This window comes from Helianthus annuus, chromosome 10 (assembly GCF_002127325.2).
Source record: "Helianthus annuus cultivar XRQ/B chromosome 10, HanXRQr2.0-SUNRISE, whole genome shotgun sequence".
Taxonomy (NCBI): domain Eukaryota; kingdom Viridiplantae; phylum Streptophyta; class Magnoliopsida; order Asterales; family Asteraceae; genus Helianthus; species Helianthus annuus.
In genome coordinates, this window is record NC_035442.2 from 7,883,953 (window position 1) to 7,955,551 (window position 71,599).

General features: G+C 39.5%; 5 protein-coding genes and 1 non-coding gene across 6 annotated transcripts; 3 read left to right on the forward strand and 3 right to left on the reverse strand.

The window, feature by feature from the left end:
• The first annotated feature begins 14,775 nt into the window (after positions 1-14,775).
• Positions 14,776-17,820, forward strand: LOC110883937 (putative vesicle-associated membrane protein 726). Its single transcript, XM_022131600.2, has 5 exons — positions 14,776-15,161; positions 16,286-16,427; positions 16,516-16,636; positions 17,372-17,434; positions 17,511-17,820. The coding sequence occupies exons 1-5, from the start codon at positions 14,972-14,974 to the stop codon at positions 17,658-17,660; spliced, it is 666 nt and encodes a 221-aa protein (XP_021987292.1). The 5' UTR covers positions 14,776-14,971; the 3' UTR covers positions 17,661-17,820.
• A 5,568-nt stretch (positions 17,821-23,388) lies between these two features.
• LOC118483576 lies at positions 23,389-23,494 on the reverse strand. Its single transcript, XR_004870865.1, has one exon. It is a non-coding gene; the product is annotated as a small nucleolar RNA R71 (small nucleolar RNA).
• Positions 23,495-30,958: 7,464 nt separating this feature from the next.
• On the reverse strand, positions 30,959-35,310 carry LOC110883936 (protein SULFUR DEFICIENCY-INDUCED 1). The gene is made up of 4 exons (XM_022131599.2): positions 35,164-35,310; positions 33,727-33,939; positions 32,449-32,604; positions 30,959-31,591 (listed from the first exon to the last, which is right to left on the reverse strand). The coding sequence occupies exons 1-4, from the start codon at positions 35,254-35,256 to the stop codon at positions 31,181-31,183; spliced, it is 873 nt and encodes a 290-aa protein (XP_021987291.1). The 5' UTR covers positions 35,257-35,310; the 3' UTR covers positions 30,959-31,180.
• Positions 35,311-40,647: 5,337 nt separating this feature from the next.
• On the forward strand, positions 40,648-41,614 carry LOC118482584. The gene is made up of 3 exons (XM_035978113.1): positions 40,648-41,006; positions 41,090-41,143; positions 41,229-41,614. Exons 1-3 carry the CDS (start codon positions 40,964-40,966, stop codon positions 41,612-41,614), a joined length of 483 nt encoding a protein of 160 aa, XP_035834006.1. The 5' UTR covers positions 40,648-40,963.
• Positions 41,615-45,269: 3,655 nt separating this feature from the next.
• Positions 45,270-47,721, reverse strand: LOC110880499 (protein FAR1-RELATED SEQUENCE 5). The gene is made up of 6 exons (XM_035978114.1): positions 47,604-47,721; positions 47,419-47,517; positions 46,519-47,308; positions 46,147-46,405; positions 45,448-46,034; positions 45,270-45,369 (listed from the first exon to the last, which is right to left on the reverse strand). Exons 1-6 carry the CDS (start codon positions 47,719-47,721, stop codon positions 45,270-45,272), a joined length of 1,953 nt encoding a protein of 650 aa, XP_035834007.1.
• A 5,875-nt stretch (positions 47,722-53,596) lies between these two features.
• Positions 53,597-54,932, forward strand: LOC110880498 (protein FAR1-RELATED SEQUENCE 5-like). The gene is made up of 3 exons (XM_022129021.1): positions 53,597-54,303; positions 54,404-54,662; positions 54,777-54,932. The coding sequence occupies exons 1-3, from the start codon at positions 53,597-53,599 to the stop codon at positions 54,930-54,932; spliced, it is 1,122 nt and encodes a 373-aa protein (XP_021984713.1).
• Positions 54,933-71,599: the final 16,667 nt, after the last annotated feature.

A 71,599-nucleotide genomic window follows, 5' to 3' on the forward strand; every position in this document is an offset into this window, starting at 1 on the left:
AATTAATAAAGTTTATCGTTTGGAGGATTCACACGGGATCTTGACATAGCTCAGGAAATTAACGTTGACATAGATCAACACCGTGTGACCTTCACGCTATCAAGTGCTAATCAGAGCCATGGCGGATCATCACATACGTCAACGTTGATTCGCCGATAGGGGCAACGGTGATTATGAATGTGATCCGTGATACGTAGAAGAAATTGAAAGGCTGCACCAACAACTTTTGGATTCAGGATTACAGCCGGCCAACGAAGGAAGTTGGCAATAGGAGAGCGATTTTGACCTATACGAGTGGGATGGGTTCGATATGGGGGACAGGATTGACGGCAATCCCTTCGGCCGACCAGCCAGGGTGCGTCACCCGCCACCTCCCGTGTTCGACCCACTGTGATCCCTAGGGTTTCGCGTGGAAATTCTAGATTTTGAAGGCGGTGTTCAACCAGACGAGTTTATTGATTGGTTGCATACTGTTGAACGGGTTTTTGATCTCAAGGATATCCCTGATCGCATGAAGGTAAAGATCGTTGCTATTAAATTAAAGAAGCACGCGTCATTATGGTGGGAACACTTGCAGAAAAAACGCGTCCAGGAAGGTAAACATAAAATCGATTCATGGGATAAGATGAAGCGTTCATTGAAAAAAAATTCTTGCCCGTTAATCATATGCAAGATGCTTTTTTGGAATATCATGGGTTAAAACAGGGGACTTTAACTGTGTCTGACTTTCTTTTGGAGTTTGAATGGTTAAGGATGCGGTGTGGCGCAGACGAAGACGAAGAACAAGTTATTTCTAGATTTTTGGGTTCGTTACGCACCGATATTTCGGATGTTGTGCAATTACACCCCTATTATACTTTTGATGACGTGTGAAGGCTCGCTGATAAAGTGGAACAACAAGCTGCGGTGAGGGGACAATATTCGAACCTTTGGCCCAATCAAAGTCGGGGATCGACTTCCGCTCCTGCTCCAACTCCGGCCCCTATGGCCCAACCGAAAGCTGCTGTCCCAGCAACTAAACTGCCAGCATCAAAACCGCTTGCGGGGCCGACACGGTGCTTTAAATGCCACGGGTTGGGTCACCTACAACGAGTGTGTCCAAACACGCAAGTTGTTGCACTCGTTGATGATTCGGTACCCACGTTTGATGATGATCATGATGCGGACAAAGAATTTAAGGATGCTGAAATTCTTTACCCAGATCGGGGTGAAGCTTTAATATCTCAACGCGTTCTCAGCATGTCTATTGCATAGGATGTGGATGACACTATGTGGCTACCTAATAATATTTTTCGGACCAAGGGCACTATAAAAGGTAAAATTTGTGATATTGTTGTTGATGGGGGGAGTTGTGATAGTATGATAGCCACTACGGCTGTGGATAAATTGGGGTTAAAAGTTCAAAACCATCCAGAACCGTATCAGCTATCTTGGCTAAAAAAGGAAATTTAATTAAAGTAACACACCAGTGTTTAGTGTCGTTTTCAATTGGTAACAAATACATGGACGAACTTTGGTGTGAGGCCATCCCAATGGATGCTTGTCATGTCCTTTTGGGGCGACCTTGGTTGTATGACCGTCGCGTGAAACATGATGGGTATTGTAATACATATAGTTTTCGGAAAGACGGGTTTAGTATTACTTTGGCAGCTTTTAACCCTAAAGATTCACAAACAGAAGCGTTAATTCTTTCGGAAACTGAATTTTTGGGGTGCGCTCTAAAACCGGAACCCCCATGGATTTTTGGACTTCTTATTGTTGAGGAAAATCCGCCGACACCACCTCCACCGGCGGCGGTAAGGCCTTTACTTACAGAGTTTCGTGATCTTTTTCCGGAAGAAATATCGGATGGCTTACCATTGGAACGCGAAATTTAGCATTGTATTGATTTTCACCCGGGCTCGAGTATACCGAATAAACCAGCTTATCGAATGAACCCGAAAGAATTTGCTGAATTGCAATGACAGGTGACAGAGTTGTTAGAAAAAGGTTTTATACGTGAAAGTAAAAGTCTGTGTGCTGTTCTCGCTTTACTTGTGCCAAAACCAGGGGGCGCATATCGAATGTGTATTGATAGTCGAGCTGTGAATAAAATAACGGTGAAGTATTGATTCCCTATTCCACGGTTTGAAGACTTACTGGACCAGTTGCACGGTTCTAGCATTTTCTCCAAGATTGATCTTCGAAGTGGATACCACCAAATTCGAATGAGACAAGGGCATGAATGGAAAACCGCTTTTAAGACGCAAGATGGGTTATAGGAGTGGATGGTTATGCCATTCGGGTTATCTAATGCTCCGAGTACATTTATGCGTCTCATGAATCATGTTTTTCGGGGTCTTATTGGCGTTTGTGTCACCGTTTATTTCGACGATATACTTGTTTTTAGTTAGACTTTGGCACAACACTTGCAGGACCTACGAGCAGTTTTTACAATTTTACGGGATCAACGCTTGTTTGCTAACAAAAAGAAGTGTTACTTTCTTACTCGTGAGGTCGTCTTCTTGGGATATTTGGTGTCGGGTGACGGTATTCGAATGGATGAGAGCAAAATTTCGGCCATCACATCTTGGCCAACACCACAAACCTTACATGATGTCCAGAGTTTCCATGGTTTAGCTTCTTTTTACCGCTGTTTCATCCGAAATTTTAGTTCTATTGTGGCACCTATGACCGAATTGTTGAAGAGTTCCAAATTCGTCTGGACCGATGCTGCACAAAAATCTTTTGACACCTTGAAGGCCCTTGTCACGACAGCTCCTATTCTCGCCCTTTCGAATTTTGATAATGTGTTTCAAGTTCAGTGTAATGCATCTGGTATTGGGATTGGTGGTGTTTTGAGCCAAAGCGGACGCCCGGTGGCATATTTTAGTGAAAAATTGAATGAGGTGCGTCGGCATTACAGCACATATGATAAGGAGTTTTATGCTATTATTCGTAGTCTTGATTATTGGCGTCATTATTTACTTCCAAATGACTTTATACTTTTTTCGGATCATCAAGCTTTGAAATATATCCAAGGGAAAGTTAAGTTGAATCCACGTCATGCAATATGGGTCGAAACTTTACAAGAGTATTCGTTTACTATACGTCACAAAGCGGGATCTTCTAATAATGTTGTTGATGCTTTGAGTCGTCGGCCGACCTTACTCACCACCTTTGAGCTTTCCGTTCCCGGCTTTAGTTCTTGGCGGCACCTATATGTAGATGATCTTGATTTTCGGGATGCTTGGTCCCATACCAACGGTTCGCCGTGGGGTTTCTTTACCCGTCGTCACGGTTTACTATGTCGCGATACCCGCTTATGTGTTCTGCAATCCTCGTTTCGGGAAGCAATTATTTTGGAATGTCATAAGGGTGGTTTAGCTGGGCATTTCGGTCATGACAAGACACTTGCGCAGGTTCGAGATTGATTTTTTTGGCCACGCTTAGAAGCTGATGTTGCTCGATTACTTCATCGTTGCCACGTTTGTCACATTGCGAAGACCACTCACACAAACCAGGGGCTCTATACACCCTTGACGGTTCCAGGTGGTCCTTGGGAGGATGTTAGTTTGGACTTTGTTCTTGGTTTACCATGGACTCAGAGACAAAAGGACTCGATTATGGTCGTCGTTGATCGTTTTTCGAAGATGGCGCATTTTGTTCCTTGTGCAAAGACTTTTGACGCGTCCCAAGTTGCTCGATTATATTTTTCAGAGATTGTTCGCTTACATGGCGTTCCTAAGACTCTCACTTCTGATCGTGACGTCAAGTTTGTTGGGCATTTTTGGCGTACACTATGGAAACGTTTGGGTTCGAAGTTGCAGTTTTCTAGCTCGCATCACCCCCAGACGGATGGACAAACTGAGGTAACGAATCGTAGTTTGGGTAATTTACTTCGTAGTTTGGTTGGGGATAAGCCCAAGCAGTGGGACTTAGTTTTACCTCAGGCTGCGTTTGCTTATAATCGTTCGTGTCATAAATCTACCGGGAAGAGTCCGTTTTTTTATTGTGTATGGGCGCAATCCTTTTACTCCTTTAGATTTAGCGCCTCCTACTGATATGTCTCACCTTAGTACCGATGGTGATGTTCGAGCTGTTCAAATTCAGGAACTCCATCAGCAAGTTCGCGCTCAGATTGCTAAACAAATCTTGCAATATCAAGATGCTGCAAATAAACATAGGCGTTCGGTTTTCTTTCAGCCAGGGGATTTGGTTTGGATTCATTTGCGTCGCGAGCGGTTTCCACATGGTCGTTTCGGTAAATTGCATCCTCGGGCGGATGGGCCTTTTCGTGTGCTCGAGCGTATTAATGACAATGCTTATAAGATTGATTTGCCGGGTCACTACAAAGTTTCTACAACGTTTAATGTGGCTGATTTGTCACCCTATGAAGGTAATTTAGCTGATGATGACTCGGAGATGAGACCTTTTCACGCCGGGGAGGATGATGGCGAGGGGAATGATTCAAGGATGGCGGGTTTCGGGGCTTGCAAACCGATTCCAAATGAAAGTGGCTAAGAGGACTCGTGGGCTTGTTCGGGACCGGCCCAAGCTACCTCCACCTTGGCCGACACCTATTCTATCTTTATTATTATATTTGTTTTATTTTTATGTTTATCTAGTTGAGATTTGTTCCTCAAGTTTAGGGTTGCTATTTAATCTTTCTCTTTTACGTTTGAAACTCGGTTGATTATTTTGGAATTAATAAAGTTTATCATTTGGAGGATTCAAACGGGTTCTTGACATAGCTCAGGAAATTAACGTTGACATAGATCAACACCATGTGACCATCACGTTATCAATCTATCATTTCACACATATTTAACTTAACTGAAAAACTTAACATAAGTTAGTGATAAGGATCATCCGAGTTTAAAAGTTGCAACCACTGGGACCAACTCTGCAATTATTGAAGCCTTGGGACCAAATCTGCAAAAAAGATAAACCACCGGGACCAACCAGTCATTTAACTCTGTAAATATATAAAATAGTAAAGTACATAGATGGTCCCAACAATTTACACTTTGTAACGCATTTAGTCCCCAACTTTTGCCAAAAGTACATGGATGGTTTCTGTGGTTTGGACTCTTTAACACATTTAATTTTTAACTTAGACCTCCTAAAACCTTTAGATTTGTTGACTGGAAACCAAATGTGTTATTAAGTGCAAACCATAAAGAACATCCGTATACATTTAGAAAGTTAGAGACCAAATTCAAAATTTTGATAAAACAACACAAATTCTCTTAGGGGGCGTTTGGTCCACGGAATGTTTTGGAATTGGAATTGGAATTTGTATAGGAATTAGAATTTGAGGGAATTGGATTTGGAATTTAAACATTCCAATTGGAATTGAAAATTGTTGGAATTGGAATCTCAATTCCATTTTAGTTGTGTTTGGTTGTCAAATGAATTGGAATCCATCGCCGTGTCACCCACAACTCCCGGTTGGGATCGAAACGGTACTGGTCAAAACGGTTCGCATCGAATCAGTTCGTGTCGAAATTGAGTCAGGCCAATTTTCCTTTTTTTCATGAGAGAACGGGCTAGATTGTCAATATGATTGTGAGCATGATTTTTGTAACACCTCGAAATTTTGTGTCCAATAATGTATTGACACGTGTCTTGAGTTTACACGTGGCACGTAATATTAAATAAAGGATTAAAGTTGACAAACCTTGAAAGTATGTAAATTCGAGGGTTATAAATGTCAAACAAGGGTAAGTATACTATATAGTAACCCTAAACGATGCTCGTACCTTCAAACGAATAAATCATGGATCGTACGGAAGCGAAACGCGGAAGAAAGTGAGAGATTACAAGCTACAGGGGGGTTAACTGTGTCAACATGTTTAATTATACCTCTGAGTGACCCTTTGACGTACCCGAGGCTTTGTAACAGTAAAATACACTCACTAGAATGTACTATATAAATTCCGCGAAGTTCCGTTTTAAAACGAGAAAGTTATGATCAAATTCGTATGAGAGGGGTTAAAAGCGTCAACAATGAAAGTTAAGGCTTTTCGAATAATAATTAAACTAACCAGGGGCTTGACAGTACGGGTAAATAACACGAGGCCTTAGTTGTAAATAATCAAGGGCCAAATCGCAAAGTTACCCCTTCAAACCCGAAAGGTCAAGTTATTAATTACCAAAGATTTCGTTACTAATTACAAGGATTTTGTTAATCATTACAAAAGATTGAAAAAGATTTAAAAACAACCTTTACGGACCGCAAGGGTCCTGCCTTACGGACCGTAAAGGGGTGAATGATTAAGCTTGTCTCCGCCACAGGCTTACGGACCGCAAGGCCCAAGCCATACGGTCCGTAAGCGATGCCCAACGACAGAAAGTTGGCTGTTGGCTGTTTAAAGCGGTAAAACATGTATGTATGGGTTTCCCAGAGGTATGGGCGCCCCCTACTCGACCCATAGCACCTTAGGACACCTGCCATTCATCCATACTCATTTGTAGGATGTGTTGTAATGATCTAGAGGCCAATCTTGCACTACAAAAGGCCATTCATAGTTCACAATTAAAACACACCTCAAAACTCACCTTCTGATCATTCTTGGAGCTCTCAAGCTTTACTCTATCATTCTAAGTCGTGCACTAACCTTCTGTAAGTTGTCTAACCCTTTTGTGGTTTAGTTTTGCTTAGTATATAGCTAAAAATCAAACCGTCGTAATTACGGTTTGACCGAGATTAGTCTACAATGGTTCAGTCATATCTCGAATTAAGAGTGGTTATAAGTTGGTATTTATGTGGGTAATAAACCCTTAAAAGGGTTCCCCCTGATCACCACTCTAACTATGTCAAATGTCGAGTCAAACGCATACTTAAAAAGTCAACAGAAAGCCATTTTACGATTTCTTGCATAATCTGTAATGTAGGTGATATGTAACCTGTTTAAACATTCATAAAACATGATAATAAGTGTACTAACTTGACTAAACTCGTCTGATTCGGCCATTTGCCATATTGACCCGGTTCGGAGCCGAATGTCGCAAAAGTTTGACTTTTGCTTTGACTTCAGTTCTGACCCGTTTTAGTACAATGTAGATATGCCTTAGGACTCTCTCAGGACCAGGTCACGTGATGGTATCACCCTCTGTGACCGGTTCGTTGTTTGTCCGAGTCTTTTACGCCTTTCTGTTAATTGCTTAAAAGTTGACCATAACGCCCTTTTTAAAATAAAACGAGTCTTTCGGACACGTGAAGGGGCCATAACCTTGCTTACTAAATTCTAAGCATGTCCCTAAAGTTTCACGCCAATCCGAGGTCTAGAATAGGAGTTATGCTAAATAGCGCAATTAAAAGAAACTTTTGTAATAAACGGCGCGATTAGCATAACCCCTACCTAAACCAAGATTTCGTCACCAAAACTTTTACTCACTATAGTAAAATAATATTTTGGGATTTTTAAAGATTTTTAATTAATTTTAACCTGCTCATAACCTGCGATTATGGCTACGGTTCGGTAAATACCGAATATGCCCTTTTCGGCCAAAACTTGAGTTCTACAAGGTCTTTTGACCCGATTCCAGTTGCTACTGATTTTAAATAATAAATAAAGTATTTTGGACTTTATAAACTGAACGGGAAACTCAGATTTCCTGTAGACTCTAAAACCTTTATAAAAGTCCTTAAAAATGACCGGAAAACCCCTACGGGGCGTATAATAAACTTAAACTCGTTACGGGCATCATGGAAGGTATCCTACTGATACCACAACCTCTTTAAGGCATATTAACTTAGGAAACAAGTTTTGGTTACCCGTTGCGCCTATTGCGCGCACGATTCGGCTTATGTAACTAGTTTACATAAATTTGCCGATACGGGTCAAACCATATTGTTTTGACCCCAAAATCCAGAATGTGAACATTAAACCCATATAAAACAAGTCTTCGAACTTGTTGGGTCAGAATCACATTCCATTCTCGGTTTTCGCCTTTCACGCGATTAAACCGTATCTATCCCTTGAGACTGACCGGTCTAGGCTACGGCTAATATAAAGACCCGTTAGGATTCTAATAGGTTATTTTAAAACCTTCGTTCCAGAATAGGAGCCCCAGTAAAAGATATCTGTGATTTAATCAATTAAGGACAATACTTGCAAAGGTAAATACTTTTAACTTATTTTCCGTATTACGGGCTTGGGTTACGGTATATTAAATACCGCTTGATTGAGCATCAAATCTTCCATCGGTTAGGTGGTTAATTGAATAATTTGATCGGCTCATTTAAACAGTCTTGTTACTTAAAAGCCTTTGGGGGGTTAATGATCATGTCCCGGATATCCTCGGCATCATTTTACGAAATGGCCACGACCTCGACATCCGGGTGTAGGCGTACACCCGGCATTATGTCTATATTAATTAAAAGACGTAATCGTTGGTTTACCCACCTCGGTTTTACGCAAAGTGGTGTGTCTATTGATCTTTAACCCGGACTAGATCCGGGCTACTGAACGCAAAGAAGGAACATGTAATTCGTTCACAAGATTATAATATTAAATAATTCTCCCAAGTTATAAAAGAGTTTGTGCCTTGTGCATTCAAATCAATTTTAATAAACATTTTTCAAAAGTGTCGGTTGAATGTATTTACCAGTGTAAACTGACGTATTTTCCCAAAAAGATTAAGTGCAGGTACTACACGTAATCGGCTGGCAATAGCTCCTTAGCATCTTAAGAAGTCTCGCAAGCTTGATGTCTTGTCTGTTGAACAAATATTTTTATTATTTTTGATCCCCTGTGGATACCATTCGACTACTTGTGATACATTCGATATTACAATCAAAGGTTGAATTATATTTATCTTTATGCTTCCGCTGTGCATTCATATAATTGTGTGGTTGACTATATTGTTGCCAACTACGTCACGGTAATCCCCCACCGGGCCCACCGGTGATACACGTGGAAATCGGGGTGTGACAATTTTCATTTCTTAAATCATAGTGTTGAACGTTTATTGGGTGTTGACTTGATTGTCAAAAGTCAAAACAGCTCAATAACCTTTTGACTATTCGATTCTCGTCGCGAATAAACGGTACGGGGCGAAATGGCTCGGGTCGAAACGGTTCGATTCGAAACGGCATGGGTCAAACGGATCGTGTATAAACGGTTCGCGTCGAAACGGTTCGCGTCAAAACGGTTCGATCCGAAACGGTACGGGTCGAAACGGTTCACGTCAAAACGGTTCGATTCGAAACGGTACGGGTCGAAACGGTTCGCGTAGAAACGGTTCGTGTCGGAATGATTCACGTCGAAACGGTTCGCGTCGAAACGGTACGGGTCGAAACAGTCGAAGATTCCAATGAAAATACTTTAATTCCTTCACATATAGGAAGGATTTTGAATTCCTTCACATAAAGGAATTTAAAGGAATTCATGCCTAATTTCAATTCAAATTCCATTGTCAACCAAACACATGAAGATTGGAATTGAGATTCCAATTTAATCAAATTCTGTGAACCAAACATATTAAGAGATGGAATTCAGATTCCAATTCACTTAAATTCCATTGAATTCCTGTGAATCAAACGGCCCATTAGACCACCCGTAGTGGGACGGTATTTTTAAAAAAAATTGAAAAACAAAGGCCCAAAAACGCCCCCCCCCCATTACGGTAGGCGTTTTATGGCGTTATTTTTGAAAAAAAAATGAACATGGCGTTTTAAAAAAACGCTGAATAATGCTTTGGGCCAAGAGATGACCGTTTGACAACGGTCAATTGTTTAATATATATATATATATATATATATATATATATATATAATCCAAAATTTACCCACTATATATATATCACCCACTTTCTCCTATTTTTTTTATAAAAAAAACCTCACTTTCTCTCCTACTTCTTTTATATTTTATACAAACATGCATCCATACCGACTCCCCTTTGGTGTCCCCACAAGACCCATGAACCCGAACACAACCCAACCGCAACAAACTTTTAACCTTCAAGAAATGGACCCGAGCATGTTAACGTACACTTGAGTGGCGCCACTCTGTTCGTGCCTCCCACCTTCGGCTATGGTCAAGCAGGCGGGTCGCAACCATCACAGCAACAACCCGAATCCGAACCCGATGTCGATGTCGTGCCGGAGACGCAAACCGAACCGGTGCAAGAGAAATCGAAACGCAGAATTCATGTTGACTGTAACACCTCGAAATTTTGCGTCCAATAATGTATTGACACGTGTCTTGAGTTTGCACGTGGTATTAAATACTAAATAAAGGACTAAAGTTGACAAACATTGAAAGTATGTAAATTCGAGGGTTAAAAATGTCAACGAGGGATAAATACACTGTACAGTAACCCTAAATGATGCTCGTACCTTCAAACGGATAAATCATGGATCGTACGGGACGAAATGCGGAAGAAAGTGAGAGATTACAAACTACAGGGGTTAATTGTGTCAACATGTTTAAGTTATACTTCTGAGTGACCCTTTAACATACCCTAGGCTTTGTAACAGTAAATTACGCTCACTAGAATATACGATATAAATTTCGCGAAGTTCCGTTTTAAAACGAGAAAGTTATGATCAATTTCGTATGCGAGGGGTTAGAAGCGTTAACAACGAGAGTTAGGGTTTTTCGGATAGTAATTAAACTAACCGGGGACCTAATGATGCGGGTAAAAGTCGTGAGACCCTTATTCGTAAATAAACGAGGCCCAAAACGCAAAGTTACCCCTTCGGAACCGAAAGGTCAGGCTAATAATGGCAAAAGATTTGAAAATCTTGAATGACAGGCCTTAGGCGGGCCGCGTTAGAGAAACAAGGTAGCTCATGCGGGCCGCGAGCCATGTGAAGATCCGGTTCCTGACATAAGGATTCAGGCGGCCCGCGTGAGCGTAGCCTGATCCTTAATGCGGGCCGCGTCAAGGTGCCAGATGCAGAAAACATGCACAGATTCACTGTTTGATGTTTTAACCGACCTTGGGTGCAATTATGGCAGCATGGGCGCCCCCTACATGTCCCCTAGCACTCAGGGACAGCTGCTGATCATCCATGAGCAATTATAGACTTAGTTGTGATGATCTTGTGCACAATTTTTCACTATAAAAGGCCATGTAGTGCACACATTTGAAACACACCTCAAACCTGCTTTCTTGATCACTTCTGGAGCTCAAGAGCATTCTTCTAACATCTCTGGTCGTGTACCAAGATTCTGTAAGTTTGCCTAACCCTTTGTGGTTTAGTTTTTACATAGTTATAGCCTAAAAGTCAATCCGTCATAATTAACGATTGACTTGACGATAAATCACAAATGGTCCAGTGGTTTGTCGAATCAAAAGTATTTATATGTTGGTAATCATGTGGGCATTAAACCCCTAAGAGGGCACCCTCTGATTCCCACTCTAACTAGTCCGATTGTCGAGTCAAACTTGCTTAGAAAAAGTCAACAGAATGCTATTTTGCGATTTTATGCATAATCAGTAATATAGATAGCGTGTAACCTGTTTTAACACTCATATAACATGATGATAAGTATATTAACTCATCTAAGCTTGTTTGATCCGACCATTTAGTGTTTTGACCCGGTTCGGAGCCGAAAGTCGCAAAACTTTGACTTTTGCTTTGACTTCAGTTCTGACCCGTTATGGTATGATTTAGATATGCCTTAGGACTCTCTTAGGACCAGGTTACATGATGGTATAACCCTCTGTGACCGGTACGTTGTTTGTCCGAGTCTTTAGCACATTTCCGTTAAATGCTTAAAAGTTGACCGTAACGCCCTTTTCACTTTAAAACGAGAATTTTGGGCACGTGAAAGGACAATAACCTTAGTTACTGATTTCTAAGCATGTCCCTAAAATTTCACATCAATCCGAGGTCCAGAATAGGAGTTATGCTAAATAGCGCAATTACGGAAACTTTAGTAATTAAATGGCGCAATTAGCATAACGCCTATCTAAACCCAAATTTCGACACCAAACCTTTTACCCACTGATGTAAAATAATATTTTGAGATTTTTAAAGATTTTTTTATCATTTTTAACCTGCTCATAACCTGCGGTTATGGCATCGATTCGGTAAATACCGAATATACCCTTTTCGAGCATAACTTGAGTTCTACAAGGTATTTTGACCCGATTCCAGTTGCTACTGATATTAAATAATAAATAGAGTATTTTGGACTATATGAACTGTTCGGAAAACTCAGAGTTCCTGTAGAACTCAGAAACCTCTTTTATAATCTTTAAAAATGACCGAAATACCCCTACGGGGCATATAATGGATTTAAACTCGTTACGGGCATTATGGAAGGTATCCTACTGATACCACAACCTCTTTAAAGCATATTGACTTAGGAAACTTGTGTAGGACTCTTACGGTTACCCGTTACGCCTTTTGCGAGCACGGTTCGGTTTATGTAACTAGTTTACATAAACTAGCCGAAACGGGTCAAACCTTATCGTTTTCACCTCAAAATCCAGAGTGTGATTATATTACCCATATGAAACGAGTCTTCAAACTTGTTGGGTCCAAATCACATTCCATTCCCGGTTTTCGCCTTTTACGCGATTAAGCCGTAATTATCCTTTGAAACCAACCGGTCTAGCTAAGGCTACATTAAAGACCCGTTAGGATTCTAATAGGTTGTTATAAACCTTCGTTCCAGAATAGGAGACCAGTAAAAGATACTTGCATTTATTTGATTGAGGATATTACTTGCAAATGTATATACTTTTAACTTATTTTCCGTTATACGGGCTTGGGTTACGGTATCTAAAATACCGCTTGGTCGGGCAATTGACCCCAACTCATTAGTAGTCGGGTGATTTCAATGTGACCCGTTTAAAAATTGGTTTTGTTGGCTTTACGCCTTTGGGAGCTTAATGACCATGTCCCGGATATCCTTGGCATCATTTTACGAAATGGCCACGACCCCGACACACGGGTGTAGGCGTACACCCGTAATGTGTCTATATTATTAAAAGTATAACCGTTGGTTTTCCCGCCACGGCTTTATGCTTTGTGGCGTGTCTATTAACCTTTAACCCGGCACGACCCGGGCGACCGAACGCATAGTAAACATGTAATTCTTTTACAAGATTTAATTATAATTATCCCAAGTTATTAAGAGTTTGTGCCATGTGTATTCAAATCAATTTTTATTAAACATTTTACAAAAGTGTCGGTTGAATGTATTTACCAGTGTAAACTGACGTATTTTCCCAAAAAGATTAAATGCAGGTACTAAGCGTAATTGGCTGGATATTTCTCCTTAGCATCAATAAAGAGTCTCACAAGCTTAGGATGCCTACGTCTGTTGAACAATACTTATATTTTATTTTGATCCTCTGTGGATTTTATTTCGACGACTGTGATACTTTGATATTACATTCAATGGTTGAAATATATTTATCTTTATGCTTCCGCTGTGCATTTATATATTGTGTGGTTTGACTATATTGTTGCCAACTACGTCACGGTAATCCCCCACCGGGCCCACCGGTGAAACACGTGGAAATCGGGGTGTGACATTGACTCGGGCGTGGCTCGACGTACAAAAACTCACCTTAAATGGACGAAGGACGAGGAATTCATGTTGACTCGGGCGTGGCTCGACGTTTCGGAGGACCAAGATTTTTTTAACTTATTTTTTATTTATATTTTTACTTTTATTTTTAACATACAACTTATATTTTTACTTTTATTTTTTAAATTTATAGTAAACTTTCAAACGGGCCCCGTTTTTTGGGATAGGATTCGTGTACTCTTTTATAGCACGTGGGGTCAAGGCGAACATGGGGCAAAGATTCCATTTCTAGCAAATGGACCGACATCAACAACAAGTGTCATGCGTTCCAAGAAGTGTACCAACGTAACTTCGATAATCGCTCGAGCGGTGAAAGTGACGTTGGGGTTTTAACGAGGACTTTGGACGAGTTCGAGAAAACGAAATGCCCTTTCGCGTACTATAAGTGTTGGGATCTACTACGAAAAAGTCCAAAGTGGGCGCGAGTAGGTACCATGACGACTAGTAGTAGACGTCGAGCTAAACGGTCAAAAACGTCATCCTCCGTTGACCCTGAAACACCGACTTCGGATACCCGCAATGTCGATCTAAATGAGGTGGTGGACGTTGACGAGGAACTTGAAGAAGAGTTGACCCGACCGCCCGGTAGAAGAAAGGATAAGCGAACCAGGAAAAAAACGGTCGAGTCGTCTTCCGATCTCGAGTTAAAGGAAGATTTCGAGGAGATGAACCGTCGTCTCCAAGACATTCGCGACCTCGGCCACCAACGTTATGAGATTATGAAAGAACGAGTGGCCGAAACCAAAAAGTTTAACGAGATGCAAGAGGCGAGACAAATGGAAAAGGACATTGAGTTTTTGTCCAAACCAATCGACCACCTCCAAGGCGACGCGTTGATCCTTGCGCAAATGTGTCGCCAAAAAATTCGAGAAAAATATGGACTTTAGATCATCTTCCTTTTTTTTAAACTTTATTTTTTTTCGGTTATTTTATTTTCAGTTTTTTTTTATTTCAAGTAGTGTAATTTTTATTTTAAATTAATGAAGATTTTTATGTTTTAAATTAAAAAAAATAATTGTGAAATGATTGTTTGGGCGTTATTGGAATAATGCCTCACTACGCCATTTTTGGAATAATGCCCCATGCTGACTAGGATGACACGTGTCAAATAATGCCCCATGGTGGGGGCATTATTTTGTTTCAACACTACACATGGTATTATACTTTACTCTAAATAAATAAAAAAAAAAAAAACCATTTTCGGTTATTACCCGTTAACCATCATTACATAAATATCATCAAAAAATTCGAAATTTGGAAACAGATAACAGCTGGACGTTTCCGTTATTTTCCACATACACTTTGTTAACACCAAAAACAAAAACCCCCTTTCCTTTGATTTCAAGCAAACCAAATTCTCCACCAATTCACGTTATCTCCATTCTTCATCTCCATAAACACATCCCTACCTAGGGTTTCTACAGTCTATCATGGGCCAACAGTCGTTGATCTACAGTTTTGTGGCCAGAGGAACGGTGATTTTGTCAGAGTACACTGAATTCACCGGTAATTTTGTTAATATTGCTTCTCAGTGTCTCCAGAAGCTTCCTGCAACCAATAATAAGTTCACTTACTCCTGTGATGGTCACACGTTTAACTATCTCGTTCATGATGGATTCAGTGAGTTCTATTCTGTTTAATTATTATTGAAGTTTTGTTCTGTTTAATTGTCGGTGTGTTGTTGTGTTATGTTTTGATGTGATTTGAAGAGTTTGTTTTGTGTTTAGTGGAGGATCTGATGATTTATAGCGGTTAGAAAGCATGATTTTAGTTATTTTGTTGGCATTTTAAAATTTAATCTCTTGTTTGATTGGTTTGTTGTTGATTAACTTGATTTCATTATATAATGGGTTATTGGATTTTATCACCCAACTATTGGCTATTAGCCGCTGCCACCCCCAACTATCACTCTGCCAACGCCCGCCACCCCCAAATTAACGCTTAGTGTGTTCTGTCACCACGTCGTTAACTGATCACTAACTTTTGATCTTGTTACTATACTTTTGGGGGTGTCCTAAGATCCATAAAATCTTCCTAAGATCCCTATGACACCCTCAAAAGTATGGTAACATAATCAAAAGTTAGTGATCAGTTAACGACGTGGTGACAAAACACACTAAATGTTAAGTTGGGGGTGACGGAGGTCAAAGTGATATTTGGGGGTGGCAGCGGCCAATAGCCAATAATTGGGGGTGATAAAATCCAATAACCCTTATATAATGGATCCGAGATCTCTATGCATCTGTTCGCAGTAGGTATAATGGATCAGATGATTTGTAGTGGTTATTAATTTGCTATTCAAAACGGGCTTGCGGTGCAGCTTCTTGCCCGCCCCACGCCAGTGTGGTCTAGCCAGTGTTGAAGGCATTCCGCCGCCCCAACCCACGCCCCACACCCCACAGTCTAATAAAGTAAAAAGAAAAATTAACAAAGAAAAGCACATAAGTATATATTTTTACTAATACCAATAATTAGTATAGCATTAAGCACATTCAAATTAAAGCACCAATGATCACAAATTCTCATCTTCATGATTAAACTAAAGTTATATAGTTAATCATTAATCATTACCTTCATTATCACCATCAACATTAGTAGAATCAAGAATTTTACGTTGATTCATTATGTAAAAGTTCTAAAGAACTCAAAACAGATATATTCTTTTTATTTTACCGGCTTATTGTCTTCACTCATTCTCTTCGTTTATATGCAACTAACAATTAACATCTTATTTAACCATGAAGCGTACTGTGTGGTCGCCATAGAATCTGTCGGTCGACAGATTCCAATGGCTTTTCTTGAAAGAATCAAGGATGATTTTGCCAAGAAATATGCTGGAGGGAAAGCTTCAACCGCTCTTGCAAACAGTCTGAATAAAGAATTCGGGTAATCTTATTTTCTTATTTTAATTTTCATCTTTTTCACCATATCCTTCAAGCTTTATTTTTAATCTCCTTATTTTCCTTAATTCCAGTCCCAAGCTGAAGGAGCAAATGCAATATTGTGTGGACCATCAAGAAGAGATCAGCAAGCTTTCGAAAGTCAAAGCCCAGGTTTCAGAAGTCAAAGGTGTGATGTTGGAGAACATTGAGAAGGTGAGGCATACGGGTTTAAGTCGTAAAGTTTCAAACTGTAACTATACATAAAACGTCACCCGAATTGACTCATTTATAAGTAACTAGTATTAAGCCCCTGCGTTGCAGCGGTTTACCAACACCGTAAAAGTTCGTAAAAACAAAACAGATAAAAACGGGAAAAAAATAACACCGAGCGAAAAGCAGATGCAAAATCTTTGAATCAGACACGCTCGTTGCTGAGAAATTAAACCGAAACGTAAAACATAGAAAAAAATAACTAAGTCTATCCAGGACCCACGTGTTGGACGAACTTTTCAAACGCAGAAAAACAGATGTGACGCGACGGGCCAGTCAAACGGGAAAAAATATACGAAAAAATGTTGATCCCCACACGCACGTTGTTGTGCGTTAACTCACAAAATTTAGAACGAAACGAAAAACTTGGGAAAGATGAAAAGTATGGTGGACCAAAATTGAAAATAGAAAAGAGTTGGAATTAAATTGCAAAAGATGAAAAACTTTGAGTTAAAAGTAAAAAAAACAAAGGGTCTAAATTACAAAATTGAAGTTATTTATAAATTTTAGATAGAGATAAGGATAAAAATAAGTGATATATATATATATTGGTTATTAATTAATATTAATATTAAAAGAAATTTATTAAATAAATATAAATAAAATTTATAAGGTTGAAGGAGAGAATGACATGTGTCATTATTTGTAGTCTTTTATTATAAGTTAGATTATCTGTAGGTTCTTGACCGTGGAGAGAAGATCGAGCTTCTGGTTGATAAAACAGAGAGTCTTCACTCTCAAGTAAGTCTATATGCAAATGCAAGATTCAAATTAAACAGGATATCGATTTTTCTTATTATTTTTCGTGATGTTGCAGGCACAGGGATTTAGGACGCAGGGTACGCAGTTGAGAAGGAAAATGTGGTTCAAGAATATGAAGATTAAACTGATAGTTCTAGCGATCGTCATTGCGCTGATTCTCGTTATATTTTTTTCTGCTTGTCATGGTGTCAAATGTGTCAAGTGAATGGTTTCTCTAACCTATGTTCACCTGCTTGCCTTTATTTTGTTTCTTTCTTTTTTTCAAATTTTTGATTGATTATAAAAGGTTATACTGCGAGACAACATTTGTATAGGTTTGTACCTATAAAGTAATTTCTATTTCTATATACATTATTTTGATATAATTGACTCTTGTATTAATGCTGCAAGCCACACCCCCTTAAGCCTTATGTCACAGACTCGTCTCGACGAGTATAACATCTTTATCCTGATAAGAACTAGCCGTCCATCCCACGTATGTTGATATTCACCAGATTTACAGGAGTGACCCGACAACCGACAAGAGTGGTGCTGAGATATGTATACACTCCTAGTACCTACTACACCTTAATTGCCATGGGACTCTAGAAACCCACATATTCAACACCTTTCCAAATGGACCTGTACCCAGTGTTGTAAGAATCGTTAGGCGCAATTTGAACCGGAGGAAGACGAGAATCAAGGTAGAGCAAAAACCATTGAAGTAGGATGATGGCAAATAGTTTCTAAAGATTCCGCCATATTACAAGCTTGAAGGAGCAAGAAGAACATGCACTTGAAGTAGGATGATGGCAAATAGAGGACTAGCCCAATTGTTGGCAATAATACTCACTTCCTCAAACTACCTTTACTTGAGAACTCAAATGCTCCCATTACTTGCCTATCAAGAACCCCTTCCTCACATAGATGGCACAAGGTTGCCCCTCCATAAACAATCTCTTTCAATGACAAACCAGCTGATAATCTGGAATACATTGTTTGGTTTGCGACTGAACAACGTGGAGTTATTCTCCTTAATGTTTTTTCTCACTGATGAAGCTCTTTCTATCACGGTGGGTCTTTCTACATGCAACTCTACCCCCTACACAAACCACAACCGTCGCCCGCCACATGGTCAATTGTGTAGAACTCGGATCACTATGCCAATCAATCTCCAAGGCTTGCTTCGTTTGCTAGTTCACTTGCACCCTCTGAAGAACAACTTGCACATGCTTTTCATGCACAATGTCAAGTAAACAATAATATACTGGATTGGATACCCAACCCTAACAATGTGGCCAACCCGTTTCCAACTCATAGCAATTGTAATTTGTTTTTTTTTTTTTTGGAAATGGTCAATCTTTTCCTATATCTCATTTGGGTAATATTAAATTGTTTGGTTCTATCGATCTTAAGAATGTTTTAGTGGTTCCTCATCTTACCAAAAAACTTCTATCGGCAGGTAAACTAACTGAGGATAAACATGTTGATATTTTGTTCTCCATCCTTATTTTTACATTCAGGATCGCCAAACCAAGCAAGTCCTAACTTGGGGTTGCTGTGAAGATGGCTTATATGTTCTTCATAATAGTCATGTGACTTTGGTTGCATCATCTTGCCCAAAAGCCTCCTTTGAAGTTTAGCATTCCCGCCTTGGGCATGCCTCTTTTGACGTTATTAATATGGTAAAAAAACATGGTTATTTCTCTTTTACTTCAGTTTTACCTAAACCGGGCCTTTGCTCCTCGTGTGAACTAGCCAAATCAAAAGGGCTACCTTTTACTAATAATTAAAAACGTGCTCACACGCCACTTGAGTTAATATGTTGTGGTTTATGGGGACCATCAGTGGTAAAATCAGTGGATAATTTTGCATATTATGTGGCATTTGTTAATGATTTTTCTCGCTTCACTTGGCTTTACCCATTACAAGCCAAGTCGGAATTTAATGATGCCTTGTCTATATTCATTCCTTTTGTTCAAACCCAATTTTCAAGAAAATAAAAGTTTTTCAAAGTGATGGGGGAACCGAATTTACAAAACATAAAGTTCGAGTCTTATTTGAACAAAAAGGTACTTTACAGCTATCATGTCCATATTCACCTCAAAAAAATGGGCGGTTAGAACGAAAGCATCGACACATTGTCGAAACGGGACTAGCAATGTTTTTAATGCAAAATTATCTACCTCATATTGGGTTGATGTTTTCTCCTTGCCAGTTTACATCATAAACCGCTTTCCGACCACCATCCTTGAAGGGAGGTCACTATTTGAACGTTTGTATAATCAACAACCTACGTATGCTTCTTTATGAACCTTTGGGTGTCGTGTATACCCTTTTCGAGGGACCATGCATAAAACAACTTGCACCAAGAAGTATTCCTTGTATCTTTCTTGGATATAGTCCTAAATATAAAGGTTATAAATGCTTGGACCTTGTACCGCTCATGTTTATATCACCCGTCATGCCCGCTTTGATAAAAACATACTACCCTTTTGATAAAACTGCAACGGCCAAACCCATTACCAACCATGACTTAACCACCTTCCTTGATATCTCTTATGACATCAGACTTACACAAGCACCACAAATAACTCCTCTAAACCAAAATAGTAACACAACTATTACCTGATGCACCATTTACATGAACTATATTCCCATATTCTCTACATCCTCACCTAATCCCATACCTCCCACTGACCCGCCTACAACACCCACTTCATCCACTGCCTCCACACCATCATCATCCAGTGTGTCCTCACTCGACCTCGTTACACCACCGACCCACCTAACACAAACTCAACACCCGACACCCGACACCCCACACTCAACCCCGTTGACCACATCGGCCAACAACGAACTTGTCACCACCGTTCACACTCCACCTCCTCTTCCACCTCTTCCCACCCATTCTACGATTACCTACCCATGCGAAAACCAGGATCTTTAAACCTTGTCACCAAGCCGACATAGCCCACACTCACACCATCCCCGCTACACTAAATGTTATTTGCTATGTCGGATCTAAAAACATATTAAATGGCATCCAAAAATAATAAATGGGTTTGTACTATGCAAAATGAAATTGATGCGCTACATCGCAACCATACTTGGACTATGGTTCCAAGACCATCTAATTCCAATGTGGTTGGCTCTAAATGGCTTTACCGTACAATGTTCCATTCTGATGGATCTATTGAACACCACAAAGCATGTCTCGTGGCTCAAGGTTTTAGTCAAGTTCCGGGTCTTGACTTCTTTCATACCTTTAGTCCTGTCGTTAAGGCTAGTACCGTTTGCACGGATCTTGCTTTGGCCATCATTAATCAATGGAAGCTTCATCAGTTAGATGTTAACAATGCATTCCTTCAAGGGGCATTGCCGGGTAGTCCGTAGGATAACCCTTGAGTGTTATAAATGATAATTTAACCCCACATTTATCCATGTAATTGTCTAGAATTAGGTAACTACGGTTGTTTGTGTTTTAGGTACAAATGGAGCTTAAAAGGGAAGGAATTTGGAGCATCAATAAAAAATAAAATATTCGAATGGAAGAACTAAGAATATCACATGATAGAGGATGAAATTACAAGAATGTGGGCAAAAACGGCAAAGAAAACGGAGTTGAAACGAGAAAGTTATGAAGAAAACAAGAAAACAAAACCTGGCACCGCCGTAGCCCGTAGCCTACGGCTCTGGCCGTAGGTTACGGCACTCACTGTGTTTTCTGGTCCGCCGTAGCCCAGTTTAAGGGTGCCGTAGTGTTTTGATTGCCACCGTAGCCTACGGCGGGTGTCGTAGGTTGTGGCGTCGTGCTGCGTGAAACTTGTAACTGCCCATTTTAATGACTTTTTATGATGTCTCTTGAAGTCCAATCAATCCCACTCGGTTACCAGCAGTCTAGAGGCGAATTTTTGGTGTTCTTGAGAGTTGGAAACAATTTCTAAACATCTTGTGAGTGTTTTTAATTCCTATGAACATTGATACGTATGTGATGATGATTATCCAAGTCATGAGTGGCTAAACTTATGGTGACCATTCTAGGTTGAAGGTTTGTCTAAGACATTTGTGTTTTGATTCTTATTTCTAGAATAATAGACTTGAAACTTTTGTTTGTTTATTATGGTGTGTTGTTTGCTTGTTCGTTAATTGTTAATTTGTATGTTAATCTTAGTCTAAACCATACGTTCTTGGTGCCGTTGGCAACAAAGATATCATTGGCGGGATTAGGATTGGGTATTGATTAATTGGTCATTGGGTAACAACCTCACATACTTCTAATCCGAGTACTTAGTTCCCTTTCATCACAACAAGTAACAACACACGAACCATGTCTATGTGGTTCTTTGTAGTGAATTTTAACATTAATGTCAAAGTAAACCGGAGACTTAGGATGGTCATTTGTTCCTCTACTGTTTACAAACCAAACTTTTCTTTTGCAATTTAATTAGTTAATTTTAGTTTTCAGAAACAAACAATCCAAATCATTGAAAGTTACTTTTCTTGTAATTAGTTAAATCTTAGTTAACATAGATACTTATTCAAATAACACATATTCCACAAACTCCCTGTGTTCGATACCCACTTACCGCTAGCTATCTAGTAGTATTTAGATTAAATTTGATTGAGACTTCGACCTCACGTCAAATTTTGGCGCCGTTGCCGGGGAGTAGTGCGCAACGTGTGTTATTTTCGATCTTTTAAGTTTGTTATTTTTCTGGTTTACGCTGGGTGTGTTAGTGTGCAGGTATTTACAGGTGCATGCGTACTAGGAGCTCTCACAAGCTATCACCATTGGCATTTGATCCAGAAATTGAACGGACTTTGAGAAGAAACAAACTTTTGCTACGAGAAAACAAAATCAGTGGTTCACCAACAACACCTACTACACCAGTTACACCAATCAGATACATGGATCAATCACAATTACCACCCACTACGGGTCAACCTACACCATCCTTTACACCATCTTCATCACAACCTTCACCAAATACTACCATTCCTATATCCACACCAGAAATCAAACCGACCAACACTACCTTACCCGAGAACACTCAACCTGAATACTCTTTTAGCTATCAAACTACATCATCCGCCGTTCCAGCTTATTCAACATTTTTCCCAACATCCGGTCAACCTTCATCATCGAAACAAATACCACCACCTAACTTATACCAAACCGATCCATCTATTATCCATTCTACTCCATTTCAACCGGGAGTGCAATTTCAACACACTTCGGGTGCAAGACAATATGGGTTCGATGATGGGTACGATGATGAATTTGGGGGATATGATGAAGAAGGGTACATGTATGGAAGAGATGGGGAGCAAGGAGAGTATACTTATGTTCAAGGTCAAAATCAAAGAATGCCAAGTGTTGGTAGGATTCCTCAACAACAAATCATACCTCAACAATTGCCACCGCAAGGTCCACTGGTGCAAAGACAAGTTCAACAACCACATGTGGGGCCGAGATTTCAACCACCGTTACAACAATTTGGGCCCCCACGAATGCAAGCTCAACGACCAATGGGTCCCGTACGCCTAAGAGTTCGGCTGGGTGTACCAAGAAGACATATTCGAGAGCCCGTGAGAGGAATAGAAGCACATTTTAGATCGATGATCACTCAAAACCCATCACCAATAGTTATTCCTCAAAATGATCAAGGAAGGTCGTTTGAAGTTCGAACCAATTCGTTACAAAGTTTGTCAAAGTATAAGAGTCTAGCAACGGAGGAGCCTTATTTTCAATGGAGGCTTATGACTCAATTTGTAACACTATTGGGGGTCAAGGGTTCTCATTCGATAATGTTAATTGGTGCTATTCCAATTTTCTTTAGAAGACAATGCAAAAAAGTGGTTTTATACCTTACCTTCGGCATCTATTTTTACATGGGCGGAAATGCAACAAATTTTCTTGGAAGAATTCTTTACCGCCCAAAAGACAAATGATGCTAGAAGGAGTTTGAGAAGTTTTCAACAACAATCGGGTGAAATGTTTCATGAAGCATTCGAGAGGTTTAATATGATGATAAAGAATTGCCCTCATCATGGGATAGAGCTATGGGAATTGTTGAATGCATTTCATGAGGGGTTATGTTCCGAAGATGCTCGTGACTTGATGTCTATCACAAATGGTACTTTTGGCACAAACTACGAGCAAGATGATTAGATGTTTTTGGAACAAATGGCGGTCACATCAAAAAGAAAAGCTCAATCTTCAAGGAGGGCAAGACCGGCCATTACTAGAACCCAAGTGCATGCAGCGGAAAATACAAATGTACAAACAAGTAATCAAATCTATGATGTTTGTGCACTTTGCAATGAATTGGGGCATGCGGCTGAAAATTGCCAAGGAATGGAAGGGCAATATGAGGAGGTGAATGCATTGCAAGGGCAAGGCGGGGGTGGTAGAAATTACAACATGAATTCCAACACTTACCACCCCGGTTTAAGAAACCACCCAAACTTTCGATATGGGAATCCTTCAAACCAATCTAACCCGAACTTCCAAGGAAACCAAGGATTTCAAAGGCAATATCAAACGGGTCAAGTGCATGGTGGGTCTTCAGGTCAAAGCTCTTCGGGTGGAAACGAAGTAATGGAGATGTTGAAGGAGATGCAAATTGAGATGCAACAAAGGAATCAGCTTGATGATGCTCGCATTCAAAAAGACGAAATCCGTGATAAAGCAATTCAGTCGTTGACCTCCCAAATGGGTCAACTTGCAAGTGAAGTGGCAATATTGAAGAAAACGAAAGGTCAACTACCGAGTGACACGGTGATAAATCCCAAGATCACAAAAATCATGAATATCAATGTGGTAAGCACCGTTCCTAATAATTGAAATTAATGAAACATTTCTTACTTCTTCTTGTCAAGTGAATGCAGGTATAGGAAGGGATGCCGAGGTTAAAACGGACAAGGAGCATGGAGCACCACTTGTGCCGATCCAAGTGGGAAAATTAAAAAATCCCCATGCATTATTGGATTATGGGGCGAGTATGAGTGTGCTACCAGGTGACTTATATGAGATGTATGATTTTGGTCCGCTTCAGGATGCAGACACCATGGTGAGTTTGGCGGATGAAAGTTGGAGGCATCCACGGGGAATGGTTAAGAATGTTATGATTCGGTTGGGAGAATTCGAATACCCGGTGGATTTTCTGGTTTTAGATTATGCTACTACCATGATGGCGTCACAACAAAGGGTGATTTTGGGTCGACCGTTTCTCTATATGGCAAATGCTCAAATCAATTGTAGAGAAGGAATCATTACCATGACCGAAAAGAACCGTAAGTTGTCATTTAATGTTCAGACTAAGAAGATTAGTTATGATTTTGTTGAGGCGAAGGATAGTGGGTTTAGTGAAAAGGTGTTTCAAAGAATGAGAAGAAATCACCCACCGGCTCGTGAAGAAAAGCATATGGGTTCAAGCAAGAGTGTATTTGATTATCCACCGAGTCGAAACGAGACGGATGAATTTTGCTCAATGGCACGAGGAAGTGATGGAGATGGCAGGGACCGCTTCTTTGAGCCACCTTAAATGGGGGTGGCACGGTCTGGCTGAAGACCTGAAAACTTAGCGCTGCTCGGGAGGCAACCCGAGGTTTTTCACTGATCTTGTTATTTCTTTAGTTTTCTATGTTTCAGGGCCATGGCAACACTCAAGTGCGGGGAAGATGTGCGGATATTTGTGTGAAGGTGGTGATAGGAAATTGGATCATTTACAATATCTGTTGTGTCAAACTTCACCAGGTCAATGTACTTATTCCTTAGACTTGTCATGTTCTTTAGCTTTGAAATAATGTTAGTTTATTAGTTTGCTTTTGTTTATAAAAAAAAATAAAAATAAAAAACAAAGTTGAAGTTTTTGGTGTTTAAGCGATCTTCCCTTCAAAACCATACATTGGGGACAATGTATTCCAAGTGTGGGATGAGGGGAAATTTTGAAAAATTTCTGAAAATTGTAAATTTTTAAAAATCAAGTGACAATCGTCCGAATTGAACATTTGAATACAAAACCGCATGAATGTGAACATCAAATGACATCTCTTGAATTTATTAGAAATATTTTTCTTTGATGAGAGTGGCAATAGGTGGGGGTACATTAGAACTTGTGCTTAGATGCGGTTTGAGGCCTTAGCTTTGCATGAATGTGAAAACGATAAGGCATTTAGGTAGCCTCATCATGGTGAGTGCGAGTGTGAGATTTGGGGGGGTTGGACCTCATAAATTATATATATGAGCATGGTAGTGAGAGGGGCGGGGGTTTGGACTTTAGTAGCCTATTTGAGCTTGAAGCCGATCATTTGTAACCCGTGCCTAGATCCTCTAAATTTAACCCGAATTTGACCCGGTCTATTAGTGTTGCATCTCGTATTAGTATGTTTATCTTGTTATGTTTGAAAATAAAAAAAAAAATATAGAAAAAAGAGATATGAAAGGAAAAAGAAATAAAGAGAGAAAAAGTAATGAAAAATGAAAAAAAATGAATGAGATATGTTGTACATAGTTGTTTATGTTTTGCTTAGTTAGAAATAAAAGACCGGGTTGAATGGTTAGCTACTTTGCATATATATTTCCATTTCCTACCCATTTGCCTAGCCACGCTACAATCTCTAAGTCCCTTTGATTCACGTGCATGTTTAGCAAATTATTTAGGCGAAGGACCGATTTGAGTACAAGCATATTATTGTTCAACTACCCATTTGCCTTGAGTGTGATCTAGCGTATCTTTGCTAGTTATTACTTGCCACCGAGAAGAGAGTTATTGTGAGGGGTGTGTTATGTGCGGGTTTAAGAAAAACTTAGTAAATGAGGACAATTGTTGCTTGGTTTGAAGTTGATCGCTTGAATAAATTGTGTTTTGTTGAACGGATTGCTTGGCACAAGCAACGGTTAAGTGTGGGGATGTGACGGGTAGTCCGTAGGACAACCCTTGAGTGTTATAAATGATAAGTTAACCCCGCATTTATCCATGTAATTGTCTAGAATTAGGTAACTACGGTTGTTTGTGTTTTAGGTACAAATGAAGCTTAAAAGGGAAGGAATTTGGAGCATCAATAAAAAATAAAATATTGGAATGGAAGAACTAAGAATATCACATTATAGAGGATGAAATTACGAGAACGTGGGCGAAAACGACGAAGAAAACAGAGTTGAAACGAGAAAGTTATGAAGAAAACAAGAAAACAAAACCTGGCGCCGCCGTAGCCTATGGCTCTGGCCGTAGGTTACGGCACTCACTGTGTTTTCTGGTCCGTCGTAGCCAGTTTAAGGGTGCCATAGTGTTTTGACTGCCACAGTAGCCTACGACAGGTGTCGTAGGTTACGGCGCCGTGCTGCGTGAAACTTGTAACTGCCCATTTTAATGACTTTTTATGATGTCTCTTGAAGTCCAATCAATCCCATTCGGTTACCAGCAGTCTAGAGGCGAATTTTTTGTGTTCTTGAGAGTTGGAAACAATTTCTAAACATCTTGTGAGTGTTTTTAATTCCTATGAACATTGATATGTATGTGATGATGATTGTCCAAGTCATGAGTGGCTAAACTTATGGTGATCATCCTAGGTTGAAGGTTTGTCTAAGACATTTGTGTTTTGATTCTTATTTCTAGAATAATAGACTTGCAACTTTTGTTTGTTTATTATGGTGTCTTGTTTGCTTGTTCGTAAATTTTTAATTTATATGTTAATCTTAGTCTAAACCATACGTTCTTGGTGCCGTTGGCAACCGAGATATCATGGGCGGGATTAGGATTGGGTATTGATTAATTGGTCATCGGGTAACAACCTCGCATATTTCTAATCCGAGTACATAGTTCCCTTTCATCACAACAAGTAACAACACATGAACCATGTCTATGTGGTTTTTTCTAGTGAATTTTAACATGAATGTCAAAGTAAAGTAAACTGGAGACTTAGGATGGTCATTTGTTCCTCTACTGTTTACAAACCAAACTTTTCTTTTGCAATTTAATTAGTTAATTTTAGTTTTCAGAAACAAACAATCCAAATCATTGAAAGTTACTTTTCTTGGAATTAGTTAAATCTTAGTTAACTTAGATACTTATTCAAATAACACATATTCCATAAACTCCCTGTGTTCGATACCCATTTACCGCTAGCTATCTAGTAGTATTTGGATTAAATTTGATTGTGACTTCGACCTCACGTTAGGCATCTGACTGATTGTGTCTTCATTGAACAACCACCAGGTTTTATTCACCTCAATTCCCCAATCATGTATGTAAATTGAACAAAGCCATTTATAGTCTAAAATAGGCACCCTGGGCATGGTTCCATCAACTCAGTTCATTTCTCATCCAAAGTGGATTTCTTTGTAGTCGTGCGGATCCATCCCTTTTCATATTTAAACGTGATTCTTGCATAATGTATCTCCTCGTCTATGTTGACGATCTTATCTTAACCAAAAATCAACCCACTGCTTTCTCATCCTTTATAACCTGCCTACACAACGAATTTGGGATTAAGGATTTGGGGGAACTCAACTACTTTTTGAGCTTGAGGTTACTTACTCGTAGAATGGATTTTTTTTTTAAATCAATCTAAATATACTTGGATTTTCTAACTCATGCAAAGATGTTGAATGCCAAACCGGCACCTACACCTTTGAGCACAAATGTTTCTTTTGTTTCCACACGTAAATTGTTTTCAGACATCACTCATTTTCGCTCTATCGAAGGAGCTCTTTCGTACTTGACAATTACTCAGCCAGACATTTCGTATACGGTTAAGCAAGTTAGTCAATTTTTGCATGCTCCAACCATTGCGAATTATCAAGAAGTTAAACGTATACTTCGGTACCTCAAAGGTACCTTAGCATTTGGAATTCACTACAGTCGTCCCACTCACACTAATCTGCTTGGATACTCTCATGCAAACTGTGCAAGATGTTTGGAGACTTGTCGATCCACTTATGGATACTCCATATTTTTAGGTGGCAATCTCATCACTTGGAGTCCTAAGAAACAACCTACCATTGCTTGCTCCAATTGTGAGTCTGAATATCAGGACACGGCTAACCCATCCCTAGAAATTATGTGGATTACTTAGTTGCTTCAAGAATTACATGCCTTGCCTCCTAACAGACCAACTATACTTTGTGATAATCGAAGTGCTCTATTTCTCACTGAAAACCCGTATCTCACAAATGCACAAAACATATTAATCTTGATTACTACCTTGTTCGTGAGTTGGTTTCTTCGAGGAAATTACACGCTCAATTTATTCCAACCAAGCTTCATGTGGCAAACATTTCTACAAAAAGCCTTCCAAGTCCTCAATTCAATCACTTTCGGCAGATGCTTAGCATTAGTCCACCATTGCCTCGCTTGCGGGGGATATTAAATGATATATGATAGATAAAATTATTGATGTATCTTTGTATAATTTCTTATTCTTCGAGGTCCTTGATTATAAAGTGTATGTGTATATATTGGCTCTTTTGCCTTAAAGAAATCATTGAATTCATACATCACACATCAACAACATTAGCGACATCACCATATGCACGTTAACATTAGATTTTGTTCATAGCTTGCCTAAAAATAGTCAAAACATGAACACCCGTTTTGTGGGAGGTTGTCCAAATACTTGTTTATCCTCTTCTGGTTATTATGTACTTTGGGCGTGCTTCTAGGATCTCAAGCCAGGCGAGGCAAGGCGTGGTGCACGGAAAACGCCTTGCTACTATCCATACGCTCCCGGCGACGTTTGAGAAAAAGTTTGGTCGGATCCTAGCGAGATTTCAGCCAAATCTTGTAAATTGCAGCAAAATTCTACACATTCCGGGAAAACTAGCCCGAAACAAGCCTAATGTCTAAACCCACAAAAACGGTATATTTATGTCACACGCCTTTCTTATTTCATGCCCTCGCTCTTTAAGTGCATTACGCCTTTGACAACTATGGTTTTTGCAAGATAGCCTATTATATATATGTTTAGCCACCGACGATCTCTTCGCATAATGGCACCAGGTTTTTATCCCCAAAAAGGTGATGCGGATTCAAGTCTCATAAAGTCAACAACATGCGGATTTTAGAGTATATTTTAGGTGGGTGTGAGTTTCATGTTCAAAAAATTAGAACTAAACATATATGTTTAGCCTAAAGTTTATCATGCTATCCTAAGGGGTCCTAGAGTTTAAATTTGTTTGATTTCTTTCTATATATATTCTGTATTGTATATCATTGTATGAAACACTAATATATACAAATTTTCATGTTCTTTTATCAATTTTTCTATTCGACGTGACCAATACTTAATTCGCTTTTCTCATCAGCTGCTATGTTAAATTTCAATATGAGCCATCTTCTACACTCCTATCATGTCTTCTTTTCTCTTCATAGATTCATGCCATGGATTATTTATTTTTCCTTCTTTATGTACGGAGCTTCTACGTACGTCAACTTCAATTCATATTTAAAATCACTTTAATATAGAATATCATTGATATGGCCTTTTTTATAGTATATAACATCTTATTTTTGTTAGATTTGCACTGTATATACAATTCATTTTATATTACTGAAACTTTTCGTGACAATTGTTTTAATTTCTTGAGCCAACAAGGTGTACCTTAGTGTCTTTCCGGGATGAGATCCTGTGAAAATGCCTACTGAAACTCCACGTCTCCACCCAAGATCACGGTTTTGCTAATGCTAAGAACATAAAACCTAACACTCCGGTTTTTTGGCTTCAATCCGATTTAGGGCCACCTGTACATCACGATCCCATTGGTAAGCAGGATATCGATGGCCCTGTATATTTTCCGGTAATTGATTCTAATGGTCACCGAAAAAAGAAAAAAAAACTCCTTAGAAAAGAGGTTAACATTCCCATCCATCTTTTTAACGTTCAATTAATATATTGAAGATCTGATGGTCATTAACCACTGGGTTAAAACTTGAACCACTAAGAATTACTTGGAACACAAGATGCTTGTTTTTTGATTGAATAAATGATTAAAACATGTATCTACTACAAATAATCTAGCCTTTGTTGTTTGTGTGGTGTAACATATTTGTAGTAGAGTGAGAATGAACATGGATGCATGCATGCATGCACCTCCATCTAGGTTTCTTTTTATCCCATTTTCATTAAACTTCTCTTGATGTTATCATTTGATGCATTGTTGAAAAAATGTTTAAGATTTCTTAATTGAGTGTTTTGGACATTGTAGCCTACCAAATTCTACATTATTGGCCAAATGAATTTGGGATTGGTAAATTTATCTACTTTTGTCCACAAGCAACTCACTTGATAGTTTTTAGTTACCCGAGTGGAAACTTTCGAGAAGGTTGTTCCACCTAAGCACTCTTAGTGGGGGAGTTCTACTCTCACTCATAGTGTGATGCACATAAAAAAGGTACGTGCTATTTGAAGCGTGACATTTCTTACTACCTAGTTTCTCTCTAGTGGACGTAACGATATGGATTTGACTAAGTATCACAAACTAAGCGTGACATACGTCGTGGTCATAGATATTTCAAGCAGTTTTATGAGCATAGGCAAACGATTTTATATAAAATTTTGTACAAGTAGTTTTTTTTACATCAAAAGAAGATTAAAAATTGAGTTCAGAGCCACAATGTATTGATCATCAACTATTTGCCCTAATAGCTTTACAACTTGAGCTCTTTCTCTCTTATTATCACACTTTACAAATCCCAAATTTATAGATTTTAAACTTTTAGCACGCTATTTTTTGAAAGAAAATTAACAAGTTATTTGGTCCCTAAAATTTTCAATTTGTTCAAATATGGGCAATCTTTTTGATCTATTGGGTGCCCATACATTCATCAGCTTTTCAAGCCCATTAACAAAGTCTTCATCTAAGTCCAGTCCGGGGAAGCCCGGTAAGAACTCTGATGTTGGCCGCCACTTCTCGGTCTCCATCAATAGTTCTTGGGCCTTGTTTCGGGCCTTAATGTCGTCGGATCCCGGGATCTCACCATTGACAACTTGTTGAAGGACCGAACGGGCTTCATTGTATCGGGTTTGTTTAATTAAGCAAAGGCCCAAATTGTTAGCCTTATTTGAATCAGGGTCAATCATTTGGGCTTTCTTGTAAACCACCTCAGCTGCCAGGAAGTTGTTTTTTTGCATGTAGGCCCATCCCAAGTTTCCCTATTAAATAAGAAAAAACATAATTGTCAAATTATAGTTAAGTTTAGTTTGGATTATGGTTTAGTTGTTACTTGTTGCTCATATCTTTTTTTTTTTTGAACGGCCAACAAACTCAATCTCGAGCATTCTCGGGGCACCCACTGGACAAACAGAGTACTCCGAGAGTAGCCCGAGTCCACTACCAATTCCGGGGAAAACCCGGTAACCCATCCGCCCGTAGGCACGACAGTGAAATTACCGGTAAAACCCGTTTGGCTCAAGGATCTAACCCAGGTTTCCCTGGGTCTCCTATCATTGCCCACCAGTGCCTCACTCTGCACCAAGTGGGAGTTGAACCGGCATCTCTCAAGAGAAATGCAAGCCCTCCACCACTTGATCTAGAATACGTGTAACATATACATCTATATTGTCTTGATTCTGAAGTTTGTTAAAAGCAATGGTTTCAAAACCGGACCAGTGATCGAATTCGCTGTCATACTAGTCCACTAGTAGGATTTTTATTAAAAAATCTGATAAAGTCATAAAGAATTTAAAACTATATGAATATAACTTGGTTAAAATAAAATATGAAACTATTTTATCTTTTATTGTGGATTTGATATTACAATAATATTTAAAGCTTTAAATAAATAATATGAAGCCTAAAGTAGTAAATGAACAAGTAAATGAGATTTCAAAGAATAAAAGAAAAATAGAAAATATTGAAATCTGGTCCGGTTCACCGGTTGAATAGGTTAGTAACCGGAGAGTTCATATACACTCAACCGGACCAGTTCTATGACCGCCTTTATTCCAATTGTTCGGTCTTGAAAACACTAGCTAAAATCCATAAATGTTTTTGAAAGAACGGTTTATACCAGAATTCTAGAAGTTTCTTGTCTGACAGAAACTTGGAACTTCTTGCCATGAGATCTAGCAGTCTTTGTTGGTTTCCCATTAAACACTTCTCCTCTATAAATCATTCTAAGCTTTTGCTTTAACAATGCTATTTGTTCATCTACTTTTCCACATTTCTGTTCAATAAATATCCAACCACATTAGAATTGTATACTTAGCAAATTGCATATATCTATTCCAAAATTTCAGAGGGAGTTTGGTTCGTTGGAATTCAAGAAATTCAACGGAATTGGAATACTATTGCTATTTGTTATGTGTCTTGTTTGCCAGCCTTTCCGCCCCCGATGCCCACCTCCCCCACCACCACATGTTAATTTCTTTAATAAATTTACAAACCTGACACGATTATTTTGTGAACTAAACTCGTCACATAATCTAATTTCCTTTGACGGATACCAATTCCATTAAACTCTATTTACTTTTATATATATGGTTCACTAGATATATGTTAGATATTTCAGTGTAATTGGATTTACTTGTTGAACATGTGTATCATAATACACATCGAACAAGTTAAGAGGGTGCTGAGTGCAGGGGCGGACCTAGAGTGATAGAAGGGGTAACCTCCGTTGCCCCTTGACGCTCCAACGATAGTGTAAATTTTGGAAAAATTTGACGTTTTTTCGATTTCGTTACCCTTTTTTATTGAAACGTTACCCCTATGCGGATTTTCTAGATCCGCCACTGGCGGAGTGCACACTCAGGGGCGGATTTAGAGGCTATTTACGGGTTCCCAGGAACCCAGTCGATTTGGAAAAAAACGTTTTTTTGTAGTGTAAACCTTGTATGATTTGGAAAAAAACGTTTTTTTTAGTGTAAACCTTGTATGATTTGGAAAAAGGAACCCAGTGAAAAAACTGGCTGGATCCGCCACTGTGCACACTTGTCTGAGTTTATTATGATTTTGGGTATTCAAGAACCTTATTGGTCCGTAGGGGCCGGGGGTTCCAAGGGGCGGCAGCCTTTGGCAGGATCTAAGGGGCTAAACCCCTAGTTGGGGTCGAGCTGTAAAATTCGATAGAATTTTTAATTAAAAAATTTATCCGGTTGATACATTCAAGTGAACTATTGAATTGTTCAAGACTCTTAGATAATCAAATCAGATAATCCAGTATTTCTTAATTTCTTCACATCTATACATTCAATAAGATGTTTGGAACAACATCTAGAATGTGTTGTATCGAGCCATTATATATGCATGGATGTGAAGTGGGCACTATGTGCATGTGAGGTTGTACCTTGAATAAATCAATGAGAACATTATCAAGGGATTCTTGTGAACTTTTTGGGCATAGGCACCTAAATGACTTGATGGCTTCAATGGCTTCTTCAGTTCTATCCAGTTGTTTCATTACAACTGCCATGTCTTTTAAGGCACTTTCCACTCTATCTCCTGCATTTATCGCCTTCCAAAACCACACTATTGCACCCTCTTGATCCCTTTCTACAAGCTACATCAATTTCATATATCTCATCACATTAGTTATATGGAATCTTGTTTTTAAGTTATTTATGTTAGTTGTTTTAATCATTCCTCTTTTTAAAAAGTGAAATAATAGAGAATTGTAGAATGAAAGAACAATTATTTCTTCAAAAAAGAAAATAAAACAAACTACAATCACTGTTTTAATCATGGGCATAGCATAGTTGGGGGGGGGGAGGGGGCGACCGACCCCCCGAACTTTTCGCTCAGTAGTCGAGAGTATGTAGTTTTCGTATAGAAATTTTTGGGTATACACGTTTTTGACCCCCCGGTTTTATAGAATTTTTTTTGGTATATATGCTTTCGACCCCGATTGGAAATCTCAAGCTTCGCCACTGGTTTTAATAACACGATGAGAACTACTTTATACACAAATTGAATGAGTACAGGAAATTCTTCTCAAGGGTAGATTTACATTCAACATGGAATTATGGAATACACCATGTTGTATCCATTCTGATTTAAAAATTTAGACTTGCTACATTTTAACAATAAAAATTAACATGGCGATTTTTTATATACTTTCATTTATTACCATTTATGACTTGTATAAATAAGTAACAAAATTAACAAATTTGTGCAAAAAAAGATATTAAAAAGACAAAGTATGAGTTTTAAGATGGATAGAGTTGAGGTAGTCAGGTAGAATTAAGAAGGTAAGATATTAAGTGAACATACATAGAGCCAAAAGAATAACAATAATAATAATAACAACTACTTAAGAACAAGAGTCATATTTTAGATTTGTAATGATTCTACACTCAGATCTAATATAAAGAGTATTTATCGTAATTAGATTTAAACCAGGATTTATAGAGATTTAATTGTGAGTTACGTGTAAGATTAGATTAAAACCAGGATTTGTAGAGATTTAATTGTGAGTTACGTGTAAGACTGGTTTTATAATATGATTTTCTTTTTAGTTGCTTCTGTAGACTGTAAGACTGGTTTTATCATATGACTTTCTCTTTAGTTGCTTCTATAGACTGGTTCTGAAAATAAGGTTACATAAAATCAGTCTACAAAAGCAGCTTTAGCTTTATAATCTTTTACTTTTTTTTTAGTAGCAATTCCTAAATTTTTTATGATCTTTTACTTAAAATTAGTACTTTGATTTTGTGAAAAAAAAAAAAAACGTTTAATTCAGTACAATTTATGAAGAAAAACAAAGAGAAATTAAGAAAGAATTAACCTGAGCATGTTTAGCTTTTACATAAGGGCCATCACCGTATGGAACTTTATGAATAATATGAAAGTCTTCTTTTGTTCTTGAATTCACCTCCATGTTCTCTCTCTAGAAACCTTTCTTTCTCTCTCTACAATACAAGCATCTATCTCCAATAATTATTATTATATGTAGGGTGAAGGAAAGAAAAATTACAAAATGAACCTGGACATTGTGTATGTCCACCTGAACTTATATGTTCTTTCTATTCATTTTATATATTATCTCTATGAAATTTTTCAATAAATTATCAGAAATTACTTAGTCATATAACAACGGTTTCAATAAATTATCAGAAATTACTTAGTTATATAACAACGGCTAATGTGAGGCTAAGGCATTTTCCTGAGGGATATGTGTTTTAAAAGGGAGGTTCCATAGTTAAATTTGGGCAATAAAGTATTTTAAATTTATTGATTTAAAGTAGAGTAGAAATAAATAACATTTATCATTAAAAAAAGTTATATAACAACTTTGGAATATATGTTTTTTTGGAAGTTAATATTCATACACCCCTCATTTCTATCACTCTCTATACACACACACACACACACACACACACACACACACACACACATATATATATATATATATATATATATATATATATATATATATATATATATATATATATATATATATAGGGCTTGGTTATATAAGAAACCCCTTCTTTTTAAGAAAACTATGAAAACTCATTCTGAACCATTGATTAGGTTACATCTAAGTTGATCAAAGGCCATGATTATTTGTGTGTTAATAAAAAAAAAAGGAAATACAAAAGACTGCCAACTTGTACCATCAAGGGCATTTTCGGTAGGTAACAAAAGCATTGGGAAGACAGAAAACCACTGCCATGCAGTAGCAGTCTAATCAAAGAAGTGTAACAAGATTCAAAAATCTCTCTTCTTTTCCATTTTACTAATTTCTACACTCCTGTTCATATTTCTCTCTCGTCGTTAACCTAACCCAATTCAAAAGGTTTTCTTCTTTACCATTCATAAGAATCATTGAATAGCTACTCCCCCAAACCCTAACACAGAAGCCGATAGTGGCCAGCTTGAAGGATGAGGAAGTCATTCATAATATTATCGTCGTCGGTGAAGCTGAAACGCTTACGGAAGATTCAGAGTTCAAACAAAAGGTTAGTTTGTTGTTATCCGTCATGTCCAAGTTGGTTTTCTTCAACGGATTATACGAAAAAGGCACCTGAGTTAGTTTTTTTTTAAATATGTAGGACTTCGAAACACAAGTTAGGGCAAAAAAGTTCTGGTAGCCCTAGCGTTGTGATTTTATCCGAGGAACCCAAGCCCGGTCCTTCCAAACAACGATCTGACTTTGGTCCGACCCAACGGGAGTTAGGTTAGAATTTTTATGTTTCTGAACTCTTAACATACTTCAAGGTGATTTGTATGTTGATAGTGTGTTGGATATGAAATTGGGCATAACTGAATTGTGTCGGATGGCTTGCAGTTTATGATGATGCCGATAGTGTGTCAGCAAGCCATGGGAATAGACAGAAAACAGGTAACGATTAAGCAGTAATATTGTTTATAATTTGTATAAAGTATAGTTGCGGTTAATCGTCTAACTTACGAATGTATCGGTGCTAAATGAAGGTTGTGTGGAAAGCAGGCGGGGACATAACAAAAAAAACATGGGTAAGTTCCTTTTTGTTGCAATAGAGGCTAGTTGCGTATCCAGATAAAACTCATTGGGCATCCAAACTCATTAACATGTTTAAACTATAGGGACAAAAAGCATTGTCGGGGATATTTCCGGGTGCGGAAATAAAAGAAAACGTGGTTAGTTACATACTGTTGGCTTCTGTTAACATGTGTTAGTTGCGCTTGATCCTGAAAACGCATTAACATGTGTTAGTTGTGCTTGATTATGAAAACGCAGTAACATGTGTTAGTTATTTTTTTAAGCCCTTCAAAAATGTGGATGTTATGAATGCAAAATTCTTACATGTTATCATCGGATGTTGCAAATTAGACTAATTGTTTGTAATGTTGTTGTTTCGTATAAAATGGTATTTTAGTAAGTAGGGCAGACGTGACGGCTTCATCGAAGGGCGGAGCGTTAAAGACCAAAAAGAACAAGGGTTCTTCTGAAAATGGGAAAGGTAGAGCAGGGAAACCGAAGGTAGTTGGTAAGAAACAGGAAAAGGTTCAGAAAGCCCGCAAGCGAGCAAAAAAGGATGAATTTGCAGGCATAAGGACAAGATCTGCACCATTGCAGTTTTATAAGTGTGTACGGGCATTGACAGAACAACAACGTGACGCAGTCAGGGAAATGGGATTTGGACGCATGCTAACTTTCAGCGTTGATGGTTTGCCGGCTAAGTTAGCTTATTTTGTTATGGACAATTTTAATCCAGATAAAATGTTGATATGTACACCTGCCGGTGATATCAAGGTGAACAGGAAAGCCCTGCATAAGTTGTTAGGGATTCCGACTGGTGGACAAAAGTTTAGTTCGATTGGTAAGCTGCCGATGCTGAGTGATGCCATTACGGAGTGGAGGGCGAGATACCCGGGGGCAATGGTGCCGCCGACAAAGATGGTGAAAATGATCGATGAGTCCGATGGCGAAGACAGTTTCGATTTCAGGATGGATTTTGTAATGTGTTTTGTGGCAGTGCTGGTGGATTGTCATAAACAAAGTTGTTTACGGGAAGAAATATTGGAGTATCTGGATGAAGAGATGGACTTTGCAACAATAGACTGGTGTGACTTTGTTGTAGAAAAGCTGAGAACTTGCAAGGATACATGGAATCGGATTGACCCACAGAGTTTCTTTGTTGGTCCTCTAGCGATTCTGATGGTAAACAAGTTTAAATAACTTAGATAATTAACATGTGTTAGAATAGTTGATTATTCCCTTGCTGAACGTGTCGTTGTTTCTTGTAGTTGTTGTATGTTGATAGCATTGAGTGCATGGGGATGGAGGTGGACAGTGCGGTGTGTCCTTTAGCCTTTTGGAACTTGAAAAGATTGAGAGAGAGAGAAAGGCTTGAAATCCTTGCGGGTGGGTTTGGAACTGGACGGTTTAAAGGATTAACACGTCCCAGAAACTATAACGTGGAACAATGGGCAACTAAAGAGGTAAAGTTGGATGATCTAACATGTGTTTTTTGCAATTAGTAGATGTTCATAGTGTGCAAAAAAATGTTAAAAAACTATTCTCAACAGGAGAGGTTGACGATAGTACGACAGTTAATAAACGTGACAAAGAAGAACAAAGTCAAAATTGAGGGTATGTTAGATTCGCTATTGGTGGAGAGCCATGAAGACGAAGAAGTACAAGAGTTGAAGGCAAGGTTTGATAGTTTGTTTGAGAAGAAAGATAGTGAAAGGGAGGATCACGATGATGCGGTAGATTTAGCGTCACACAAGATCAATTCGGTCTTGGAAGATTTGAGAGATGATGAAAAGAATCACATCAACGAAGGAGAGAACGCTGGTTAGTAACTGTTATTGTTTGTGTTATTTAGTTATTTTTTTTGAAATCCATTGATCGTTGTGGGAACGTTTTCGTAGGGGATGGCATCGATGATGATTTTTCGGATGGGTTACCAATAGCGAGCTTGTACAGGAAGTCGCTTATCCGGCAAAACAAAAAAATCAGTAAAAGTAGGCTGAAAGCAGTAGGATCTTCAGCGATAAACTTCGATGACCAAGAAGGTGTGCTGACGATGTTTATGAAATGAACACGGAAACACGTGTTAAATGTTATACATTTTGTGTTGGTTATCATTGTTAATTGTGTCACTGTAACACATTTTGCCGGTGCTTCAGCCTGTAATGATTGACAATTTTTTTTTGGGATGTGCAGCTGATGTGCCGGGGCAATCATTCGTAAATGATGGTGTTGAAAATTATGCTGAAAAGATGGAAGATGGTGGAAACTCTGGTGAGGTGCGGAGATCAGCCAGACTTGAGAACTTAAAGCATGCTAGGGAGACAGAAGAAGGATTTGTGACGCCAAAAAGGAGAAAGACAACTATGCAGATTGGTGGACAAGGCACGGAAGGTGGCAAAGAAAAAGGTAGATTGTTACATGTTATACCCATTTTAAGAGTACGTTTAAACCGAAAAAGAGTTTATGTTCCTTTACTTTACTGTATGTTATGGAATGATATGTCTACTGTAACACACGTCAAGGTGTTAGTTATCGTATAGTATAACCTTCCCTTGTGGTTGCAGCAGATGGGGTGGGGGAATCATGCGTATTTGCTGATGGAAACGAGTGTACCGGAGCGCTGGAAGGAGTTATGTCGGCGCAGGTAAGGAGATCTCCCCGTCTGAATAAGTTGAAGGATGCTCCCGAAACAAAAGCAAGCTTTGTGACCCCGAATTGCCAGAAGTCGAAAATAAAGATTGATCGTGGAAAAACGGATGGTGGCAACGAATCAGGTAATATGTAACATGTGTTAGCAGTATCAACATACATATAGATTTTGAATTAAACGCGTAGTTTGTTTCTTGTTAACCTGTAGTACCGTCTAATATGGGTACGTTACTGAAACCCATTTAATATTCATGTGATGTTATAGGGTTAAGCAAGACTAAGAAGCAGCTGGAAGAGAGAGAACTGAGCTTTAGTGAAGTTGGGCAAAAAACAAATGAAGTCGGGGAAGGTGATAAGAGTGTTCATGATGCTGGTAAGTCAAGTGGCGGTGACTGTAGTGTTGGTGGGGCCGAAGAAAATAAAGGAGCAGGAGGGGTGGATAAAAATGATGCTGAAGAAGTGCATAAGCCGCTGGGTTTAATGCGTGCAATACTGCGCATTAAAGCAGCAGAAGCGCAGGGTGCACGTGGTAGTTCTCGTACCACTTTAATAATGATTGACTCTAAAAGTGTGCGTTGTTACTTTATTTTCTTTAACATAGGTAATCTTGTCTGCACAGATTACCATGGTCTGGACATGCAGTTTGTTACACGTGCTGAACATAGAGTGAATACAGACAATAAAGTGGCTGCGAATGACAATGATGAACATAACACCAATCCTGAAGCGAATGACGTCAAAAAGGATGAGATTTACGAAGAAAGGTTTGTTTGTGATCAAGAGGTGGCCAAAATGGTAGAGATGGAGGCCAAGGATAGGAAACATGATGAATGGAATGAGAAGGAAGGTAAGCTTCGGAAACCGTGTTATTTGTTTAGCCAGGCTTAGCTTTGTGTTAACTCGAAAAATGTTTATGCAAGTACAGATCCTAAGATTGAGAATGAAGTTAGGGCTGCATCTGATGGAAAAAAAGAAGATAGTGGTGGCGTCGTTTTTTCAGCTGCGGAAGGTGCTGTTGATGATAAGGACGAACAGGGGGTTCTGGATGGCGAAGTCAAGGGGGCTGTTGATGAGACTGACCGTGTTTTTTACGGTAAGTGTTTAAGGTTTTTCTGGTAGTAAGTTGTGCATGTGATGTAACAGCATTGTGTTATGCAGCTGCAGAAGGTAAGATTGAGCATGATGGTATGCGTGCTGCTATTCTAAATATGCAAGGGTGCAGTAGCGCGGGGGTAGATTTAGTTTCGGGCGACAGTATTGAGAGGGCCCATGTTGTCGATGGAAAAGGGAAAGCGGATGAAGAGGTCCCTCATGCGGAGAATGACGGTAAGGACTATCATGCTCTAACATGTGTTAAATGGTTTCCCCCATGTATCATTTAGTGAGTTAACACGTGTTAGGCATACATACAGTGTGCGCAGGCGAGACCGTTTTTTATGAACGAAATTTAGATGGCCCGAATTGGAGCCTTGGGATGACACAAATTGGGAGCCAAGGCGACGTGTCACAGGAAATTGGTACGATATAGCATTAAGCAAACTTAGTATGAATGGGTTAGTTCGAGTCATGTATAATATACTTATTTGCATTAAACGTGCAGGTTGCACAAGTGGGAAGATGGATGACATCCCTCGGACAGAAACCGAACGTTCCGGTGAGCTGAAGCACATTGATTTATCGAATCAAATGTGTTGTAATTGTTTATGCGTTACATCAGCTATTTATTTTATATGTGATAGGCGATATGGAGGCTACCACAGACTTGAGCATGGTTATAATGGTAGACCCAGTTAGCTCCTATGACCCGTCCATTGCAATCCACAAAGGTCAAACTGGGCTGGGATCTTGTGGGGGTGATATGTATGAGGTGGAGGACAATATTCCGCTTGCAAACCGTGTTCGTATGTTGGCTGAGTTGGGGGCACAAAAAAGGAAACTCCCCTTCAGAGAGAAGGTGGCAGCGGAGCCAAACAGATCACCTTACTATATAAGGACTGTTGACATGGGCCAGCCAATTAGTAAGAAGGAGACTAATCTGTGGGAGTACATATACGCTGATGAAAGCCCAATGCACCTTTTAAGTGGGTTTTGTCGGAGGAAGCGGGCAATGGAGGCAAACGTGTAAGTAGAACTGCAACGTGGTTTCTTGTTTTATAGGAATAGGGTAAACCATCAACAAAGTTCCACACTATATAATTGTTTTTTTTTTTTTTTTACCGCAGGAGGGAACAGGGTTCGTCGTCGGTGGCTGATGTAGATAGTCCGATACACATGTCTGTGTAAGTAGGGGCGTCACCGTACGAAATTTTAGTAACACAGTAAATTACATATGTTAACGTATGAAATTTAATTTATGATTTGTACACCTGACACCAGGGAGTTGCTGTTTAGAAGCCCTACCCATGTACAAGCGTCTCGGTCTATGTTCAAGAGTTTAAATATTGGCAATGAGGTCTCGGATGGTATCATTGACTGTTGGGCGGAGGTGCTAAACTTCCAAGAGAAAAGAAAATCACGGGAGGCTTACAGTAGGCAATTCTTTGGTACTAAAGTTGTGGTAAGTGTCATGTATATATAGATTACAGTGTGTCATAGTTTTGACCTTATTAATTTTTCTGTTATGCTTAAAGTTTCCATGGATGCTCACATCTGAGGAAGGCGGAGTAGAGGCGCGGATGCACAAGTTTCGGCTTGGGATAAAAGGTGCGGTTAACAGAGTTGATTACGTGCCTGATTTTCGAAATCAAGACATTGTTTTCTTCCCTATATTGGAGCACAAACACTTTTACTTGCTAGTGTTTGAGTTACGCGACCCCGGGATTTATGTCGTTGATAATGACAAAGCCCGACAAGGTCAGTTGATAGAAGATAGTGTCTACTACCTACACAAGGACACAGCGTATAAGATCGTAAGTTACAAAGCTAGCATGTATAAAAAATAAGTGTGATAACACTGGCAAGACTGCTTTTTTTTTTTTAGAATTACCGACCATGTCTTGTGTATGCGTATGCAGAAAGATATGTTTGTGCAATATCTGCGGGAGGTTGGGAATCCACGAGCCGATGACATAGAGTACTGCAACATCCAGCGTATGCCGGTTCCTTGGGCGACCACCGCAAACACAACTGATTGTGGGGTCATCTTGATGCGGCACATGGAGTGCTATATGGGGAAAAACCAAAGTTTTAACTGTGGGTTCAGCACGAGTGGGGCGAGGAAGATGGCGGAGGTGAGAAAGTTGAGAAAGAGGTATGCGGCGCACATATTATCTTCGGAGGTGAATGTGCTGCTGCCCAAAATCAAGGAAGATTGCCGGATAGAGTAACACGTGTTAGGGTGGCTAACACATGTTAATGTAGAACAATTGTGCATTAATTTGGCCAGCTATGTTTTTTGGAAACATGTAATGAACTTTGATGGATTTGGGGATTTTGCTTTAAACGTAATGCGGGGTAGGTGTTTTGTTGGGTATGGCATCGTCACGATGTCTTTTTGGGATACACTATATTTATTCAATATGATGTTTAGTTAGTTGGTAATTCTAAACTCTGAAGATTATTGATGTGTTGTTAAATGGCGTAGAATAGTATTAATATAGTTTATTGACGTAGTTTATAATGTTATATTAGAAATTGTTTTTTAACCTTATAGAAAAAAAAATGCTGCTTAAAGGGGAACAGGATTTCTAAACAGGTAGTACAAATATGGGAATTTGGGGAAAGTTGTTGGCAGAATAGTACAAGCATATGGGTTGGGGTCTATAAAAGCAACTTTATTGGGAAAAGGAACAATTGCTTTTTATCACCTTTTGGTCACATCAAAAGTCAAGTCACAAAAGACTATATGAAATGTAGACATGGAACTCCTCTATAAGTATTGGAGGGAAGAACCAAATTAATATTCTGTAATACTTCACCACTTCAGTTACCCATAAACTGGAAGATGTCCCAAAAGTCTTTTAATGTGATGGACCCGTGTGAAGGTAAGGTTGCGGCTAGCCAACCAAGCATGGAGAAGCTCAAACAAAAGGGGAAGGAAGCATGTGAGGGCCGGTGCGGCGAGGTTAACGAAAGAAAAGGCTCTAACCAGAAAGGAGAGGACGGGAAAACTGGAGTAGCTTCAGGTGAAGATGCTTCAGAAAGCGGAACCAAAAACGTAACTGATGTAGATGGTGTGTCGCAAGATCCATCAGGCCGAAGGGAGCACGTTGTTCTAGATGATGAAAAGTTGAAGGGGCTACCAGATGAGTTGGTTAGGTTGCTGACGGATCCAGACCATGAAATGTGTGGCTGCCCGATGTGTCCATACTCACCCGAAACAATCCAGTCCTGGTGTTACCATGACCCATGGGAGGGTGAGCGCAGCCCGTCTCCTGTGTACTTTCATGATGAGGAATTTCCCACACCATGATTAAAAGCTTGTTACAAATGGAGGATACCCATGGGTAGTTAGTATGCTGAAAATGGTTGAAAATGTGTTAACCTGATGACCTTATGTTGTAACAAAACGACATACGAATGTCGTCTTGTTTGTGTTTTATTATGTTTTTTTTTTCTTTTCATGTAACCTAGTAGTAGAATGTTTGTTTAAGTTGCTTGAAGTCTATTTCTATAACCTGACGTGGTTTAATATATATGTTGGTTTTATGTGGTTAACACATATTGTTTTGAAACTTTCAAGATTACAGACCCAAAGCATTACGTGAACTAACATGTGTTAACCATGTGTTTTTATTCCAGATTGGGTGCTTAGCAAAGATTGTTTTGATGCTTTCAAGTTCACATACCCAAGCTGCTTTTTTTATTCCAGGTTGTGTGGTAACAAAGATTGTTTTGATCCCTTCAAGTTAAAAAGAGCAAATCATTATGGGAAAATTAACATGTGTTAAGCATCTGTTTGTTTTTTTTTTTTTTTTTTGCCATCGTAAAAAAAATAAAACGCAGAAAAACATATATCAAAATGCAGATAATCTTAAGATAAACCGCTTAATAGACCACAGCGGTCCACGAATGATCTTCGGGCTAAGATCACAAAAGTGGCCAAAGGCCATAGAGTTTCTTACAATCCTAGTTATAGTTATTGGGACGAAAATAGTTCCACCTTCTTACACACGTAACAGAGAATAGCAGGATGATGTCAAAAGACTGTTACATGTGTGTAAGAAGGCCAAAATGAAGAGTCTCCCATGACATAGTACTACATAAAAGATTTTAATCAGATGATCAGTCGCCAGTGGCGGACTGCCTTTGTTGTTCAGCAGCTGCCTTTGCTGCTTTCATTGCAGCCACCTTAAGGCAGTTGCGTGAGTCGTGGTCGTCGACATACAGACCACAACGCTTGCATAAGCGAAGCTGCTTTGGACGTTTTGGTGGTTTTGCTTTGGCCTTCTCACCGGGCCCAGAAATGCGAGTATGAGTACCACATCCTTTATTGCGTGCAACTTCTGGATTAGCAACTTCGACTGGAATGTTGATTGGCTGCCCAACTATTTCTTCCATTTGAGACTCATTTGATTCATTTTCAGTTGTTGACAACGGTTGCCTGGAAAGAACATTGATCTTGAAATCCCTGAGTTGGTCAACCAATTTTGCCAACGCATCCTCATCGGTTCTAGCAACATCAACGCATTCAGTAACGAGGTCGAGGATTTCATTCCGCATAACGGACGGTGCGTGTGGGTTGACTCCGTATCGACTGGAAATTGAAAAAACATGTTTGGGGAGGGCATCTCGGCGCCACCTGTCGTTTATGTATTGTGGTGGAATCCTTTCAACATTTTTCAAGCGATAGACACAAAAGACATGGCGACACAGATATCCAATACGTATGAAATTCCTGCATGAGCAACTGGCCGATTGATCCACATTGTTATACGTAACCTGAATTGAACATAGACAAAAAAAAGAAAAGCCCGTTAGATGCAAAATATGTTAGAGGATGGGGAATAATGAAATTGCCTAACATGTGTTACCTGATAGACGTTTGTGATGTTGTTCCTTTTATCCAAATGAGTGACGTCTATCAGAAGGCTGGAATCGCTGGTCTCGCTTTGGTTTGTGATGTAGCATAAAAACTTCCCTTTAATTATTTCTTTTTGAACTTGGGCGAAAACAGCGTTTGTGTAAATGGCGAACGCGTGTTGTTCTAACGCTAAATCAGTACTGCCAGTGAACATTGTGGAAGAGGTTTTGAACTCCGAAACACGTTGACGATATCGTTGGCTGTCTACCCTATTTTCAAAGCACATCATAAATTGTACAAGGGTGTTTGCGCTTGTTGAGTTAACCTTGAAGGCAGCGTTAGAGCTTTCACAGCGGGAGGTGGTCTTCATCAAGCAACACATGGGCAGTTCTCTAAAGTAGGCTGGTACCCAGAGATGTTTGATGTTGTACATGTCGTTCAACCAGCTGTGGTCTTGAAGCCCAAATGTTTGTAGGAGGTCATTCCAGCGGGACTCAAACGTTTCAGGTTTGATATAAACATTCCAAACCAAACGATGAATGCAGGACCGAAGATCAGTGTTATCGAGCACATCGGCAGAGATCTGAAAAATTTAATAGTTATAACACGAGTTAGATTAAAACAGTTTGAGAAGACATATAAAATTACTGTTATGTTGAATAACACATGTTAAAGGTTAACAAACTTATGTATACCTTGGAGGGTAGTTTTTTCATTATATGCCACATGCATAGACGGTGTCGTGATTCGGTAAAGACCATAGGAACAGCTTGTAGCATGGATGGGTCTTGATCACTCAGCACAAGAGTTGGTTGAGTACCGTGTTCCTTCAAGAAAGCCTTAAGCAACCACACGTAAGATTCAATTGACTCGGTTGATATCAAACCCGCTCCAAATGTAACACATTGGAAATGATGATCCACACCCGTGAATGGCACAAAAACCATCTTGTACCTGTGAACAAAAAAAAATGATTTGATGTTAACAATATGAACAACCTTTTTGGGGTTAATATTGGATAATTGGGGATCAGGCCTAACATATGTTAGAGAGGGGGGGGGACTAACCTGTTTGTGCTGTAAGTTGCGTCAAACGCTAGGACATCGCCAAAAGCTTTGTAGTTAAGCTTTGAAATCTCATCAGCCCAGAATACAGATGACAACTTTCCGTTTGATACAGTGTAATCAAAAAAGAAGTTGGGTAGGTTGTCATAACGCTCACGCAAGCGTTCAAGGAAAACTTGTGCGTCGCGTTCACCAATAAAAATTCGCAGCTGGTGGCTAAAGTTTTTAAAATCGACCGGTGTCCCATTGACATTGTGATGCCCTCCTTTTAAGGCTACAAGACACCTATAAGACCTCATTGGTCCGATGCGGTTTAGACTCATGTTATGAATGAATTGTTTCGTGGAGAATGACAGTTTCCGTGATATCTTGCTAAGATCACGGTTGTAACTCTCAACAAGTTCATGATTATGAATATCATTGAAACTCAGAACTGTGTATGAATCGTTCGAGATCGAGACTAGTATGCTTGCCTTACAGTCACACCATGTGAAGGTGGTCCTCCGGTGCTTAACAGAAGATTCATCTAGGGTATCAAAAGTCCTCTTTGGTTGGGGTTTTCCATATTTTGAGCATCGGAGATACTTGTGTGTGGGAATTCCATTCCAGACTTTGGTTTGCCCTTTTTTTACAGAAAAACCTGCTTCAAGCGCATAAAGTTCATACATGGAAAGAACATCCTGAAAGGTTAGATAAGTTTTGCCACACACTGGAATGAACTTATCAGCAACATTAGGAATCCAGTAACGGGTTCCCTGAGGGGTATCAAAAACAAAGTATGGATTCGAAGGACCTGTACCATAAAACGAAAAAAGTTATGAATCTGCAATAAATGGCATGACAAAAAAGGTTATAAATCTGTGATATGAGAATAAAGTGGGCTCCCATTGTCCATTGTACAACCGTCTAACTGGCCGAGTGATGATTCAGCAAACATAGAAGGACCATGAGATGATCCAGAAACAGCAAGAGTCATGGCATCCATCTGGGAATCTTGGGATGCTACATGTGAACATTATGGAATATGTTTAAACAATGACATATCTGGTGAAGAAATAAAACAAGAAAAGTGTATAGAAAAAACAAACCTTCTTCAGTATCCATAACCTGGTCATCATTAAACGCGTGGTTCATGAAATTGTTGGATACCACAACATCCGGGGATCTAACAGGGGCTTCAGATGACCGAGAACAATCAACATGCATATAAGTGTATGCAGAAGCTTCGAATGGAACAGGTGAACATGGCCATGCAGAATAGGTTGGATTATTAGATTAAAAAGACAAAAAAAAAAAACAGATCTTCTAGAACAGTTAATTGACATATATGGACAAACCTGAATCATTAAATTCTTCATCGTTTTGGAACTCGCTGCACAAGAACCGGTTTGGGAACCTACGAACCGGCGACATTAATTCAGAGGTAGGTGGATTTGTCTCCATTGATATTAATGGAGATGCTTGCTACTTTGGTGTAAATGTGAAGTTTGGTGTTTCTCAGATGAGTAATGAAGAAGATATAAAAGGAAAATATGGAAAAGAAATATGGGGGAGAGTGAATGTACGATTTGATGGGTTTTGATGGGCAATTAATGAAAAGGTCACCTCATAATTCTTGGGGGTTAAAGAAAATTACTAATATAACCTTGATGTAAATGTTATAATAAAGAGATCAGTGAAACGTGGCACATTACTAGCCACATATATAGTTTGCTAAGTTTCCTAAAAAAATGGGGTTTTTTTACCAAGCATTATCCTATATATATATATATATATATATATATATATATAGGGTAAGGATATTGTAAAAAGGGCCTAAAGTGTGAGAAGTGTATCATAACACTATATATAATACTATATAACACCATATAAACACCGTATAACAATATGTAATACCATATAATACCATATAACACTATGTAACACTATATAACATTATATAACAAATATAACACTATACATCTATCATAGACATGCTATCAGAAACCTAAAGTGTTATATTTGTTATATAATGATATATAGTGTTACATAGTGTTATATGATATTATATGGTGTTACATATTGTTATACGGTGTTTATATGGTGTTATATAGTATTATATATAGTGTTATAATACACTTCTCACACTTTGAGCATTTTTTACAGAATCCTCTACCTATATATATATATATATATATATATATATATATATATATATATATATATATATATATAAAGAGAGACAGAGTGTAAAAGGATGTGAGAATAAAATTTGGAAGTGTAAAAATAGTGAGGGCCTTTTCAAATCTATTGGAGGGAAAACATAAACAAGCATGGCTGTTTTTTTAAGGAAATGCATCTTTTATATGAAAATTGTTAAATTTGTTGGTCTAGAGTTTAAATAATACGTATATAGTTTGTAGACAAGGGATGTTGAAGACAAATCACATGTAATAAAGGTTTTTAATATTTATGACTAGGTTATAATCTCGTGTATTATATACGGGTTGATGAATGTAATGTTGTATAATTTTAAACAAAAAAGTAATGTTTTAAAAAGAACATATGCATCGCATGGTTGAATAATAATTAAATAAAATATAACGTAATTAATTTGTTAACATATATAATCGTCAAGATATGTAATTAAACAAATAACACTACTAGAAAACTGAGGATTTCCTACCAAAATTTCCAACCAAAAAAAATTTAGACGGAATTCCGACCACTAACCACAAACTTCCGACTAGAATAAAAGTATTCCAACCGTTTACCCGTTTACCGATAAAGAAAAAAGTCGTCGGAAATTTGAAGAAGAGTTCCGACTAAATTCCGACAAAAAACTAAGAAAAGGAAAAAAAATTGGTTGGAAAGTTTTCGAAAATTTCCGACAATTTTCCAACTAAAACCTTTATTTTTTATTTAATTATATTGAGTTACATGTATACATGTGAATGTATTTCCTTGTATCTATATGTATGAGTATGTATGTATAAATATAGAATAATAAAACCTAGTTTAAGTAATGAATCCCGATGGCGTACACGCACTTATGTATAAGATAGTAAAGTATAAGTATTACATGTATAATTAAGGTGTACAAAATATGTAATGGAAAAAACCATGTTTGAAGGTTGAGTTATACATATAAGTTGGTAAAGTAAAAGTATTTCATGTGTAACTAAAGTGTACAAAATATGGAAAAACCATGTTTAAAGGTTGAAAAACCAAAAAAAGGAAATGGGTGTCGGAAAACAGTCGGAAATTTCCGACCACTTACCAACGAAACACAACATTTCATCGGAACGTTGTCGGAAAGTTCCGACCAGTTTCCGACTAAAACATTTATTCTTTTCTTATTTAATTATGCGGAGGTGTATATATATCTATATGTAAATGTATCTATTGTGTCTATATGTATGTGTATGTGTATAATAATGATTTCTAATTAAAAAAATATAAGTATCCATAATTAAGTATCTATTGCCTCCAATGGATAATACGTGTCCTCCTTTGGTTTTCTTTTACTATATAGTATAGAATTATTTATTATATAATTAAAGTCCGTTTGACGTGATCAAACCATACATCTATATCTATATCTGTACTAGAGTAAATTACAAGTTTTGTCCTTTATGTTTGTCCCAAATTTCAGGCGTTGTCCTTTACCTTTAAAATTGATGAGTTTTGTCCTTAATGTTTCAAAATCCTGCACGTTATGTCCTTTAGGGCAAACCCAGTTTATTTATTTATTTTTTTTTGATAAAACTGATCATGTGCAAGGCACATGAGGGTATTTTGGTAATTTCACCTTCTTAGAGGGTATTGTGTAAAGAACTTTTAATGAAGGACTGTTTTGTACAAAATCAAAAAATAAAAGGTATTTTCTCTTTCTCTCACTCTCATCTCATTCCCCCCTCTCTCTTCTCTCTCTCTCATCTGAAACACTCTTCCTCTCTCCCACCCTCCCGACCACCTGCCGCCACCCACTTCCACACCACCACTGCACCACCCCCACACGGCCAACCCACAGAAATAGTCAATAATGACAGGTAGTGCTTCTTGAGTGGCCAACACTTTAAATTGTAAATAACTTAGATTTAAATTGTCAACTCTAAAACAAAATATTGAATTAGCAATGAAGATTATTTCAAAATATCTACTTCTATGTAGTATTTTATTTCCATCCATAGAATCAGAAATGAAGTTACAATATTACCCCGTCGCGACTCCGCCGCAGCTCAGCCATACGCTGCCACGCCTCTCTGTCCCTCCCTCCCTCTCTTGGTCTGGGTAAATGGGTCAAACCCCCCACTTGATTCAGGTTTAACCTTCGATTCAAGCCTTCAAATACACAAGCAACAACAATAACAAGATCTACAAATTGAAAAACCGATCTGCAAATTGAAAAAAAAAACTTCTCCTGCTAGTTTCTATATTGACGTTTTTGTTCGAAGTTCCAAAACCCACTTGATTCACAGCAGAGTCATCACACTTTTCTAGATCTTGAGTTTGCATCTTCTGGATCTTGATCTTAAATTTGGATCTGGCGGCTCCTCCTGGTGTGATAGTGGTGGTCCGACAGTGGTTGTGCGGTGGTGGTGTCGGGGTGGGAGTGGGTGATGGCAGATGGTGGGGGGAGGTGGAGGTGACTGGTGAGGGTGGGTGTTTTAGAGAGAGAGAGTAGAGAGTAGAGAGAGAGTTTTATATATACATTTTTTTATTTTCTAAAACCTTTTTTTAAATAAGGGGAAAGACAAGTGGGAGGTGAAATGACATTTCTACCCTCATGTGCACTGCAGATGACTTAATTTAACTGAAAATTATAACTGGGTTTGCCATAAAGGATATAACGTGCAACATTTTCAAACATTAAGGACAAAAGTCATCAATTTTAAAGGTAAAGGACAGCGCCTGAAATTTGGGACAAACATAAAGGACAAAACTTGTAATTTACTCTTTGTACTATATTATAATGCATTTAAGAAGAACCTTGTTTGATGTGATCAAACTATACCTCTATATATATATATATATATATATATATATATATATATATATAGGATTAGGTTCAAGAGTAAACACTAGTGTAGCTTGCGAACTGGGTGAACAAATCCTAGCTATACACGTGTGTAGTTCAATGACCAGGATTTGATGTTGAAATACACTAGTGTATTTTACGATTTGATGATGAGATCCTCGCCATACACGTGTGTAGATCAATGGCACGGATTTATTTACTCAGTTCGCAAATACACTAGTGTTCACTCTAGAACCCCACCCTATATATATATATATATATACAGGGGACCGCAAAAATGAAAACCACCTCCAGTTGTAAGAACTATGAGAACTACACCGTACGGGGCGAGTTGGACCAAAAAATTTTTTCATAAACGTAGATGCGTGTATTATAAACACATTTGTAAAAAAAATTCAAAAAAAAAAATGTCGTGTGTGTAGTTTTGAGCACCACAAGTTTGTGTTTACGGGTAGCGTAAAATTTAAATAAAATTTACGGTACCCGTAAAAACAAACTTGTGGTGCTCAAAACTACACTCACGACTTTTTTTTGAATTTTTTTTAGAAATGTGTTTATAATACACACATCTACGTCTATGAAAAAAAAATTTGGTCCAACTCGCCCCGGATCAAAAAGTTCTCATGGTTCTTACAACTGGAGGTGGTTTTCATTTTAGCGCTCCCATATATATATATATATATATATATATATATATATATATAAACCACCTCCAGTTGTAAGAACAATGAGAACTAAAATTGACCAATAACAAGTTGTCATGTCATTTCTTCACATGTCTTTTGGGAAGGTTAGTTTGGTAATTTGACCACTCGTCACCTTTTCAATCAAAGATCACCATTTTGTCACAGCCGTCTTCCCCAATTTCGAGTGTCAGAAAATGATTTTCTTTACACTATAGCTTTTCATAATCCCAATATTAGAAGCAAGACTCTTTCTTTTTTATACACATCCTCTTGCTTCAATCACCCACCTCTCATCTTTTGGCTTACTTCACTCCTCCCACCCCCTAAAAAACCTCCTGCATCAACCATCCACCTCACTTCACTGGAGAAAATCCACACAATCAAACCCCCAGAAATGTATAATCCTCCAATTGCTGACGGTGAAGGAGAAATCACCGTTGGCACACTGTAACGGATCACCGGAGTTGGGGATGATGTCGGAGATACTATGTTTCCAGGGCAGGTTCGTTTGTCCGGGGCACCGAGCGACAGGCTCCATGTATCCCATGACGAAGCACCTAGCGGGATTGTTGAGCGTGGATCAAGTTCGGGTGCTTTCCAGACTCCATTGATGCCAACGACTCAGGCGACGGACAATGGTAACTTATATACCGATCAAGCACTTAATTTAGTATTTTTTTGGGGGTCTTTGTTAGCATAGGTATCAATTATGTTACGTGGTTGAGTTTTGGGATCAATTTTATACTGGTTCACACTTTTGTTAATTGTGTATATTTGTTTTTACATTTTGATGCTGGTTCAGGCACATAATTCAGATTTTCAGTTTTTGTATAAAAAATAGATGTTGGTTGTTTCTAAAACAGATGTTTTGTATAACCACAGATGGTTTTGTTTTCACAAATTGATGCTGGTTCACACACCTAATACCACTGTTTCACGCAAACTAATTCCTCTATTCAGTTTTTTCAGTATAAAAACAGAGGTTTTTATTTTTGATCTGGTTCCCACACCTAATCCCGATTGTTATTTGGTATAATTGTTTTTTACAATTTGTTTCTGTTCCCATGCCATTTGATACATTCAAAAGTGTGGTAGAGTTTTGGTACATACCATTGTTGGTATGCACCATTCGCGTGGCTCCCCCCCCCTTTCCCACCCATCCCCTCTCCCCGCGTGGTATATAACTTGAATGCTATTAGCTTTCATAGTCATCTATTATGTCTCATATATATATATATATATATATATTGGTGTGTTTTGGTACGCAGACCACACCACAGATTCAGAGGAGGAGTGCTTTTCATGGTTCACTCCGAATGGGATGCGCTACTGGTGCCCGGCTGCGCCGGATAACCTGAAACCAACCCTTGAAACCATGTTTCAGCAATGGGAGGACGTTGTCGAGATGTACGATCTGTACGCAGAGCACTGTGGGTTTTCGACTAGGCTTGGAACAATTAAGAGAAAGAAAGGAGCCATCACGCACCACTACATTGTTTGTTCCAACCACGGGAAGCCGCATAGCCAGAATAGGAACTTCGACACCCTTAACGAGACATCGCTGAAGATAAGGCAGTCCACTTTCCGTGTATGTGACTGTAAAGCCTGTATATGTGTGAAGTTCGATCAGACGTCGCGCGGTTGGGTTTTGTATCACTTCGAAGAGAACCATTACCATCCAATGGTCCCAGTGCATAGTAGAGATCTAACGAAAAGACGGCGGAGTCTTGATTTTTTTACCAAAGAATTCATCCATCGAGCGAGTCTTAGCAAGGTTGGTCCGTCGGTGGCCCATAGACTCCAAGTAAACCTTAGGAGGGGGGGGAACCACAACGTGAAAGGTACCGCAGACAACTTTAGGAACTTTGCATCTAGGGTTCGCATGTTCATTGGTGACAGGGACACGCACTTGGTGATCGAGAATATGAAAGATCAGGTGGACCACTTGCCGAACTACACTTTTAAGTACAGCATGGAAAACGGTGAGATTCGACACATGTTCTGGGCGGATGAAATTTCGAAGATCAACTATCAAGTTTTCGGCAACGTCCTCGCGTTTGACGCTACTTACCAAACCAACAAGTAAAGTTCACTGCCAAAAGTTACCTATTTTTTTGTTATATGTTTTTTGGAAAGCTGAATAGGCTAATCGCGTTCTAACTGTTTAACGACCCTCACACAGGTACAATCTGATCTTCGTTCCTTTCACCGGGATCGACAACAACAAGCGGTGCGTCACTTTTGGAGCTGGCCTTTTGTTTTGTGAGACAATTGAGGCGTACACGTGGCTGCTAAAGGCTTTTCTCGAGGCGCACAACAAACAGCCCACCCCGGTGCTAACTGACCAAGACCCGGCCCTGCGACAAGCTGTGGCTGCTGTGTTCGATCGGTCTCTTCATCGCTTGTGCATGTGGCACATCATGAAGAAATTAACTTCCAAGGTGAACCTATTGCCCTTCACGTCTTTTTGTATATTTCAATACGACATGTTTTTTGGCTAAATTAGTTTTTTTTTTCTTTTTTTTTCCTTTTATGATGTTTTTTTTTTCTTCCAGATTGCAGGCGAGGTCGCACATAACTCTGAATTCAGGGCTGCCATACATAAACTTGTATGGAACATTTATATTAAACCGGAGACATTCGAGAGGAGGTGGGGGAAGCTGCTAGAGAAGTATGGGCTCGAAGATCACGAGTGGCTGAGAGACATGTAGAACATAAAGGAGATATGGGTCCCGGCGTATTTCGGAGAAATCCCAATGTCCTGTTTGATGAAGACTACATCCCGATGCGAGAGTTCGAACTCCACGTTTAAGGTGAACTCCTCCTGGGCGAACACCCTTGTTCAGTTTTTTTTGTGTTACGACTCCACACTGGAATCCCAACGATACAGGCAGAGGGTTGTGGACTTTAAGGCGGATGATCGCGCACACGAGTTTAAGACGGGTATGGCGATAGAAAAGCACTGCACCTTATTGTATTCCCCGACCATTTTCGTTGAGGTTCGAAAAGAGATTCTGAAGGGCCTTTTAAACGGCATAACTTTTTCGTACATTAATACTTTTTTAATTACACCATAAAAGCGAGCATTTTATCCTCTTTAATTTGAGTATAGTATTGCTATAGTTTTTTTTTTTTAATTGAAAAAATTGATATGTTACGTAATTAACAGTGTCTATTGGTAAGCAATAGCTCAATCGTTAACCGAAACCTAAATGAAATCAACCAACAAGGGGAATTTGCTGAAAACTGATTAATCAAAAACTGAATTAACCAAAAACCAGTTATCAGTATATTTTGCACTCTCATGTACCAAAATTAACCGAAGTGAACTGAACCATATTTCATATATAAATATATATATACACATTTGGTTCATTTATTTAATATTTTATACCTCATTTTCATTTATTTCTAAGAAAAAGTTGTAGCCCAAGTTTGGTTTTGGCTATTAAACGAACCGAACAAAAAAACCGTAAATATAATCAAAAACCGATTATTTAATAAAATAGACTAATCGATGACTTCGGTTGATATTGAGGTTATATAACAAAACCGACTAAACCATGCACACCCTAACAGTGTCTGTGTTTCCTGCAGCATCGTGATGACGTCTCTTCTAGTAGAACTTAATAACTCTAAACACACATGAAGATTACTAGTCTTGATACATATTAAAATGGCTTTGCTCTCTGAAAATATGAAAAGTAAGTAAAGTTGATAGAACTTATAAGATTGAAAGGCTTAACCATTGACTCCGACGTCTAAAAGAGATTGGTGTTCATGTTGAGCTCTGGTGAAACACAGAATAACGCCAAGGTTAATCTGCAGAGTTGTTTCTCCTGTGGGTTCAATCTCTTATCTTACTCGTAGAAATGACCTGGATCCTGCAAAACAGCAACACCGTTAGTCTCGTTAAGAGGGGAATATGGGGGTTTCCCTCTTAACCAGGCTCCGGTGTGAGAATAAGTACTGTTCTGAGGGAGAATAAACAGTGTGTGAGTATAGAGAGCCAAGATGATCAACCTGAATGATGAGGGTCCTATTTATAGCCGGAGGGTGAAGAAGGGAGGAGTAGCTGTGCCAGCTGTGGTTGCGCGCCAGCTGTCTGACCAAGGGGAATATCCTCTTGGTCTGCTCTGCCATAGCCGGTGTAGTGGCACACGTGGCGCGCTTACGTTTGTCCATGCTGGAAACCTTGTACTGGCGTTGTCAGCTCTGCCCCCTTCTGGATTGCTTTGCTGATGTAGGCGCCATGTATGCTTGAAAAGTGGTGTGGTCCCTGCCATGTAGGCAGGGAATTGGGACCATACCTCTTCAAGTCCCCCCAGTCCAGTGTGCCTTCTAGTTGAGTTGATCGTCTAGGAGGGATTCTGGACTTATAAGGGTAGTGGTTTTTATGACGGTTTGTATGGCGCGTGGAATTTGGCAACTTAAAAAGTTGAGTCAAATGGACGCATGGCGCATGGGTTTTGGGAACTTAAAAAAGTTGAGCCAAATGGACGCATGGCGCATGGGTTTTGGCAACTTAAAAAAGTTGAGCCAAATGGACGCATGGCGCATGGGTTTTGGCAACTGAAAAAAGTTGAGCCAAATGGACGCATGGCGCATGGGTTTTGGCAACTTAAAAAAGTTGAGCCAAATGGACGCATGGCGCATGGTTTTTGGCAACTTAAAAAAGTTGAGCCAAGTGGACGCATGGTGCATGGGTTTTGGCAACTTAAAAAAGTTGAGCCAAATGGACGCATGGCGCATGGGTTTTGGCAACTTAAAAAAGTTGAGCCAAGTGGACGCATGGCGCATGGCGCATGGCACTTTGTTGTTTCCTTCTAAGGGAAGTTTTGTTGTCTTGGGGGAAATGTTGATGTAACTGTTCGGTGTCCCTGTCTTATCGGAGGTGAACAGGCGCCTTTTCAGTTTGCGTCAGTTACTTTTCTGTCACGTTGTCAGGCCCTGTTACCCATGCTCCCGAAAAAGAGGTGACGTCTTCTCTCTCTTCTGACGTGTCTCTCCCCCATTGGTTGCTTTTCCTGGACTCTGACGGCCCACTACCCATCGCATTAAATGCGATGGGTATAAATATAAGGCGGTTTCTCCTTCTTTCCCTACTTTTCAAATTTTTGAAGTTTGGTTCTCTCCATCTCCTTCATCTTTTCTTCTTTCTTTGTTTGAACATTTTCGTTTAACCTCTCATCATCTTCATTATGTCTGGTGCAAACCCTTCCCATAGGAAAGGAAGAATAAAGGGAAAGCTCCCCCTGGCCCTGACCAGGCAGTTATAGCATGGAAAGAAGAAGAGTTCCACAATTTGGTACAAGGAATGGGTTTTCTTCTTGAGTGGGGAGCCCAATATCCGACCGCTGGTTCTACCGCCATGGATGCACCTCCGGGTTACTTGACCTTATATGCTGCATTCTTTCGGGAGGGTAACTTCAGGCTTCCAATTACCAAGTTTACTACCTCGGTGTTGAGGAACTATGGGCTTCATATTTCTCAAATTAACGCGATTGGGCTTCCGCGTATTACTCACTTTGAGTTTGTTTGTAGAGCCCACCGTATTGATCCGACATTTGAGATGTTCAACGTCTTCTACAGTGTTACTTACGCTAATGGCTTCTATTCTTTCAACGCCCGGACAGGTGTTGCTCCCGTTTGCTCCATTCCTCTGAAGAGCTTGCACGATTGGAAACAGAAGTTTTTTTTACATTCGTCGCGGTGTTATTCCGGTGGATATGCACTACCGGTCGGTTGGTGAAGGGATCCCGAAGGTAGACGCTTTGGTGGGTTTTGCTGAACAAGGTTGGTACAAGAAACTAACAGAGAAGGCAACTGCCATTTCTTAGTTGGAGGAGATGGCCCTAGTTGGTGCTAGAATGAGTTTGTTGTGGGTACCGAAGAACCCCTTGGGTGTACCAGTTTATGGTTACCAAGGCAAATGTATGTGATTTCCTTAAAGTATATTTGAATTATCTTGTTTTTTGTGCGTTCTTCCTTATTCTTTCGTCTTTTTGCAGTTGGATACAGTTTGATAAATGTTTTAGACCCGAAGGCTGCGGGTGCCATGGTTGAGGCGATCCAAGAAGATGGAAAGCCGACATGGTTAAACCAAATTCGAGGCCGTTTTTTGCACCCATCTGATGAGAGCTTTGCTAAATATGCCAATGTTGCCTTAGGTGAAGATGATGAAGATGACCCCATTAATCCTATTCGAGAGGAAGTTGTTGTTCTCTCGAGTGGAAGTTCCGATAGATCTTCTGAAGGTCTAACTTCGCGTTGCGCGCGTGCAGGTACCGCGCGGGCTGCTATTAACGAGCCTGTTCATGAGGTTGTTGGTGATGATGCAGAGATTCCTGTTGATCCTTCTGCTCAGGTGGAGTCAAGAAAGAAGAAAAAAGTTGACAAGCCTGAGAAAGGGAAGAAGAGGGTTGAGGGCAACACAGCTAGTACTTCTCGTGAACAAGCCTCTACTCTTCCTTTTCTAGATTATGTAGTCGTATCCGATACGTTGTCTGGTTTAGGAGCTGGAGAGAAAACTCGTGTGTCTGATCCAGATGACCGCACTACCTTGACGGAGCACATGAAGAAAAAAGCTCTTGAGGACAGAAAACGGAAACTTGATGAGCAGGCTGCTGCTCTTCTTGCTGCGAAAAAGGTTAAACTCCAGAAGGAGGCTCCGCCTGCCCCTTCCGAGTCTGAAATTGATATGGGTATTTTTAGTGGAGACCGCGGGAATCTTTTGGAGGAGATATTTGCTGCTTCTGCCCCTACTGGTAATGGTTTTGTAGTTGTATATCTTGCATGTTTCTCCGAGTTATTTTTTATTGTTGTGGTTGCTTTATGACAGGAGTCAAGTCTGGCAAAGGGCCTCGTAGGTTGGATATTTCACAAATCACTCCTCCGCAGTCTCCTCTGTCGAGGACGATTGGCTTAACCCCTCCTCGCGATGATCTTGGGAAGAAGAAGGAAGATGAAGCGGCTGCGGAGAATGTAGGTGAAGGTGGTGGCGATGTTGCAGGTGGTGCTGGTGCCGGTGGTAGCGCAGGTGGTGAAGGTGCTGGTGATAGAGGTAAGGGTGTGGAGACCGAGGTGGAATCCAGTGAGGCCACCCTGCACCAGACTATCTATACCAAGCGCCCCCAGGTGGTGGTGGTGCTACTTCTGGTGTTGTTCATAGCCCATAGTTTGAGAATGTCCATGCTGATTCCTGCGATACTCACAACCATGCTTGTGATGACTTGCCGCACGCTCCTTGGTGGAATCTGACTCAAGGTTCTCGGATGAATGATTTGGGCAACTGTCATGATTTCTTCTCTATGTCTCTTCCTCCTGCTGAAAGGATGTTCCAGAAGCGGCGCAATCGTTTTGAGTTATTGGATGATCATGTGCGCGCTGGAGTTAATTTCTTTGCTACCTCTCAAGAAATTGTCCGCGAATGGAGATCGATGGGAGAGGAGACAGTTGAGTTTGAGGATGCCCGGAAGGCGTTTACTGAAGATAAAGAGAAGTTTAATGCGGAGAAGAAAGGTTTACAATGGAGGGTTTCGGATGCTGAACGAAAACTTGAGCAAGAAAAACAGGTTAACGTTCAGAAACAAAAAGGATTGGGAAGCTGCGTGTGAACGTACTAACGCTGAGATGTAATCTCAGCGTGAAGCGATTGTTCGGTTATCTGGTGAGAAGAAGGAGCTTGCTGATGAAGCCCATCAGGCGCGTACTGCGTTTGAGAAGAGAGAGAAAGAATATGTCGCTCGTATCGATAAGCTGGAGCTCCTTGTTAAGCAAAAGGTTTCCGAGTGTGAGGCCACTGGAAAGCTTCTTGAGGAGAAAACTTCTGAATGTGCAGCTTCTGATGGCCTTGTTGAGGAGGTATCTGCTGATTGCAGATGGTTGCTGTCGCGCGCAGTACCTTTGGTAACTTCCTTCGCTTATGTTCGTTTCTTTTTTGGCATGTTTTGACGATTCCTCTTATGTTGGTGTTTGCTTGTTTGCAGCTTGCTGACCGTATTGTGAACTCTCCTGAACTTGCCACGTATATGTTTGAGTTGGGTCAAGCGGGATACAATAGTGGTCGGAAGTATGGCTATTCTGAGGGGAAAGCTACGGCTATCAATAATGAAAAGGACCACCACTTCGAACTTTACGCGGAGAACTGTGATGGTAGGTATGCTGCCAAACGTAAAGAGTTTGCATCCCTGGAATTTGCCGTTGTTAAAGCTGCGGAGAAGCTAGATAGGAAGGTTGATGGTGTTGCTTTGTTGAAAAAGGCTCTCGGGGATGAAGCAGGTGCGGCGGGAGGTGCTGGTACTAGCCATCCTAAGTGAAGGATTCCGGCCTGTGTGCCGCGTATGGCCTTAGACGGCCCTGTAATGTTTGGTGACTTGTGAACAGTTTGAATTTTTTGCTTTCCCTGTTATGTTTGTGAACAACTTATCATGCTTGATGTTTGGTATGTTAGTATTTGCCTTTCTTTTATGCGAATTTTGTTATCATCATAATATGTGCATGTAAAATTACTTTGATTAGGTGTCACGAATGAATGATGGCGCTAACAGGTTGTGTTGTGTTAATTACAACGTTTGTTCTGTCGCATTTGCGCGCGAGTTGGCTTGTGACTAGGAAGTGATCGAGTTGCAGGTTATTGTGTGGGCTCAGTTGTGCTCAGCATTGGGAGCCTTACAATGTTTATTTACCTTGCTATCGGTGTTTTCGTGTTTGTGTGGGCACGAAGTTTTGTTTTGACGTTTTGTTTTGGCGTTTTGTAGGCTTTAGTTGTGTTTCTGACCCGGCTGTGCACTTGGTTGTGACGAGCCTTGGAGGTCTACAACGTTTCCTATGGTCGAGCCGTTGATGTTTTCGTGTATGCCCAAAGTAATATATGCAGTTATGACAGGAAATTTGCAAAATATAAAAATAGCCAAACACTTCTTGTATTACGATAAATGTGTCGGCGATTCAGCCATTGCAATTACATAACTCTTTTACATATAACACCTTCTCAGCTGTTGAGCGTTCCAAGTTCGTGGAACCTCTTTATTGTCGATGGTGCGCAGCTTGTAGGCTCCCTTTCCGAGTACTGCGTCAACGACATATGGTCCTTCCCACTTGGGAGCCAGTTTTCCAGGTTTCTCGGCGTTTGAAGCCTCGTTGTCTCTTAGGACGTAATCCCCTGGGTTGAAGGTGCAGACTCGGACCTTGGAGTTATAATATTTTTCCAGCTTCGTTTTGTATTTTGCTTCGTTGATTGCCGCCAGCTCTCTTCTTTCTTCTAGGAGGTCCAGGTCGATCCTCCTTTCCTTTTCGTTGTCGATTAAGTTCATGGAGAGCATTCGTGGGGACGGCAATCCTATCTCTGCTGGTATTACTGCTTCAGACCCATAAACTAGACTGAACGATGTCTCACTGTTGCTTGTTTTTGGCATTGTTCTGTGGGCCCACTGTATGCTGAGCAGCTCGTCAACCCAGCCCCTTCTTTTCTCGCCTAGCCTTGCTTTGATACCATCGACAATGCTTTTGTTAACTGCTTCTACTTGACCATTTCCCTGCGGGTGCGCAACCGAAGAGAAGGTGTGTTCGATGTGCAATTCTTTGAACCATCGTTCAAGGTCGTCTGCAGCGAAGTTCGTTCCATTGTCAGTGATGATTCTGAGCGGTAGGCCGAAACGGCATATGATTTGTTCCCATATGAATCTCTTGACGGCGGTTGATGTGGTTGATGCAAGTGCCTTCGCCTCTACCCATTTGGTAAAATAGTCGACCGCGACTATTATGAATTTGACCGCTCCCGGGGCTTCTGGGAAAGGGCCGACCATGTCTATTCCCCACTGCTGGAAGGGTCATGCAGTTGTGACTGGTACCAATTCATTTTTGGGGCGCATCGTCTTGGGAGCATGTCTTTGGCATCCACTGCATTTCCTCAACTCTTTTACCGAGTCTAAATGCATCCCGGGCCAGTAGTACCCGACGTTCATCACTTTTGCCACCACCATTCTTGGCCCAGCATGTATACCACAGATTCCTTCATGTACCTCTCTGATCAAATAGTTTGCGTCTTCAGCGTCGACGCATCTCAACAATGGAGCAAGGTATGACTTTCGGTATAAAATTCCATTGGCCATCTGATAGTGCTCAGCCTCGTACTGGATTTTCCTCGCCTCGGCTTTGTTCTCGGGGAGTATCCCGGATTGAAGGTACATGATTATCGGAGTCATCCAAGACGTTGTCCCCGTCTGGATGACGCTTACCTCCCTAAGTGGAATAGATGGGTTGCTTAAAACTTCTATGCGCACATCCTTTGCAAGGTGTTGAAAGCTTGTAGATGCGAGTTTACTTAGCGTGTCTGCTGGTTTGTTCTCGCTTCTGTTTATGTGATGCACTTTGTAGGAATAGAAAGTTTGTAGCAACGTCTTTGCTTGACTCAGTTACAGAGCCATTACATCTCCTTTGGCTTCGTATTGGCCGTTGATTTGTCCAGCCACTAACATGGAATCTACATGCGCTTCGATGTGTTTGACTCCCATTTTGATTGCCAATCTTAAGCCAGCAAGAAAGGCTTCATATTCGGCTTCATTGTTCGTGCTCTTGAAGTCTAAACGGATTGCGTACGTGAACTCATGCTTGTCGGAGCTTACCAGCCGAAGCCCTGCTCCTGCGCCGTCTTTGTTAGACGCGCCATCTGTGTATAGCAACCACGGTTCTTCTATTTGTTGTTTCTCGGCTTTTTCCATTGCTTTACATTCTCGATCTTTGTCGTCTGGTACTTCTGTCATGAAATCTGCTAGCACTTGGCCCTTGATTGCTGGTCTTGGCCTGAAAACCACATTGTGACCTCCGAGTTCTATCGCCCATTTGGCTAGTCTCCCTAAAATCTCTGGTCTTGCGAGGATGTTGCCAATATTGTAATTTGTTAACACGTGGATAATGTGGTTGGCAAAGTACCTGCGCAGCCATCTTGATGCATGGATTAATGCGAGTACTAGCTTCTCCATGATGGCGTACCGGGTTTCTGGATCGGTTAAGGTTCGTGACACATAGTAGACTGGTGTTTGGACACATTGTCGATCAACGAGTAACACTGTTCCAACCGCTCTATCAGATGCAGATAAGTATAACACCAGAGGTTCTCCTTTGATTGGTGCGGTTAAGTTGGTAGCTTGAAGAGGCAATCCTTCATCTCACGGAAAGCATTTTCGGCTTCCGGGGTCCATTGGAACTGGCTTTTCTTCATGCAATTTCGTAGTGTCTTGATGAATGGAAAGGACTTTGCCACGTGATTAGCTAGGAAATGATTGAGCGCTGCTAACCGTCCTGCTAATTTTTGCATCTCTTTGATGTTTGATGGGGAAGGCATTCTTTCGATTGCTTGAACTTTTTCTGGGTTTACTTTGAAGCCATCTTTTGTGACAATGAAACGTAAGAATTTCCCTTCTTCCATGCCAAAAGAGCATTTTGCTGGGTTTAGCTTGATGCTTACGCTGCGCAGCGTGTTGAAAGTCTTTTGGATGTTTACCAGCATCATGCTTTCTTCTTTGCTCATAATCACCAAATCGTCCATATACACTTCAATGTACTTGCCGATGGAATCGCTGAACGTTGCGTTCATCAGTCTCTGATAGGTCGCTCCTGCATTCTTTAGGCCGAAAGGTATCTTGGTGTAACAGCATAGCCATGTCGGCGTGCGAAATGCGGTTTTGTCTTCATCTTGAACGGCCATCTGGACCTGGTGGTACCCTTGTAGCAGTCAAGGAAGCACTTCCATCTGAATGTTGCTAGAGAGTCGACTTTTTCGTCGATATCTGGTAAGGCGTAACAGTCACGTGGACATGCCTTGTTTAGATCCTTGTAATCCACGCACATTCTCCAGCTACCGTTTGGTTTCTTCACCATCACCAGGCTTGCCACCCATGTTTGGTATCTGACTTCTCTAATGATGCTCGCATTCAACAGCTCCATTACCTGCTCTTTCATGGCATCGTGTTTTATATCGCCCAAGTGGCGCTTGGCATGTACCACTGGTTTCGCTTCTTCTGAGACATTTAACCGGTGTTCTGCTATGTGTCGTGGAACACCCACCATATCGGCTGGTGTCCAGGCGAACACGTCCATATTTTCGTGTAACAACTTCTTGAGCGCCGCGCGCGTTAAATCGGACATCGCAGGTCCTAAGGTAACTGTCTGTTCTGGGTACGCGCTGTTCAGTACCCATTTTTCTGCTTCTGCGCGCGGTGCTGGTTTACTTGCCTTTGCAGGTCTGACCTCATCTGTTGCTAAGACTTCTTTGCTTGCGTATATTAATGCTATGCCTGTTTCTGTTGGGAATCCAACAGCTGAGTGTGGCGCATAGCATATCATACTGAAGTCTCCTTGGGATTCCCTTCCTAAGAGGATGTCGTGTCTTGAATGTGCTGGCAGCACCATGAACGTGACCTCCTCTGTTCTTGAGTTTCTTCCATCTAAGAGTAGCACCGGGAATGATATTTGGCCAAGAGGGAAAACGGCTTCGTTGCAGAAACCAGTTAGTGGATAATCAACTGGTTCCAATCGCGCTTTATCCTCTTGGTCGAACTGGTTGAAACATTGTTCGTATATGATATCCGCGGTGCTCCCTGGGTCGATGAAAATGTAATCAGTCTGATAGTGACCAATTACCCTAGGAATGATGATGGGTCATTTTTCTCTCGGGCCACCTCTTACGACTGGGAAAACAACTTGCCTCTCGCGCCACGAGTCGTCTTGTGTGCGCTTGTTATAATTCTTTCTTGGCCTTCACGGACCCCCTTGAACCATGTGCGTTTCTAACTTCCGGAGCTTTTTGTTGTCCGGTCCTTCTTCTCTTTGTTGAATTTGGCGGTAGTCACGCTTCCCGCCTTTTACCAGATGAGTAAGCTTTCCGTCTCTCAGGGCCCTTTCTATTTCTTGTTTTAAACTGAAGCAGTCGTCTGTTAGATGGCCCATGTCTTTGTGAAATTCACAGAAAAGGTTGGGATCTTGACCCCTCTTGTTTCGCATCTGTAGAGGTTGTTTGAACTGGTGGTTCTCAGTAGCTAAGACCTCGGAAGGGGTTTTTGTTAGTGGAGTCCACTGTTTTTCCCTGTTTTCTCTTTTTACCTCTTTCCGTTGGGCTATCTGGTTGATTGTGTGGCGCGCGTCCTCTCTTGGTGGGCTTTTTTCTCTGTGACCGGAAGTTTTCCATGGTTGGCCTCTGCCCTTTCTGCCATGCCGGTCATTAGAGCTGTATCCTCGCTGACGATGATCGTCACCGGTCAACTGTTTATCTGTTTGCGCAATGGTTTTCGCTGCTTCAATGATTGTTTCCCAATCTTTGGGTCCCCCATCTCTTCCTTTTACCCGCTTGATTAAATCGTCGCATTTGACTGCCCTCATATGCGCGCGCATCATCTTCTTGCCCACGTCTCCAATTTCTAAACACTCTTTGTTATACCTCGTGATAAAGTCTTCCACACTTTCGTGGTCTTTGCGCCATATGTTTAAACAGTCAGCAGGATCTCTGGTGTGTCTTCGCTGCTGGGAGAAGTGTGCAAGGAATTTCTCTCGAAAATCGACCCATGATTTAATCCTTCCTGCTGGTAGGCTGTCAAACCAAATGCGCGCTGCGCCGACGAATGTTTACGCGAAAAGATGACACCAAGTTGGTAAATTCCACCCGCCTGTTGCTCCTGCGCCATTAAAGACCTGAAGGTGATCATCGGGGTCTGTCAAACCGTTGTACTTGCCCACGTTGTGCGGCAATTTTGTTTTGTCTATAGCGGCCGTGGCGATTTCCTTGATAAATTTTGAATTTTCAGCCATGTCGTCTGGACGATAGCTCAGAGTGTAGTCATGCTCTGCTTTTGGGTTGTACCCTGCGCGCTTGGCTGGTTTGTACGATTCATGTTCTGGGTATAACCTGCTAAATACTGTGCTCTCCCCTTTGTATGTTGGGTCGTCTTCTTCATCATCCCATTCAGTGTTCATGTTGTGCGGGCCCAAACGGCTTTGAATTGGCTTTCTTTATGGATTATGAACGTAGTTGCTTTCTGTTTCACCATAAGTGTCGTGCGTGTCGTGTGCGCTTAGCTTTCTGATGTTTGGCACAGGTCCTTTCTCTGGGCGTAAATTCCACGCGTTGATCTGCTGAGTCGTGTGTGTACTCAGAGACCGTTGCGGTGGGGTAACGAATGTCGACTGGTTAGCTTGTGCTTGGAGCAAAGCTTGTTGCGCGCTAAGTTGTGTATAAACAAGGTTTATAGATGCCATCTGCTCGGCATACCAGGAAGCCAGAGTTTTTCCTTCGGGTAGCCCTAAAAGTGCAGAGAAATTCAGCTGTGCTTGTTCCGATGGAGCTGAGGGGCCAGCTCCATGGCTTGATGTTTGCACTGGTGGAGGTGTTTGTTGGACTATCCTTGATGGGGGTTGGAAAGTGGCTCCATATGTGGTCTGAGTGATTATCCTAGTGGGGGCTTGGAAAATGGGTCCAGTTGTGGTTTGGCTAACAACCCTGGATGCACTTCCAAAAATACTAGGAAAATCGTTGTTTGTCTGCCGTTCTTGGATGATTTCGTTCCTTTGGCCCCTTTGGATGTGTGCTGTGTCCGAAACGAGTTCAAAGGAAGAAACTTCTCCGTCCACTTGGTGTGAAGGGTTTTGCTCAGCCATTTTTAACGAGTGTTTTTCAAAAAGAAAAGAGATGAGATTGGTTTTGCAAAAAAAGCGGATGGCGCCAATGGTGAAACACAGAATAACGCCAAGGTTAATCTGCAGGGTTGTTTCTCCTGTGTGTTCAATCTCTTATCTTACTCGTAGAAATGACCTGGATCCTGCAAACAGCAACACCGTTAGTCTCGTTAAGAGGGGAATATGGGGTTTCCCTCTTAACCAGGCTCCGACGTGAGAATAAGTACTGTTCTGAGGGAGAATAAACAGTGTGTGTTGAGTGTGTGGGTATAGAGAGCCAAGATGATCAACCTGAATGATGAAGGGTCCTATTTATAGCCGGAGGGTGAAGAAGGGTGGAGTAGTTGTGCCAGCTGTGGTTGCGCGCCAGCTGTCTGACCAAGGGGAATATCCTCTTGGTCTGCTCTGGCATAGCCGGTGTAGTGGTACACGTGGCGCGCTTACGTTTGTCCATGCTGGAAGCCTAGTACTGGCGTTGTCAGCTCTGCCCCTTGATTTGTCGCAGGCCTATGTGTCGTTCTGCCACTGGTGACACGTGTTGTCCTTTTTGTCGGATGGAGCATCTTTGGTGTCACCTTGGCGTATTCCAGAAGTTTCTGGAAGCTTCTGGATTGCTTTGCTGATGTAGGCGCCATGTATGCTTGAAAAGTGGTGTGGTCCCTGCCATGTAGGTAGGGAATTAGGACCATACCTCTTCAAGCTCCGATTAGCTATGTACATGTGTGGACCTTTCTAGTGGATCAACCATGTGTCAACAAGCGTGCGCGTATGGAAAGTCTTTTGTTAGAAAGCATGTTTGAACGTAAGACAATTGTTAGAGAGCAACCTAAAATTTTACCTTAGTTGATGTGATCATGTATTTAACTAATCCGATATGTCATGAACTAAAGATTAAATTCTATAATTCTTTTGAACCTCATCAAGAAACACAATCATGATTTTAAACTAAGTGCAATGAATTACAACTCACGACACCAATATGTGTGCGCGCTTAGGGGAAAAGTGAAATTGCACTAAATTTAACATTATTTTACTAATTTCGTGAAAATAATGTTAAAAGCAACGGACGGTTAATCATGCATCATGTAATGGCGTTGATAGCCGAAAGACAAGTGGGTACATGCACCAATCAATCTTTGTCCCGATTGCTAAGTGTTACGTGACTTATGTCCAAGGCTTGATGCAAAACTACAATCGAGTCGGGGGTCTCACCGGAAGCAACCTCTCTATCCTACGGAGTAGAGGTAAGGTTGTCTACCTCTACCCTCCTCAGACCCTACCTTAGTTATGCTATTGATGAGATTTAGTGAGTATAATGATGATGATCGTAACAAACATGGCCATGATATATGTGATCATAAAAATGTTCCATTATGTAAATCACAAACCAACCATATGAAAATTAAGGGGTACTATGAGAGAGGGAAAAAGTGGTAACATTTGCAATCCAATAATTTAAAGATATTTACGATAGATGGGGCAAGATATATATATATATACGTGTTACATAATAATAAAAACATAGTTGAACTGAATCACCATCAATCAAAAGAAAAGGAAGAGACGTGCAAACAAGTTTCGTTGATAATGACCAAAATAAGAATAAACCTATGTAGGTGATCCGATATTGCGATATTTTGTGACCGAATTCAACGATCATAAAAGCTTTTATAGTTGTAAATTTTGCGACCATTAGTTTTGTGACCATCATATTTGTGACCGCCTTTATGCGACTGGTTTGCGATCACTTTAAAAGCAAATTACTTTTTTTAATATTTACATATATTTTTAATTTCTTAGATGGCAATATACAAACACAAATCAAATTAGAAAGTTCTTCAAATTGATAAATACAAATTATCAAATAATATATCCACAATTTAGTTTTTAAAATGGCAAGCGTATTAACAAATTAATCTAAAAAGAAAACTGTTGTCTAGATTCAACACACGGTAAACAATTTCAAAAGAGTGTTGCTAAATACACTCTCATTTCTTTCATTTTTACTGGTTGCACTCCCTCCACTACTAGAAAAAAGACCTTTAATGACACAAGAACAATGACACACACTAATCTTATGACACGTAGACGCATGTGTCATAAAAAAAATGTCATCGTTGGTAAAATCTAAATATTTTATGACACCTATATTTGTACGTAATCGTTTAAATGTCATTTAAAAAAAACAAAATACATTAAAATATGTGTGTCATCGTTGTGTGTCATTTTATAATTTTTATGATACTATATTTGTGTGTCATCGTTTAACTGTCATTAAAAATCATATTGAAATAGAGTTAATGACACAAATGAGTCCTGTGGTTTATACCTAGTTTCGCCTTTAGGTACTAACTTTTTTTAACAGGTTTAGGTTTTATGGTTTCAATTTTGGAACACCTTTGGGTACTAACACCAAAATTATCAATATAATGACTAAAATACCATTCAGTTCTTTTTAATATTATCAATGTAACATCTTTGGGTACTAACACCTAATTTTATTTAAGTTTAAATCAATTTTACAAAATCTATTTTTTTACTTTCATCTTTTTATTATATCTCTTAATTAACATAAAATATATTTAGTTTTTTATTTTTTATTTATAAATATAAATCAAAAAAGTCAGAAAACGTCGGCTCCGTTTTTTATTTATTAATAATATTACTAAATAATACTAGATAAATATCTGACTAATATTATGGATATATAAAAACTCTTTAAAATATAAATTAAATAATGAAATAAATGATATAATAAGTATCTATTAAAATCCATAGCAATCTTGAAAATACACGAATATAATATCTGAAAATTAGTTAAAATAATATATCAAGATATGTGGCATAATCGAGAAAAACTGTTTAAAAATAACTACAATTAATTTAATATATTTTGTAGTAAAATCGTAAAAATGTATAATCTAATCTGATTTGTTTGTCACGATCAATTACTTGGCACATTTTGAGACGGTGTGATTAAACCATGACGTCTCTATTTTATTTGTGTATCTATGTGTTTAGAAAACACTTTAGTTCCGATGAGATACAATCTTTTATTATTATTGTTATTGGTTTTATATTATTTAATCCCATATATTAAAAATTACAAAATTAAAACTAGGTTTTATAGATTAAACAAGTGTAATACACGGAGTTTTAACCTAATATCTTAATAATAATTTATTTGCACATTACCAACTATTATTAAACCTATTGAGTTTTTAATTATTTAAGATTTTGAGCAACTTCTATCGTGCTAAATTATTTATCATTTCTTAAAAAATTATATATAAATATTTACTTATAAAAAAATAAATAGATTTTATGTTAATTAAGAGATATAATAAAAAGATGAAAAGTAAAAAAATAGATTTCGTAAAATTGATTAAACTTTAATAAAATTAGGTGTTAGTATCCAAAGGTGTTACATTGATAAAATTAAAAAGAATGGAAGGGTATTTTAGTTATTATATTGATAATTTTGGTATTAGTACCCATTGGTGTTACAAAATTGAAACCATAAAACCTAAAGCTGTTAAAAAAAAGTTAGTACCTAAAGGCGAAACTAGGTATAAATCACAGGACCCATTTGTGTTATTAACTTTATTGAAATATGTGTGTCATCGTTGTGTGTCGTCTTATAATTTTTATGACACTATATTTGTAAGTCATCATTTAAAAATCATATTGAAATATGTGTGTCATCATTCTTATTGAAAGAAACATATCGGTATTTTTATTTGTGTAGTGTACATGTGTTGAAATTGTAGCTTTAACTTCATCAACTGAATTGGAATCTTAATTGTGTAGTGTCCATATCAGACGGGAGGTACCGAATGTGGCTATTATGTGTTGAAGTTCATGAAAGAGGTGGTTGAAGAAGGAATTGAAATGAATGTATAAAACATGAAAGAGTTAATTACTGTTTTCGTCCCTATGGTTTGTCAAAAAATCACTATTTCAGTCCATTAGTTTAAAAATTGTGATTTCAGTCCCTGTGGTTTCACTTTCGTAACCATTTCAGTCCACCTCGTAACCATTTCAGTCCATGTACTTAACAGAATAATGGATTGAAATGTTTACGAAAGTGAAATCACAGGGACTGAAATGGTTACGAAAGTGAAACCGCAAGGACTGAAATCACAATTTTTAAACTAATGGACTAAAATAGTGATTTTTGACAAACCACAGGGACGAAAATAGTAATTAACTCAACATGAAATATATGAATGATTCGGTTCAGTTAATTTTGGTTATCAAAGAGTAACCAAAAAAAGCAGATAACCGATTTTCAGTTAATTCGATTTTCGGTTAATCAAACTTTGGCTAATTCGGTTTTGGTTTAGTTTGTTATCAGTTTGGTTTCGATTAATGGTTTGGTTATTGCTCACGCATAGACACTATTATTCACGTAACATATCAATGTTTGTTAATTTAAAAAAAAACTATAGCAGTACTATATTCAAATTAAATAGAATAAAACGTACGAAAAAGTTTCAGCATTGAAAAATCGTGGGATAGTTAAATCAAAATAAAGGGGTAAAAGTGTAATTATTGTTTAATAACCAAAAATTGAGTAAAGTTAAGGGGACAAATGTATAAGTATTGTTTAAAATACAAATTTACCCCTAAAAATATTTAACATATGGATTAAGGGTTTGTTTGTTTACCTCTTAATGGGACTCTTAATGGTTCAGACTTCTTATTGGTT

Bases quoted from the DNA above. Each gene is read 5' to 3' on its own strand.
- LOC110883937 (XM_022131600.2), top strand. From the start codon at position 14,972: ATGGGCCAACAGTCGTTGATCTACAGTTTTGTGGCCAGAGGAACGGTG. The intron at 16,428-16,515 runs GTAATCTTATTT...CCTTAATTCCAG, and splicing joins AGTCTGAATAAAGAATTCGG to TCCCAAGCTGAAGGAGCAAA. The intron at 16,637-17,371 runs GTGAGGCATACG...GATTATCTGTAG, and splicing joins TGTTGGAGAACATTGAGAAG to GTTCTTGACCGTGGAGAGAA.
- LOC110883936 (XM_022131599.2), bottom strand. From the start codon at position 35,256: ATGGAGGTGAATTCAAGAACAAAAGAAGACTTTCATATTATTCATAAA. The intron at 33,940-35,163 runs GTTAATTCTTTC...AAATTGATGTAG, and splicing joins TAAAAGCTAAACATGCTCAG to CTTGTAGAAAGGGATCAAGA. The intron at 32,605-33,726 runs GTACAACCTCAC...TTTATTGAACAG, and splicing joins TTCTCATTGATTTATTCAAG to AAATGTGGAAAAGTAGATGA.
- LOC118482584 (XM_035978113.1), top strand. From the start codon at position 40,964: ATGACACAAATTGGGAGCCAAGGCGACGTGTCACAGGAAATTG. The intron at 41,007-41,089 runs GTACGATATAGC...TTAAACGTGCAG, and splicing joins CGACGTGTCACAGGAAATTG to GTTGCACAAGTGGGAAGATG. The intron at 41,144-41,228 runs GTGAGCTGAAGC...TATATGTGATAG, and splicing joins GACAGAAACCGAACGTTCCG to GCGATATGGAGGCTACCACA.
- LOC110880499 (XM_035978114.1), bottom strand. From the start codon at position 47,721: ATGCATGTTGATTGTTCTCGGTCATCTGAAGCCCCTGTTAGATCCCCG. The intron at 46,035-46,146 runs GTATACATAAGT...TAAATTTTTCAG, and splicing joins TGAAAAAACTACCCTCCAAG to ATCTCTGCCGATGTGCTCGA. The intron at 45,370-45,447 runs GCAATTTCATTA...TGTTCAATTCAG, and splicing joins TATCAGGTAACACATGTTAG to GTTACGTATAACAATGTGGA.
- LOC110880498 (XM_022129021.1), top strand. From the start codon at position 53,597: ATGTTTCAGCAATGGGAGGACGTTGTCGAGATGTACGATCTGTACGCA. The intron at 54,304-54,403 runs GTAAAGTTCACT...ACCCTCACACAG, and splicing joins GCTACTTACCAAACCAACAA to GTACAATCTGATCTTCGTTC. The intron at 54,663-54,776 runs GTGAACCTATTG...TTTTTCTTCCAG, and splicing joins TGAAGAAATTAACTTCCAAG to ATTGCAGGCGAGGTCGCACA.